Below are 72089 nucleotides of genomic sequence, written 5' to 3'. Positions count from 1 at the left end.
CTGCCTACTCTTTTATATACAACAGCTATTGCCACCAACTCCTCCTAGCTCGTTTGACTCGTTGATATGGAACTTTGCAGTTGAACCACCCGCTTCTCCAATTCTTTCTCTTATTTTTTGTTTTTGTCATATATCTTTTAAAAATCTCAACCACTTAAGCATAAATATTTCATCTTCAAACGAGGCTAGCCAAGGATAGGGTCATTTACTCACCGCAGGAGCAGGCCACATTGTGTGAATAGAAGAACAATCGGTACAGAATCACAAAAGGTTCAATGCCCTCATTATTGTACTACGGGCATGGCTCAAAGAAAGACGTCTTCATCTGTAACTTATGTCTTTTGGACAAGTTTCGCACTGGGACCGGAACGCCAACCTTCTATTTCAATATAAGCTCTTATGTCAATTTGAGAGTGACAGAGCCAAGTGGGTTTAGAGATTGAGAGTAATTAAATGAATTTAGGTTTTGAGGACCCTGACATTCTGAGTTCTGACTTACTCTTTTGTGGCACTCAATATCAGTATTAAGCCTCTAATCCTTTTATTAAGCCAACGCTTGTCTAGGTTGTCTTTGGGATATATAAGTGTGTATATATATATCTTCCTTGTATGATAATATATATTTTACAATGGTTATGATAATAAAAAAGTGATTATTAATTAATTATTTTTAAAGTTTATGATATCTTTTAAATTATGTTTTATAAAAATGGTTTATTATTTAATTATTTTAAAATTTTATGATATTTTCATGCATCTTGCATTTTTAAACATTCTCTCCCATTTATTACATCATATTATTATCAAAAAATTACTCAAATTAAGGATCCTAAATCTTAATTTGCTATATTATAAGGGACTAGCTCCTTCTAATAAACCTAATCCAATTGATACTCTCTCCCTATTGATACAAGCGACTGCTAGAAGCTCCATAACAAATATTCAATGCGTTTGGTTCAAGCCCATTGCACTTATGCAATGGTAATGTTTTTCCCATTACCATGCTAGGCCTGTTTGATTGGGCTTAAACATTGTAAAACACATTGCATATGTAATGACTTTTGCACCCTTTCATGGTACTAGTTATTCCTAAGGGAGGACTCATGAATGATGATTGCACACATGCAATGTTTTATAAAATTACAATTTTATCCTTAATAACCTATGCGAAAAGACAAGACTTGCCCCAAGAAATTTTACTATCTCTTCCTAAAGCCCTAACACGCCATATCTATACAATTGCCGCTCACGAATTCACATACGGAGAGCGACAGTATCATTGCCAGTGAGGTGAGTCTTGTTTTGGTTCCCTTCAACTGCTTCCCTTTATTCTCTTATGTGTTATCTTCAATTCTTTGAAAGGGCAAATTCCTCTTGAACTTGGCTATACTTCCTCCCTCTCTAAAATCGATTTGCGTGAAAATTTTCTAAGTGAAATTTTACCTCCATCTATCTGAAATACGTGTGATAGGCTTGTTTCTCTCAGACTCCATGGAAATTTGCTTTCTAATTCTATTCTAGAACTAGCATTGTCAAATTGTACTTCCGACAGTTTGTGATTTCTTGATTTGGGCGAGAACAACATTTATGGCAATTTTCCAAACTTCATCACTCATTTTGTTCCTATTGTTTTTAATTGTTTGCATGTTTTTTTTTATTTGATGCTTTAATATCTAATAACCTCCAGACTTGTATTTTTAATAAAGTGTGTGCTTGTATTTTTAATTAGATCTTGAATTGCTACTTTAACACATCTTTCTTAGTATCTTATTTCTCTATTTTCGAGTTAGTGAGAGTTATTTCTCAAAAAGTGACAATGCTTCACCTATATATTTAAATTCAAACAAATGATAGTAAATGAGAGCACCTTGTAATGGCATCTATCCGTTAGCAATTTTTCTTCAAGATTTAATCTTAAGTTGTCAAGAATCATTATCTATGATAATCCCATTAATTATTTAGCTTCTATTTTGTTCTCTTCAAGTTATAGGTCTATGAGAGTGTGTAATTTTGGTACCTTTATGTTATTTGTTTGATTTCAAAACCTATATGGGTGGTTAGTAGAATAAGACAATATGGAACAAGATAATGAGCAAGAAGATCTCCATGTACTGCTTGGGTGGTTACTAATTTTCCATACTTTGCATACATTATTTATGAACATGATAAGTGTTGTAACTATTATAAGTAATATGATTATATAAGATCGTTCATACTCTCTTGATTTTAATACAAAGTGAAGGCATCTTAGGGAGTTGGTACATGGTCGTGACATGACTTGTTGCAACCAAATTAGGATGTATAAATCTACATTTGATAAACTTTGTGGCATGCTAGATATAATAAGTGTCTGTAAACCAACTAGACATATGTTAGTGGATGAGCAAGTAGCTATGTTCTTGCATATACTTGCTCATCATATTAAAAATAGGGTCATCCAATTTGAGTTTAGGAGGTTTGAGGAAACCATTAGCCATTTTTTGACCATAGTGCTAAGAGGCATGATGCGCATCCAAGGAGAGCTTTTCAAAAAGCTGGAGCTAATTCCTGAAGATTCAAATGACAAGCAGTGGAAGTGGTTTGAGTTATGAATGTATTTTGTTTTTTCAAAATAACCAATAAGAATTTATATATGATAACTTATAATTGCTTTTGGATGCAGGGTTGTTTGGGTGCATTGGATGGCACGCACATAAGGGTTCAAGTGCCAATTTCCATAAAAGCTAGCTACCGAAATAGAAAAGGTAAAGTAACCACAAATGTACTTTGTGTGCTCTCAAAATGGTCAATTTATATTTGTATATCTGGGTTAGGAAGGCTCTACAGCTGATAGAAGAGTGTTACGAGATGCAATTAGTAGACCTAATGGGTTTAAGGTGCCTCAAGATATAGATACATCAATGCCTTCTTTACTATTTAGAGTATAATTATGTCTTACATATTGATTTTTGAACAGTTATTTCATTGTTGACAATCATTAATTGGTGCAAGCAATTTTTATTTGATTGATGCTGGCTACGCCAATTGTCAAGGGTTCCTAACCCTATATAGAGGTAAATGGTATCATCTTAGTGAGTGGCAAGGTAGTCGACATCCTCAAACTCCCTAAGAGTGTTTTAATATGAGACACTCATCAACACGAAATATAATTGAAAGGTGTTTTGGGATGCTGAAATTGAGACAGGCAATACTGAGGAGTCTATTATTTTACCCAATTTGAATTCAGAATTGATATATTATTGCTTGTTGCTTACTCCATAATCTTATCATGGGGGACAACTTGGATGACCCATCGGTAGCTCAATATGATGCATAAGATGAACTAGCCATCCTTATAGAGTTTAATCCCATTCTAACTATAGAGCCTATAAATGCTTAGAGTGTGTTTCGGGATAATTTAGCTAATGAAATGTTTAATGCCTTTAGAGCTCGTAGGGGAAATAGATAAGTTGTTTGTAATGGATCAATTTTATTAGTAGTTATGATTCAGATCATATACTATCATATGATGTGTAATTTAATGAGATTTTTGTAATTTAATGGTGGACCTAGTACTTTTATATTTGGACATGTTTCTGTGTTATATTCGAATGTGTAATTTAATAAGCATGTGTGGATTGCTTCAGAAGATGATGTCCTTATTAATTGTTTAGTTCAATTAAAGCTTGAAGGCAAGTTTGTTGCTGACACAAGATTTAGTAGGGGTTATGTAGGGAAGTTGCAACAAATGTAGGAAGAAAAGATTCCAGGCACCAAAATCAAAGCACATGCCAATATTTGGTTAAGATTAAGGACATTAAAGATGCAGTGGCAAGCTATCCACAACATGATTTACGGTGCTAATTCATCTGGATTTGGTTGGGACCTAGTAAATATGTGCATTGAGGCTGAGGATGCAGTGTGGGAATAATATGTAAAGGTACAACATGCATTATATAGTAAAAACAAGCTCCAATTGTTGTTATATGACAAATTTTGTTGCATTTTCAGGTGAACAACGAAGCTGGTAAATTCTGTAATAGGAAGCTGTGACACTAAAAGAAGTTGACATTTGTATAGGGTAAGGATTGTGCTATAGGAAACAGTACCTTATTCCTAAATTGAGCTGAAGAGGAGGATGAACAAAAGGTAAATGCAACTGAAGCAAAAAATGAGAACAACCATGATAATCCTAATGGTGAACAAGACATTAAGGTAGATCAAAATGTAAGCACACAGAATCATCCATCTATTTCTTCAACTGAAGTGCAGTCAACATCTCGGAAGAGGCACAGAATAAGTCATGATGCTATAGATGTATTGTCCAAAACAATGAAGGAATCTTCTAAAACCTTAGTCCAAGTCTTTGAGGCTATGTAGAAACCATTTGTCAACTCTCGTCAAGATTCATCTCATGTGAAACTTGCTCAAGAGCTGTGTAGGGAACTAATAAAAGTTGAAGAGCTAATATTTGATGAGATCAACAAAGCTCACGTTAGAATTACTGAATCTCAAAACTTGATGATTGGATTCCTACTTATTCTAGATGAACTCAAGGCTAGTTGGGTTCATAGTCTCATAAATTAGCTAGTATAACTAGTTCATTTAGGAGAGTTAAAGGAATTTTATTTAGGTAGTTTATTATGTTTTGGATATTAAACACATAGGATTTCATTTTTTGTAATCAAGCATTGGATTTATATATATATATATATATATTTTTGGATAGGATGACATTTATGGCCGGTTCACCACCAGTATTTTCTTATATATATGTACAAGTATATGCATATGTATGCGTGAGTGTAAAACAGAGTAACAAAGAAATGGTTTGAACCTAGAAACTCTTCATCTTAGGAGCTAAAGTTCTTCAAATTTGTTATATTTAAATGATCAATGGATTTTTCACCCTTCTGAAAGGATCATTGACAACTTCATAGGATTGCCTTTTTACAGTGGCTGCTCAAATTTTAGATTTGAAATTTAAGGCAGAAGGATCATTTTTAAGTGTTTTGCATGTTGGAAGGATGCTTAAGTGACTATTCCATCAAAATAAAGCTGTCATTTTAAATTCCTTTACATTGTGAAGCCATATAATTTTTTCATTTTTAATTATGGAGTGTACAGAATTTGGATGCATTTATCTTTATTGTACTTATCTGCTTATGTTGATATTTTTCTTGCTTAAAGATATTTGATTGTAAAACATCCATCTACTGATAGGGCTGCTTACAATCATTAAACTTGTTCACGAACAATATAAATGTGGGGACTACAGTAAAAATTAATTTTGGTGAACTCAATTTGCACTTGGCTGATGAATATAAAAAATGCATGAAAGGTGTCATTTTTTATGTGAAGTCCAACTTTGACTCCATTATGCACATAGCGAAGGTTAGTTTGGATTGAGGTAAAAATGACATAGAATCCTCTGAAGATGGTTCCAAGAACAAGATAGATTTATTTGTTTTAGTGACTCACATGGCAATCTACCTAACTCTCAAGCGTGCAGAATCGCTTGTATCAATAGCAATATCCTTTCAAGCTCTACTTAAAAACCTATCTAGTTCAAAGAAAAAAAATCAAGTAAGGATCATGGCCATACATCAAAATCTTCAAGAAAGGGAATTCAAGTGTTGAAAGTTAATTTTGAGTACTGTTCAATTTATGCTTGTGGTGAGACAGGCTTAGAAAATATAAGTGTTTCATATCCCAAGCGAGTTAATTATGGTTCACAGGGTGGTAGAGTCATAATCAGCATGTCAATAGATGGTACCCTACGCAATGCACACATAATGTTCATAGTTAAAGGTTGTAAGGTCTCCTTTACTTAACCACATTAAACTCCATAATTAGGGTAATCAAGAGATTAGCCTCCAAAGGATTACCAAAGTTATAAAATTCCATAAAAGAGAAGAATTTTCAAATCATATACGATGAGATTCCAAAACCCAATTATCAATCTCAATCACACATTTAAAATGTTCAAATCAGAGTTTCAAAATAATATGGAAGCTTGAAAATCAAATGGAACCCAAAACAATGTGTTTTAAAATTCAAAATTAGATTCTGTGCAGAAAACATGACGTGCATTGCAGCTCATGACATATGCGCTACAGCTCATCCTTCTCTGTGCCATGTGCCACGGCGTGAGGTGCCATGTGCCACGGTGCATTGCACAAATTTAACAGCATCAGTTGCTATCATTTGACAGCACAAGGTGTGAAGTCAGTTGTTGTCATTTGACAGCACAAGAAGTGAACTTCCGACGCACCCTAAATCTCCGTCCGATGTCCAATTGAGATGGTTTTAGTATTTACATAGAGCTTTCTCCTAGCTCTAGCCAATGACATCGGTTTCATACTCAAATTCTTTTTCTATAAAAAGTTGGATAGCAAGGCCCATTTTACCACTTTTTCACAAAAATCTTGCAACTTTGATGTCCCAACTTAACTACTACAAGTGCTAAAAGCCTACACTAACTATCCAATCATACTCAACAAACTCAAGCGAACCTGTGCAACACACCACACATAATTAAAAATACATACATCGTAAAATCACTACTTAACTCTAATTCTTACAAAACACAAGGGGGAGGAAATCATTGCCCAAAATCATCATTTTCATTCCAAATCTTTCAAAATATATATGTTTCTACTTATACAAGTATTTTAGCCCTATCCACAAGTTTACAACCAATATCACTAACCTGGAGCATAAAATATACAAGTTGCACACAACCTAATACAAGTAGTGCAAATAATAATAAGTGATCCCAATTGGCAATTGCATTAAGATATACACATAAAAACAATAAGAAAGGCATACATAAAGGATTACTCCACAATCCTAAGCCTCTGTGTGTTTTCCCCGATTTGGATCCGATAAGCTAGGCCCTGAAAATATTTAAGAATTGAAGGGTGAGTACAACCACTCAGTAACTAAGTTTCACAAAATCTATACAGCTGCATATCAATTGTAAATAGATGCAAATAGGCAAAAACACAACATTATCACAATATGATGGAATTGGCCACAGTTTACAAAACTAACAACCATATGACCGGGCCCACAACACACATAATCATGTTTCTTTTGCAAAGCATAATACGAGGTTGCATTAATAACAATCATGTGCCCCTAACTCATATCAGACTATAATACTAACAACCATGTAGTTGAATTTGTATGTATAATCAAATGCCAACCTTATATCCTCTTGTTACCTCCAATATGAAACCGGTGGTTATTACGTGGTTATATCCTTCACGGACTAACCCAACCTTTCACTTGTGAGGAGCTACCAGGCCAATGTTAACTCACTCACTTATGTAATCCAGTTTTTCCTAATACTAACAACCATAGGATGTCGTACTAAATCTAGCCTCCTCATGAATTGGTGGAGACTAGTTAGGTTTAAGTCCCTTATAGAACAAGTAAAATAGTCTCAAATCAACCATGGGACATAGCCTACCGCTCGATTCTAATGGTCAGTGCTAAGGCAAGTTTCCAATTCCAACGGTCACTACTAATACCACGTGGATTTAACCAACTACTCTTCTCCCTAGGCGAACTCTTACTAATGATCATGCTACGCACATTTCTAACATAATATGCATTTCAAACAACTCATTCATGGCAAATAATCCAACATGCTCACACTCACATACTCCACATTCTAAACATGATACACATCACATTTTTCCACCCACAATAACATGCCATAGATAAATTCATAAATCACAATAAGGTTTTCCTTTTCAAAATCATTTCACAAGTTAAACACTTTGCCAATATGCATTATTAATTTAAATCATCAACCATAATTCATAAACACAATTAACATTCAACTATAAAAATTAAGTTTTTCCCAGTTACCTCAAACCTTTGGGAGGTCAAAGGTTTACCCCTCACACAAAACACTTCCAAAGCTTTTCCCAAGCTTGAATGGTGCCAAAATGAACCTCACTACAATCACATCATAGAGATATCATCACAACCCTACTTTTAAGGAATTAATCAACATTAGTCCCATATTTTGTCCACTCTACCAAACCCATAAACCTCTACTCATTCGTACCCAACAAGTCCATTAGGCTCTATTAAAGCACATTATCATTAATAACTCCTCAAACCACCATTAATGGTCCACTAACACTTCTAACAATGATATTTATGTTAATTTTGGATATTTATTACTCCCATGTACCAACCACTTCAAAAATCATTAATGTTGTATTCCAGTACATTTAACAACTCCCATTATACTTATTTTAACCAATAGATTATGACCAATACTCTTATAGATCGAAAACAAACTTTTCAACTCAAACCCTATCATAAATCTTCCTAAATAGGGAGAGAAAGGAAGAAGGCATAATAAACTTACCTTGGATGTTTGGGAGCTTCAATCTATCCATAAAGGTCCCAATGCGTGTGCCCTAGTAGAGTTTTGGTCTAGCTCTTCATTCTCTTTTTCTCCTCTTCTCTATTTTTGCATGTAAAAAAGCATCTAATAAAGCAAATTTTAGCCATGTATCATGGTGTACGCTGCCTTTTGCCGTGGTATATAGCATAAAGAGGCCCATTGCATTCAAAATCTACCCCTATGCACCGTGACGGATTGACCACATGTCGTGGCATGTGGCACAAAGGGCTTCATCTTACTTTTTCTTCCTCTTTCCTTGCCCGAGTGGCTCGCCATCGATGTAACGCTCACACTCCACTAAACACACTTAATAAATAAAGCTCATGATAATCGAGGGATAAGCTCTGAAGAGTGATTACCAAGGTTTAATCCAAAAGGAAAAGGATCCCAAGTTTTCTAAATAGAAACAAGTTAAGATCAATCAAAATCTTTCATATCAGAGTAAAAATAAGTTTCGAAAGCATGGGATACCTCAAATGGTTGAAAACAAATTATGTACTAAAATACAGAGCAATGCACCGTAGCGGACGCACTCTGCACCACGGCATGTTGCTCTCTATGCCACACACCACGGCTCAGGCGCCATGCGTAGCAGTGTGTTGCACAAATTTTTCACTGGTTCTGCTGTCAAAATGATAGCATAATTGCGGAACTTCCGACTCTCCCCGATTCTCCAACCGACATCCGAATGACGTGATCTAGGTGTCTACGGAAAGGTTTTTTCTTGTACTAACTAATGGCATGAGTTTTACTTCCAAAACAAGTCACACTAGGAAGTTGGACACCCAAACACATTTTAACCATTTTTTAACACTTTTACACAAAATGGGTGTCCAAAACCCTCAACAAGTGTCAAAAGCTTTTTCTAACACCTGGACCATGTCCAATGGACCTAGGACTATCAGTACAATATGTCACAAGCATCAAAACATCAATATAACAAAAATTCACTCCTCAACCTCATTTTACCAAAAACATAGGGGGAGGTAATTTGCATTGCATTTAACTCAAATCATTCAAAACATGCACAAAACTTCATTTCTACACTTATACTAGTATTTTAGCCCTATAAACATATATATGACAACATACATAAAGGCTAAGGCCTAAAATACAATTCTAACATTTTCAACAACTAAAATAGTGCAAGTGAGGTAATATGCATCCTAGAATTGACAATTCAAATACTATTACACAATTTAAAGCTAAACTAGAGGCATACAGTAGGAATATACTAATTTCCTACTTCTTTAGTCTTCTCCCTCTCAACACCTGAGCTAAAGCTTGAAAAGTATTAAATGAAAGGGGTGAGTCTAGCCACTCAGTAACTAAGGTTAAACCTACCTTATGCAGTTAGATATCAATTATAAAATGAATACATGCATAAGGAGATCAAATTTATAAAACATATCCCCATATATCACATTTTATCATTTATCACTCTATAGCTTCTTTACTCACATAACTAAGTACATTGTCACCATATTCTCAAATATGTGACAAGACCCATACTCTTGTAACTTGCCACCACTTAGCATGTGTGACACGTCATATATTTACTTAGGCAATGATCAACCAACCTTATATCCTCCTTATTTTCTTAGACTGAAACCATGGGCTATAACACTGATTAGGGCTCCGTCCGTGTGACTGGATTACCCAAGCTCACCAATCGTGAGATGTGACTCGGTCAAAGATCACAGGACTTACTCTCAGACCACAGCTTCCCCCATTCTCAAATCCCTGAGGTGTCTTATACCCTAAGCTATTTTCCTCATTGAACCGGTAGAGATAACTAGGTTCTAGTCGCTCAACAAACTATGAGACAGTCCCTCAACAAATAGTGGGACAAGGCTATAGCCCCTGTACACTAGAGGACAGCCTAATTACCATATAGATTTTATCTACTCCCAAATCCCTAAGTAAACTCCTACCACTGATCATGTCATAATCATTATTCACTTGAGTTTACTTTTTCACTTTCATTTATTCACTAATATCACAACCATATTGGGCTCACGACCTTGCACTACCCAAGTGTGTATTCTCACCTTTTCTCAAAAATCCATTCTTCATTAACAAACAACTATCTCTACCTCATCACATACATCTTTCAACAACAATAATATTCATAGTTAAAACTCTCTTGACTTTGCATATTATATTTTCAAGTCAAAAATAGCATTTACATGCACCCAATGAAACATTATATAGTTTTTCATAAAAATCAATCTCATGCATTTAACATTCACCATTCACACTCAACAATTAATTAACAGTCAATTAATATACAACTACCTAAAGAAAAGTTTTTCCCCGGTTACCTCAAACCTTTGAGAGGTCAAAGGTTTACCCCTCAATCAATTAGCTTCCAAGTTTGAATTTCCACTCCAATAGGTGACTAAGAGCCAAAACTTCAATCAAGCAAGTTGAATTCCATCAACATAACAAACTCAAATATTTAAACCCTCAATCTCTATTTCTAAATTGCCCAACCTTCACTTTACAAAAGGTGGAGCCTAACCATTGAATTTAATAATTACCTTTAGCCCCCAATAGCATTAATAAGCCATTAAATCCTCATTAATGGCATCCCAAACTTCTAATCACCCATAATAAATGGGATTTTCAGGTATTTATGGTACCCAACAACCCAAAACACTAAAACTCATCATACCTAGGTTTAAATACTCTAATCTACCCCCATTAACTCCATTTGAGTCAACAAATTCAAATCCATAACCTATATGGACCGAAATCCCACTTCCACTATTAAACCCTAACTATAAACTCATAAATGTGGAAGAAAAGGAGAGATTAATAAGTATGATACTTACCTTGGGTGTTTGTAGCCTTTAAAATACTCTTAAAGTGGTCCCCAAGTAAACCCTAGCAGAGTTGTGACACGCCTCTTCTTTCGCTCTTTTCTCTTCTTTATTTTTCTGTCTCATTTCATGTCTGATAAAGTGTAGAAAATGGCCATGCGCCGTGGCAGACGCACAATGCGCCGCGGCGCATGGCACAGAGAGGTCCTTCATTGCTCAGAGATGGCTGTGCGCCATGGCGGACGATCTACGCGTTGTGGCGTGTGGCACAGCAACTTCAACTCTTCTTTTTCTTCCCGTTTTGATGCCTGGGTGGTCCACCTCGATACCGAACCCACAACTAAGGCTAAAATAGCATCAAACATGATTATTAGACCTCTCTGGCCACACACCACTTCAAATTATGTAATTAATCAGGGAATTAAAATTCAGGATGTTACAATCGATTTGGACCCACTTTTAGGGCTAAAATCATAATAAATTACACCCATTAGGCCCCTTTAGCCACACACCTCCTTAACTCATTAATCACACTTATTAGGTTAATAAATCAAGATTAAATTTTCTTGGATATTATATAGGTGAATATCAAAAACTAGGTGAATATCAAAAAAATGAAGTTCTCTGTTCCTTTAAGAATTGTAGAAAGATTTTCTCAACTCCACCAATTGAAAGAATTCTAGCTCTTCTCTGTTCCTTTCATAGTACTAATTGAAAGAATTTTCTACAGGTCCTTTCAACATTCCTTTAAGAAGTAGCCATAGGTAATAGAATTAAACAAACCACGAGTATTTAGTAGGGCTAAGCAAGCAACCCACAACCCATACTAAGTAGACTTTTTGAATCAATTCTTTGCTTTCCCATTAGCTCCTTGAATCTACACAACCCTGTTGGAGAAGATCTAACAAATTTTATCACATGCTAAATGAGTTCAATAGACTAATTCATCTCCTTTAATCCTTTAGAAATAATCAAATTCAAAATATGAGTAACAGACCGCATATGCATATACTCTTTATCACACACAAGGCCATTCTATTCCCTCAAGCATTTTTTTTAAATATGCAATTGTAGTATCATTGAAAGAAGCATTGTTAATTGTAATGGTAAATACTTTATCAATACCCCAACTAAATAAACATCCCACAATTTCCTTCCCGATGGTATCTCTTTTGTGGTTTTCAATTACATAAAAATTCAAAATCCACTTTTATAATGTCCAATTCTCATCAACCTAGTGAGCAGTCAAACACACGTAGTTGGCATTTTGGATTGAAGTTTAACAATTTATGGTAAGGGACATACGAACCTTAGATTTCTTAAAATATTTCTTCAGATGTCTTGCTTCTTCAAGATACAACTTGTAATAATCCCTAGCAATTATCCATCATGAAGGGATTTGAAATCTAGGCTCAAGTCCATGCTATAGATCTTTAAAACCCTCCCCTTCCACAACTCAAAAATGTATCTCATCTTTTATAATAAAATTTACAAGATCCTTCCTATACCTCTCTTGATTGAACAATTGTATTAACATTGTTTGGCTACAAGTAACAGAGAATAAAGATTGTGTTCTCATGTTAGCTTTGTTTGGATTCTTTGGGCACTTTTCAAAATACCGCTAAGTGCTTTAGTCCTATGGTTAGAAGGATGACTCACATAATCCGTGCCATAATAGTTGCATTTGGCATGGTGCTTCCCTTTAGTTTGCTCTAGTGGCATCCTTGTAAAATGCTTCCTGCAACTTCCTTGAGGTTAAACCACAATTAACTCCATATCATGGTAATCCAAGGTTTTCCCTCAAGGATTGGCAAACTGTAAGGTTTTAAAAAGAGAATTTCTTAAAAATCTACTAAGGGAATCCCAATCTTGACAGTTCAAATCTCAATTATGTTTTAATAAGTTCAAATCAGAGTTTTAAAAATAAAGCGGAAGCTTAAAAATCAATTAAGACCCAAATAATGAGTTTTAAAAGTCAAAAATAAATTCTGTGCAAAAAATGACATGTGCCCTGTGGCTTACAGCTCGTGCGCCGCGGCGTGTCTTCTCTGTGCCATGTGCCACGGCATAAGGCAGCATGTGCTGCGACGCATTGCATAAAATTGGATAGATTAGTGCTTTCATTTGATAGCACAGGTAGCGAACTTCCAACGAGTCCTAAATCTCCATTTAACATCCGATTAAGGTGGTTTCAGTGTCTAGACGGAGCTTTCTCTTGTACAAAATCAACCATGACATTCTAAATTTCTCAATTTACATATGTTTCTACTTGCACAAGTATTTTGGCCTTATCCACGGGTTCACAACCAAAACTCACTAACCTAGGGCACAAAATACACTAGTTATACACAAAATCATGCAAGTAGTGCACCAATCATGATAATTAATCCTAGTTGGCAAATACATTAACAAACACACATGTGAAGCAGCAAAGTGAGGCATATAAAGGATTACTCCACAAATCCTAAGCCTCTATATATTTTCCCCAACTCGAATCCGATGAGCTAGGTCTTAAAAATATTAAGAATTGAGAGGTGAGTACAACTACTCAGTAACCAAGTTTCACTTAACCCTTATAGTTACATATTAATTGTAAATATATGCAACTAGGCAAATAAACACATATTTCACATAGCACTAGGCCACGGTTCACAAAACTAACAACCATGTGATCGGGCTTGCCATAAAACACCATATCATGTTATTTCATAAAAAAATAACATAGGGTCGTAAAAATAACAACCATACGCCCTCAACACGTGCCAGACCACAAAACTAACAACCATATGGCCAGACTTATGTGCATAATCATATGCCCACTTTATATCCTCTTGTCATCTCCGACACAAAACCCGTGGCTATCACGTGGCTACATCCTTCACGAACTAACTTAGCCTTTCACTTGTGAGGAACTACCAAGGCAGGGTGAACTCACTTACTTATGTAATCCGGTTTCTCCCAATACTAACAACCATAGGGTGTCGTACCCCTAATCTAGCCTCCTCATGAACTAGTGGAGACTAGTTAGGTTCAAGTCCCTCATAGAATAAGTGGGATCGTCTCGAATCAATCATGGGACAAGGACTACCTCCTAATTTCAATGATTGGTGCTAAGGCTAGTTCTCGATTCCAACGGTCACTGGCAATACCATATGGATTTCAACTAATTCACTCTTCTCCCTAGATGAACTCCCGCTAATGATCATACTATGCACATTTCACATATAACATGCATTTTAAGAATCATTTCTCAACATATGAACTCACATAACACAAAAGCTCCACAATTTAACACATAATTCATCACAATTCTTCACCCATAGTAATAATTCACAATTAATTTCATAAAACACCAAGGGTGGCACAATCAAGGTTTTCTTTCCAAAAACTATGTCACAATTCAATACTTTGCAATATGCATCATCAATTTAATCCACAAATCACATTTCACAAACATAATTAATATACAACTATAAAAATTAAGTTTTTCCTGGTTTTCTCAAACCTTTGAGAGGTTAAAGGTTTACCCCTCACTATAACAACTTCCTAAAGCTTCCACAAGCTTGAATGGTGCCAAAACAAACCTCTCTACATCCATATCATAAGGATATCATCATTATCTAACTCTTGAAACTTTGTCAACATAAAACTCCACATACACTACTATATCATCTCATAATCACTACTCACTCACACCCAATGGGCTCATTAAATTTCATGAATGCACATTATCATTAATAATACTTCAAACCATCATTAATAAACCTTTAACCTCTCCCAACTATCTCATAAATATTAATTTTTAGATATTAAATGCTCCCATGGACCAACCACTTTCAAAATCATTAATGTGGTGTTCTAATACATTAAACAAGTCCCCTTATACTCATTTTAACCAATGGAATCGGACCCATACTCCTATGGACTAAAAATCCATCTCCCAACTCAAACCCTACTAATAATCATCATAAATGAAGGAGGGAAAGGAAGAAGAAGGCACTATAATCTTATCTTGGGTGTTTTGGAGCTTCAATCTATCAACAATAGGACCACAAGTTATGCCCTAGCAGAGCCAAAACCAAGCTCTTCATTCTCTTCCTCTTTTTCTCTTCTATTTTAACGCAACTCATGAGCTAATTTATTTAATTTTTGGCTATGCACCACGGTACATGATGCCCTTCACCGCAGCCCATGGCACAGAGGAGCTTGTTACATTTAAATTGCCTCTGTGCACCGCGGTGGACCAACCACACGTTGTGGTGTGTGGCACAAAAAATAATTCTTCTCTTTTTTATCCTCTTTCCTTGCTTGGGTGGCCCGCCTTTGATCCGAATCACTTCTAGGGCTAAAATCACAACAATTATACCAAGTTAAGCCCCTCTAGTCACACACCTCATTAACTCACTAATTACCCTTATCAGATTAATAAACTAGGGTTAAAAATTTCTAGATGTTACACTTCCAAGCTTCAGATCTTTGTTTTTTCCTTTTCCTAGCCGATTCTTGTTTTTATCCTTCATTATTTGTGGCATTGTCGAGCCCGATACGGAATTTTCCAAGAAGGAAATTGAATAAAAATATAAATATTTTAGGAGTCGCCACTAAAATTTTACAAGTAATTTTGGAAACCTTTTTAATGCGTGGTCTACGTATAGACAAAAGGGTAAGGGAGTCGATTGTGTGTAGGGAAGGTGTTAGGCACCCCACAATACCCATTCATGTGAATGGTTACTTTAAGTTAACTATATAAATTTAAATGGCCTTAAACATATTGATTATCCTTAAAAATAAGATAAAAAAGTAATAAAATTAAAAAAGAAAAAATTTATTTATTTATAAGTTGGACTTGACCTTGGATAAAACCCTAGGGCCTACATACCCTTTGAGGGATCAAAGCCTACATAGTTTGGGGTATAAATGCTTGCCTCTTGGTTGAGATTTTTTCTAAACAAATTGTTATTTATTGATAATTTATTCCTAAATTCAATTGGCCCAAAGTAACATATGATACCGAAAATTTTCAAGCGATTTAATTAATACACGCACCTATCACAGGGGCACAAGCAAAATGTCAGCTATGAAAGGAGATGATGAATAGTATATTACACATCAAAACTAAGGGCCAAATAAGTGATTTTCCCAAGAGTAAATTAATGATTTCCTCCAACATACATGGGACCACACATGAAGACAAAAGTATGAGATGAATATAGATTACCCAAAACGAGATGCAATCAGTGTTTATAAGATAATATTCCTATAAAGATAACTATTAAAGGATATAAAGACATCTAAGGCTTAAAAGAAAGTCAACTTACATTTATAAATCTCAATTAACTGGATATTTGTTGTCTCCTCTTTTCTTCTTTCCTTCAGTCTCTCTCACATAGTTTCTTTGAATCTTTCTCTAACTCTCTATGGTCTACCTTTTCTTTCCTTTATATAGACCCATTCATCTAAGGTTTTCCTAATATCTCAATCCTATCATGATCAATATTATTATTTTATATATTATTATATTATTATCATTATCATTATCATTATCATTATTATTATTATTATTATTATTATTATTTAGAGATTGGATATTAATTGTTATCTTTCCTATTATTATATCCTAATTATTATATTGTTTTGAAATTTTTAAATCTTAATATTAGATATTAGGTTATCTTGAAATCTTCAAATTATAATATCATATTATATTCTATTCTGATTATTTCAATTATTATATTGTGATCTAGCTTGAATATATTTTTATTATCTTTGTACCAACTTATATATATATATATATATATTCTTATTCTAAAATATTATATTTTTTTATTCTTATTATTTTCATTTTTTATTTATTTTACTATGGATATTATCTTATTTACTTATTAGGACTTAGACAAAATACAATGTTCACAAACATTCTCTGCTCGAGTAGTAAGACTGTGTGATGTCGCAGTAGCCTTAGTTTCAATATCACCTTCTTCCACATTTACTTTAGGGGTTTGAGTGTTGCTCATCCTTTTAAATCCTAAAAAATTAGGAAGGTACAATTATTCCAATCAAGCAGCCACATAATTTCATAATACAAACAAAATCACATAATTTCAGTCAAGCAATGTATTTATACATGTTCTCGCTAATGTGGAGATCTTTAGATTATGAAACAGTTCAATATAACCAAAGTAAGTTAATTAACTTATGCATTCATTCTTTTGTGGGATTCTCATGGAATCTGATGGTTCTCTACAAGCTGGTTATAAGCACATCGAGACTGCTTAGGAATAAAGTGTTCAAGAAATTAATTAACTATAGGTTGGACGTGCAAGTAGGACTGGAAACTAGAAAAGAAGGATCTATTTGTCACCTCTAAATTATGGTAATGACATCTATTGGTGGCATATCCAATTAGTTAAACTAATTCAAAGCTGAGAGTAGAGGCAGAGCCAAAGAATTATCACTACCTATTAATAACTTACCTGGTCTTAGCTTGGTAGGAAGACACACACAAGCATAATGAAGCAGAGATGAGATCGAGTTTGAATGAGCACCAAGTAACTGAGCTAAGCTAAGCTGAACTGAGCCCCAAACAGCCCTATGCTGTCAACTGTGAGCTGTGCAAACGAGTGTAATGTCTGCCTTAACATTACCAGGACAATACTCTTACATACCATTATGATAACCAGGATTAGATAAAATCCCATAAAGAAGTTATCACAACCCAAGGGTTTAAAAGATAATTAGTTAAAATAATGGGATCCCAAGAAGACCCTTTTTAAAATATTTTTTGAGCTCAAACCATAGTTCAAAATTAATTAGATATAGTAACGGAAGTATGAAAATCAAAATAGCAACTGAAACAAGCTAAAGTAAATATGGAAATGTTCTCTAGATTCTGGCCCATCTACCACGGCGGATAGCATAGAGGGACAAGTCCTTCAAAGACCACATGCATTATGGTGAAACTATCATACGCCGCGGTATGCACCTACTGTCATGATAGTAGATTGCTATCATAACAGCTATTTGGACTTTCAAAGCACGATGTTTTGCCATCTGACATTCGATTTAGGTGGTTCAAGAGTTCACACGAACCTCTTCGAGTCGTTTAGCTAATAGCACTAGTCTCACACTCAAACAATCATCCATTAAAATGATAGACACTTGAACCCAAAATGGTTTGTTTTTACCTCAGAACACATACAAAGGTGTCCAACTCACAATGCCAAATGCATTAACCCTAGAGACACTTTGACCACCTCAGATGGACCACATGCAACATGACATATCAATCATATCACACAAATAAACATTCACACTTAAAATGACCACCAAACTCCCACTTGACAATAACACAAAGGGATAGATAAAATTTAACACACATATCAACTTTTGTCATTTTGGCACATAAATCACTTCAATTATATCACTTGTAATTGTAACTTGGCCAAGCACACACAACATCAATCTTAAACTAAGATATGCACACTTATCACAAATTCATACAAGTGATATCCCAAAATAATGTCATGTCTCTAAGTTAGCATTATATATTGACAATATTCATTACAAACCCAAAAGAGAAAGGGGAAAAACTATACAACTATGCTCTTCACTCTTTAAATGCCCCTTCCTTCCCCTTAGCCCTAACAAAGCCCTCGCCTGTAAAATATAGTCATAGGGTGAGATAAACATCTCAGTAACAGAATAATTCACTACTATTAATTAACATGCACAACTATTAGGGAGTAAAGCTATTCAAACACCAAAATATACTTTTGTATATTATAACATACTCTTTTTCATAAATGCAAATCATTTGCCACTAGCATGATCATTCTACCATCTAAGCCTCCAATCACCCCAACTGAAATGATAGGCTCTTAAACCAAGTACACATCCAAAATGGTTTAAACTCACATTCGGTGGTAGGATCACCTAGCCAAAGGTGTCCTATCCCATTTCCAGACTATGGTCTCCCCCTATCGCACACGAATTGGGGTGTCATTACTCTAACATCATATCATTGATGCTAAGGAGCATCATTCTCCAATGCCGTATCCTATATGGATACTAAGGAGAAAATTTCCAACACCGTGCCTCACTAGACACTAAAGAGATACATGTCATTTAGACTTTTACTACTCATTTCTATGGGTGAACTCCCACCCTCAACATGATCATGCTCAAAATTACCACACATTTCACACCCTTATAAGAAATCATAAATTTTCACTTAAGACCTCACAATTCTTTATCATTTTGAAAGTAGTTTTTAATGCACAAGAAAATCATCTTTCACAATACGCCAAGCTTTCAAAACACATGTAAACATATATTTATCTACTCATAAATAGTTAAGCAATATAATCAATCAGTGTAAATTATTTTGTTACCTCAACCCTTTGTCACACAAAAAGGTTATCATGGTTCAACGTTAGCTCCATCCATTCTATATGCACAAGGTAGCTCGAGCAACACTCAATCTATACAATCAAGTGACAGCTGTCAATTATCACTCTAGATAAACCCTGAATTCTCTAGGTTCTAAGTGCCTATAACACCTAATTTTTTTATCTAACTACACCAACCATTTTCAAACACTCTAACCATCCTATTAAACATTCCAACACACCAAAATCACTAACCAATTCCCTACATTGTCTCAAAGTCTTCAAATTATATTTAGGGTTCATCCAAATCCTTAACAAAAATTCCCAATCATCATAAAACTCATAAATTAGGGTTAGAAGCTTGATTTAACTCCCCAAGTCCTTAAATAAACTAATAGGTTCAATGTAAACCCAAGAGAACTAAAATCAAAGCCCTCATTGCCCCACGAATCCAGATTTTCATAAAAAAGCAGAAGAATAGGGAATGTAGAACTTACCCAAAGATGATTTAAGCTCCCAATGCTCCTAATATGGCCTAGGGATCATGCCATAGCAGAACACAAGCTCTTCTCCGTCGCTCTCTCTTATCCCTCTTTCTTCCTTCTGTTTTCAATCTATTTTCATGTCTAATAAGTGCTAATCTTGCCCGTGCACCACAATGCATTGACACACCCGTCGTGGCGCATGATACAAAAAGCCACACCAAAATGTAAACTCTCTTTCGTGCCATGGTCCGCTCAAATATTACCCTAGCCCTCTCCTAAGGCCGTCCAAGAATTCAAAAATTATATTAGTCTCCCATAAACCTCGTTAATCAATAACTTATCTAAATTGACCAAATTACCCTTGAAAACACTGATAATTACTAATTAAAAAACTTAGAATGTTACAACGACACTGATAATTACTAATTGGAAAACTTAGGATGTTACAGCGAGCGCTAAGCTTACGTCATACTCCTAACTATGAAGACTGACAATGTATGACAGACAGGAGTACGACTGAGATGAGGGAGAGAGCAAGCCAGCAAGGTAGCGAGATTGTGATTACGACTGAGCGACTGAGCAAGATTGCGAAGACAAGGTCCTGAACTCTTGATGACTGAAGTGCAAGAGCGACTGAGAAAGATTTGCCTCTGTGGCTACAAGAATGTGAGATTGAAGTTGTAGAGGTATGCGACTATAACTCAACTCTCTGTGTCTGTGGCTACCTGGTGCATGCGACAATTTGTGAGGGACTAAGGGTTTTGATTTTGGCATTGGCAAATCGCAAAACACAACGTCCCAGCATCTTCTCCGACTGACTGACTCGGTGTTTTAATAAAAAATAGTATGCAAATTTTTTTATTGAAACCAGACGGGACGGGCAGCCCAGTGGCTAACCTATAGCCCGTCCTGCCCATATATCTTATAAACAGGCTGGCCCGTAATTTCAGCTTGCTCATTTTTTTACCCGTCCATTTTCAATGGGTCCAGGCGGGTCATGTAGGTTGCTGGTTGCTTGCTCAACCTTACAAAAAAACTACATCTATCTTTTGCTTTTTCTCTTTTTGATGTACTATCATTGACTCTTTCTATGTAACTTTTCTTTTTTATTTTTGTTAATATACTTTTAATCTTTTTTAAATAAAAAAAAGCTACATGATATATAGTCTCACGATGCATAAATTCTCTCTCTAACATCATCACTATAATGTCTTCGTCCAATAATAAAACCTAATTTCTTGGCTCGTGGGTGAAGATATAAGCAATATTTCCTTTAAAAAGTAACAAGAATCTAAAATTACATAGAGAAACATAAAACAGTACTTTGAATTCCAAAATTGGGTGGAAGATAGGTTTTCACTTTCTGCAAAAGGATTGTATTTATTACGGCGTCTATCTACAAACTTTGCTCTTTCATGTTATCTGAATCAGACTTTATTGCCTCTGGTGTTCTGCAAATGCATATCACATCAATTATATATGAGATATTTTTATGGACAATTATGAGATATTTAATTAACATATATAAATACAATTTTTATTTTCAATAAAAATACTCCATCCAGTTCAAAATATAAGTAACTTTTAACAATAATTCACATATCAATAAAATTCTCATTCTAAAAAAATAATATCTTGATATTTACAAGTTAGACATCACATTAATTAACAAGTAATATTCAAAATTTACAAGTAAAATTTCTTATATTTGCAGGTCAACATTTTGCAATATTAGAACCTTAATATTTATAAATTTAAGTTTGCAAATTTACAAGTGATACTTATGAATTAAGTTGTCGTAAACTTGCGAAATTTAATTTGTAAACTTGCGAAGTTAACTTAACAAAGATGTTAAGTTAATTACAACCAAATTTCATGGGACCTAAATGTATTTTTACAAATATGTGAAACTCATTTGTAAACAAGCTTCTAATATGAAATCTATTTGTAATTGTCCCAAAAAATTAAATAAATAGATCCTATGCCGAGATGCTCCTGACGTAGGGGATGTCTTCCATCAGAGTTGTAACGTGGATGTGGGCTTCAATCTGGGCCTGTCTATACAGCCAATACAGCTGGGTTTCCTTCATAAAAAAAAAAAAAAAGGCAAATGGAAGTCAGAAAACGCGAATGATACGTTAAAGAAGAAATTGATAAAGCTTTGGTTCAGGTAGGAGATATTGTTTGGGGAGGATGCACAAAAATCACATTGAATAATAAAGTTAAAAAAGATGGTAATAGTTCTTAGTCTATTATATATTACATCACTTTTTAATTAAAATGGATACACTGTTATATCTAATACAAAAAGTGATGTCTATATGATCTTTGACTTAAAAATATAATGCATTATTAATTTTTCAAGTCTATTAATGATTTTTTTAAAAAATACTTTTAATAAATAAATCAGTTAACCTTTCACCTTTATGTGAGGCACAAAAGAGCTTTTAACAATGATTTAAAAAACAATATTGTTACGGGCAATGTAGAAAGTTATTATTAGTTTTGCAACTGCTATAATAAATAGTTTTCTACCTCAGTTATAAAACCAATGTAGGAAGATGTTAAAAAATTTAAAAATAATACACACACTCCCCAGTATTTATCGCTGTTACATCGATGAACCACTACATAAAGTAACCCTATCTACAATGGTTGTGATCATAACCAAGGGGAAGAGCCGGGACAAAAGCCAGGGATGGACGCTTCATTTGCGGATGGTTGTGATCTCCGCAAGCTTTGTCTACACGTACATGTAAATAGATGCGGTGATTTCTTGCTTTCTAAATATGTTGCTTGCCTTTTGCTTCCTTTCTCTTCAATTTACATAAAATACTTAGTGAAGTACTAATATATTCCTATTTTTCCCATATTATAAGGCATGATTATGCAATTTGAGACTCAAAATCCTATTATAATCTATGTATACATTGGCCTTACGAACAATGAATAGCTAATTTAGAAAGGTACCTTGTCACAGTAAAGTAGATGATATTTTGTGTCAAGTTTTCTCTCTTCTTCTTATGTATCTTTATAACCTTTGAAACTTCCTTTTCAAATATCTCTAATTCATAACTTCTATTAATATCTAACAATTGAAGGTGTGTCCATTTTTTTCACATTTATCCATATTTAATGGAGTGTTTCCTTTAGAAAATATTATTAATTACACCTCTTAATTAAGGGCATTGTTAAAAAAAAACCTTATTAATTACCCCTTAAAAGATTTAAAATGCCTTACATGTATTTTTTTTAAATATGACATACTTCAGAAAAATGTTTTATACTGAACGAAGAGAGTAACAAATAATTAATACATAAAAATGCATATCCTTTTTTATTAGCTTATTTTTATAATAAATAAACAATGAATAGTTGATGTAGAAAGGTCCTTTAGCGCGGGAGAGTAAAGGCTATTTTGTTTCAAGTGTGTTGTCTTCCTTGAATACTTTTGATAAACTTAAGAGTCTTTTATTTCAAATATCTCTAATTCATAACATCTGGTAATATTTAACATTTGAAGGTGTGGCCATTCTAATGCGTGTCCCTTCGTATAGAAGTTCCTCAAATTTGGAAGTGTAGAAAGCTCGAGGGAAGTCAGCCAAGGAAATACAAATGTAAGAGTAATAGATTTTGAAACTTGATCCTTTGCAACAATTACTTCTATTTCAAGCTCTTTAAGATTACGCACACCCTTGGCTATAGATGTAGGAAACATATATACTTTCACATTCAAAGCTTAAACTTTATCAATGGAATAACCACTAGTGGCTGTATTTTTTTAAAATTACTCAAATCTTCAAAATCAAATGCCACCTCCAACTTCACATTTAATTTACTCACTCCCAACTTTTGTAAATTGTTTTAAAGATTTTTAACAAGTGAAAGGGCACAAATTTCACAAAGTCTCAGCTCTCCACCACAACCAATGACTTCAAGTTCCTAAATGATTGTGTGAAAGTTGGTCATCCCATAACAATGGAATCAAATGTTTAATTTGGGTAATTTTACTATAACAATCTTTGGAAGCAACAACAACAACAACAATAACAACAAGCCTTTATCCCACTAGGTGGGGTCGACTACATGGATTGCAAGACGCCATTGTGCTCTATCATTTATCAAACTTTTAGGAATATTATTAATTAAGAGATCGCGTTCAACAACTTCTAAGAGTGTTCTCTTAGGCATTCCTCTACGCCTCTTAATCGAACTCAAAGTTATATGTTCCACTCTTCTCACTGGTGCCTCCATTGGTCTTCTTTGTACATGCCCAAACCATCTCAACCGATTTTCTATCATTTTTTTTTTCAATAGGTGCTACCCTCACTTTTTCGCGTACGTGCTCATTTCGAATTTTATCTTTACGTGTATGTCCGCACATCCATCGTAACATTCTCATCTCTGCTACTCCAACTTTATGCTCTGCTATCCCGTTAGAGCCCAGCATTCACTACTATATAACATTACCGGTCTGATAGCAGTGTGATAAAACTTTCCTTTAAGTTTATTAGGCACCTTACAATCGCAAATAACTCCTTTAGCTTTTCTCTAATTAAACCACCCAACTCGAATCCTATGTGAAATATCTCCACTGATTTCGCCATCATTTTGAATAATAGCTCCCAAATATCTAAAATTTTTCACTTGAGGTATAATTTGATCTCCCAATTTCACTTCCAAATTATTTTCGAATAATCTCTTACCAAATTTACAATATAAATATTCCATCTTACTCCTACTCAGACGGAAACCTTTCGACTCCAATGTCCTCCTCCATAACTCAAGTTTGCAATTAACCTCTTCTCTTGTTTCTGCTATAAGAACTATATCATTTGCGAAGAGCATACATTTGAGAATTTTCCTTTGAATATGTTCCGTCAAAACATTTAAGATCAAGTTGAACAGATAAAGACTCAGAGATGATCCCTGATGTAGTCCAATCTTTATAGGAAAATCTTTTGTTTGACCACTAGGCGTTCTTATACTAGTTTTTACCCCCTCATACATATCTTGTATGGCTTTAATATAAGCAATCCGTACTCCCTTTTTTCCAACGCTTTCCAAAGCACTTCTCTTGGTATACGGTCATAAGCTTTTTTCAAATCAATAAAAACCATGTGTAAATCTTTATTTTTACAATGATACTTTTTTATTAATCCCCTTAGTAGATAAATCGCCTCTGTAGTTGATCTACCTGGCATAAAACCAAACTGATTCTCAGAAATACTTGTCTCCAATCTCAACCTGTGCTCAATTATTTTCTTCCACAATTTCATTGTGTGGCTCATGAGTTTAATTCCTCTATAGTTAGTACAATTCTGAATATCTCCTTTATTTTTATAAATAGAAATTAATGTACTTCTCCTCCACTCATCCGGCATTTGCTCATGAGTTTGGAAGCAACCTTTGTTGGTAAAAAAAGGATTAAAATAAGCAAACATCACTATTGATCTGCAGGCTGTTTTAAGTGTCTAAAAATATAGATCTCAATCTAATCCACATAATATTTTTCAAGATATTGATGAAAGTTTAATTTCAAATATGTAGCAGATAGAAAATATATTAAATATTCAGGAAAAATAAATGGCTGTTTGATTTTAACAAACATCAATTTCATAATTAACAAATACAAAAAAATAGTCATTTTGCTTGAGAGAAACAAATGTTGTAATTTAATGAACAAATCATTATTAATTATTGTTTTGTGCGTGTGTGTGTGAGAGAGAGAGAGAGAGAGAGAGAGAGAGAGAGAGAGAGAGAGAGAGAGAGAGAGAGAGAGAGAGAGAGTCACATATTCCTCATGCTACAACCGAAAAGAATATTCAAGCAACCTTCAAACTTACAAACATGGAAATCTATATACTCTCACGTCTTGAAATTGCATACAAGAAATTAGCAAAAAAAGGACAAATGCATCAACATTGTCCACAAAGCACACAAGTTGGTTAATTCCATGCCTGATGAAGACCTTTGGTATCGCATAGCTTATTGGAAGGTAAATATAAAATAAAAAAAGTTTAAGTTTGAACAATCTAAATTTCATTAGTAGTGATGAATACTATAATACTCATGCCCTGCTGAGCATGGAAGACAATCAACATTTGATATTAAAATTTTTATGTTTTTTATAAATTTTTATTTTATATCATAATATTACAAACATCTAAGAACTCTTTAAAAAAAAAAAACATCTAATAACTAATTTAAAATGAACATAGAAATCGATTGAAGATCAAATGAAGATGAGCTCAAAAAATTGATGAGTACCCATGCTCATCATTATGATAAGTACATGCAAACGACTTTTTGGACCATGAGTTGTTATTTGAACAAATCACAACTCACCCCCTACCATACAACGAACTCAAAGACGTACCCACTCTTTTTTAATACAAAAGCTATTGCCACACAAACACTTCCCAGCTCGTTGACATGGGACTTTGCAATTGAACCACTTACTTCTCCAGTTCTTTATCTTATTCTTTTTTGTTTTTGTCATATATTTTTTTAAAAACCTCAACCACTTAAGCATAAAAATATCATCTTCATACGAGGCTAGCTAAGGATAGGATCATTTAGGCTGATGAGTAGATTCCCTATTTGGCACTCACTAGAGGAGCAGGACAGATGGTGTGAACAGTCGGTGCAGAGTCACTGTACTGTGGGCATGGCTGAAGGAAGGACGTCTTCATTTGCAGCTTATGTCTTTTGGACAAGTTTCACAGTGTGGGGGACCTGAATGCCAGCCTTCTATTTCAATGTAAGCTCTTTTGTCAATTTAAGAGTGACAGAGCCAAGTGGGTTAGAGATTGAGAGTAGTTAAATGAATTGAGATTTTGAGGACTGTGACATTCTGCCTTCTCCATATCAGTATTACTATTAAGCCTCTAATCTCTTTATTAAGCCAACGCTTGTCTAGGTTTGTCCTTTGGGAAATGTGTGTGTGTGTGTGTGTATATATATATTCCTTCATATGCTGCATCATGGGAATCAGACGTGTCAACATTGACACGAGAAGTTAGAGTTTTTATTAAATAACTAACCTGAGTAGTGTGGAATATTAAAAAAAATTACCTTATAGAAATTCTATAAAAAAAAAGATATTATTTTATACTAACGATAATGAAAAAAGTGATTATTAGTTAGTTATTTTTATATTTTATAATATCTTTTTTTATTTATGCTGTATAAAAATGCTTTATTATTTAATTATTTTAAATTTTTATGATATCTTCGTACATCTTGTATTTTTAAAACATTTTTCTCATTTATATTACATTATTTTTATAAAAGTTATTCAAATTAGGGATCATCATGAACTTTAGTTTGCCACATTAGTAGGGATTAGCTCCTTTTACTAGATCCAATCATTTTCTTACTCTTTCCCTTTTGAGACAAGCAACGTGGGACTGCTAGAAACTTCCTAACAAATATTATGCATGCATGATAACACACTTCAACGCATTCTTCCTCATTTTTCTGATTTTGGTTGATTTTTCTTTTGCTAATATCAATTTTTTTTCCAGTCTAAACACATCCTTTTAATATTTAGATTTTCTGTTATATATATATATATATTGTTTAAACTTGATCCTTTTAATTTAACTTGAATATGCTTTCAAAAAAGGCCTATCACAACAAAGAAAAGTGTCTAACACTATTATTCTTTCACCATTTTTGAAATTTCTAAATGGAATGCTTCATTCATTGATTAATATGGTGTCTTCATGAACCAAAGATGATAAATCATATTACCAAGCATTTATAATATTTTCTTAAAAATATATGTATTAACATGTATTTTTTATTTGATTATGATATATAAATTAAAATATATTAATTTAATGTTAACTAATTCGACTAATAAATTGTAAATTAGTATCTATTCTGATTTAATAACCTGTCCAGTTTTTAAAATCTTAGACAGGAGCTAGTGAAGTAAATGCAGTTTGCTAGTTTCAAAAAAAAAAAAAGTAAATGCAGTTTGGCTTAGGTTGCATTCAACAAACCAAAATAGCAACACCTCCTTTATCTGATATGTTGTTGGAAGTGGGAGCAAAGATAAAAATGTTTGACCGCTTTTTCCTAACGAAATGACAAAGCAATTGGGGCCTTGATTAGCCATTCATCACCTTTGTCAGCTAAAGTTTAGGCAGATTCCTTCATTGATTTTATTCCTATTAAAGACCTTTATATATATATATATATGAAGATCAATTAAATAAAATAAAAACAGCTTATGAGTATATAATAATATAACATGAATATGATATAAATTTTATAAATATAGTTGTTCAAATTATTAAATAATTATTTTATATTATATATTAAGTAACAACATAAAATTAGATAATTTTATATTACAATCTATAATTTTTGGAAAAAAACTAGAATTTTTTAAACTGTAAATGACTATGAATTTATATTTATTATTTTTGTATTATTTATTTACGTGCTATTTTATTTTAAATATTATCAATACTTACATTAAGACATATAATTAATTTTTGATATTATTTAATTATATAAGTATTTTATAATTAGGGACGAGCGAAATATTACTTCTATACGTTAACAGTTGGCTTCTCTCTTCCTACCCACCTCCTATTTTTTCCACTTTTAAATATTAATTTCAATGCTTGAAATTTAACATAATATAAAATTATTGTGTTAAATAATAAATAAATATAAATATTTAAATTTTATAATATATTAATTAATATTATTATTATAAATAAATTTATTATTTAATATTATAATAATTTTTATAATATATTAAATATTAACAATTGAAGTATAGATTCAAGAGTGGGGAAAGCTAGGAGGAGGGAAGCCTACTTAAAAAAAATGATAGTTAATATAAATTATGTAGATTTTAAATTACAAATTTAAAAATTATCATAACATACATATGCATATAAATTATTGTCAAGTATGTTTTTTTAACAATTACATTTGGATTAGAAAAAATAAGTTTCGTTATTTATAAAATATATGTGTGTGTGAAAAAATTACAAATACCTTGAAGAAAGGCAGAGGCAAAACAATAGGATGATGCTGTAGTGTTATGGAGGTGATTGTACATACTACATTTTACTATCATTAACCCAAAAAATAATATTACTTTCCTCTCAAAACCTGATGAGGTGGTTTTTATCTTTATATTTACTCAAACCAATTATCAAGTGATTAATTGTGTTATTATTTTTTTAATAAAGGGGCAAGCATAAGCTTGGGAGGGGTTTATAAAGGTTACAACAAAAACTGGGCTATATTTAGCCTATCTTCTTGGATCAGCTCCATGGATTTCTTTGACTATAAAATTAGCAACAACATACATAGTTACTTTTCTATAAACATGGTGAATCCTAACTCCATGTTATTGTAGATGAAATTATGAGTTGCATTAATCTCATTATTTCATTGATGAGTTGCCACAATATTATATCTTTAAAAATCATGTTGATTAATGCTTTCAGGGAATTAAAATAAAATTTAACGTTAGCTAATAGCATTTAGATATGTGTATTGATTTTAATTTTAGATTTCAAACCTTGCATTTTAAATCTCACGTTTAAAATTCATGTATTTAAAATTCTTTATTTGAATAGTTTAAAAAATTTTAAATGAAGAAGAGGGTTGAGTTGAGATTAGAAACAAAAACAAAAAAATTAAAAAGGATGAATTTACCTTTATTTTTCAATTGATAAGAAACGATAATGAGGTATAAAAAAAAATACAAGAGTCCTATAGGCCATGATAGTGAAAATACAAAGAGAACAAGAAATTTAAATTAACTATAATTTTAAATGACTAGGATATAGAGAAAATTAATGTATTGTCATTAAGTCTCTCTATGTAACTTCTCTTTTCTATTTTTGTTAATATACTTTCAATCTTTTTTTAAAAAGGATACATCATATATAGTCTCACAGTGCACAAATTCTCTCTCTCTCTCTCTCTCTCTCTCTCTAAAATCATCACTATAATGTCTTCCTCCAATAATGAAACCTTAATTTCTTGGTTCGTGGGTGAAGACATAAGCAATATTTTCTTTAAAAAAGTAATAGGACTTTAACCTTACATAGAGAAACCAAAAAAAGTATTTTGAATTCCAAAATTGGGTGGGAAAGTAGGGTTTCACTTTCTGCAAAAGGATTATATTCATTACAAATTTTATCTATAAGCTTCGCTCGTGCATGTTATCTGAATTAGACTTTATTGCCTCTGGTGTTCTACAGATGCATATCACATCAATTATATATGAGATATTTATATAGACAATTATTAGATATTTAATTGGCGTATATAATTATAATTTTTATTTTTAATAAAAATACTCCATCCGATCCAAAATATAAACAACTTTTAACAATAATCCACATATCAATAAAATTTTTATTCTCAAAAAAATAATATTTTAATATTTACAAGTCAAACGTCACATATTAATACCTTAATATTTACAAATTAAAGTTTGCAAATTTACAAGTGATATTTGTGAATTAAGTTGCTGTAAAATTTTGAAATTTAGTTTGTAAATATGCAAAAGTTAACTATAAATATTAACTTATTAATATTGTAAAAGATTGAGTTGTAAATCAAAGAAGTTTGAGCTGTAAATGTACAAAATTTACTTATAAATCTATTATGTTTGATTTCTAAATTTTAAAACATAAATAATTCAACAAAAATATTTTTCACAAAAAAAATTCATTCTTTGACAGGTCAACACCAGTTAAAGGAAATTCATTTTATATGGTAAATTAATTACAACCAAATCTTATGAGACCTAAATGTATCTTTACAAATATGTGAAACTTATTGGTAAACAATATTCTTATATAGAATCTATTTGTAATTTTTTCAAAAAATTAAATAAACGGATCCTATATTCTGTTAGGATCTCGCAGCACACAATAACCGAGATGCTCTTCATGCAGGGAATCTCTTCCATAAGAGTTCTAAGTTCTGACGTGGATGTGGGCTTCAATTTGGGCTTGTTATACAACCCATGCAACTGTGTTTCCTTCATTACAAAAAAAAAAAAAAAGGAAAACGGAAGTTAGAAAACACGAATAACATGTTAAAGAAGAAATTGATAAAGCTTTGGTACGGAGAGGAGAAATTGTTTGGGGAGGACGCACCAAAATCACATGGAATAGTAAAGTTAAGAAAGATGATAATAGTTCTTGGTCTATTATATATTACATCTCACTTCTTAATTACAATGGATACACTATTATATCTAATATAAAAAGTGATGTCTACATGATTATTGACTTAAAAATTATAATGCATTTTTAATTTTCAAGTGTAATTTAAGGATTTTTTTAAAAAAAATTACTCTTATAAATAAATCAGTTAACCTTTCACCTTTATGTGAGGTACAAAAAAGCTTTTTTTTTTAATAAACAAAGGAAACAAAAGCAAGCTAATGCCTAGCATCAACTACAACCACATTACAATTGGCTTGTAGGAAAGGAATGAGCCCATAAGGAGCCTGATTGATGGTGTGAAACCCAGGATAAATGGAGAGGGCCCACTTTGCAAGGAAGTCCAGTTGATTAAATTCGCGAGACACATGCTGCGTCTTCACCTCCCAAGTCTGGTGCAAAAAATCTCATGTCAATTCAATGGTGACATGATCTTCATGCTCAATAATAGATCCCATTCTCGTTAGTTCCAGAGTCTCCATAGAATTTGTTTCAAGAATTGTTTTTCTGTAACCCAAGTCCCAAGCCATTTTTTAACCCATGCATCCATGTAGTAATTTCTGCTGAGAGGCTATCTCCCCTAACTAACTGTTAAATAAAACTAGAAATGAATTGACCCATAGAATTGTGAAGTAGACCTCCAAATGCAGCCACTCGTCCCTCCATTACAAATGCCCCATCCATATTGAATTTTATCCATTCGTCAAGTAGGCATTCCCTTCCAAGCACAATGTGTGTTATGATCTCTCTCCCAAATTTGACCTTCTTATGTGCATCTTTCAAGCTTCGGATATTTGCTTGAGACTGAGTTACGATAGCTTGAACAGGTGTGATCATATTCTCAAAAATAAAGAGGTTTCGTTGCTTCCATAACTCTCAACATACAAGAGTGAAGAGTGCACTCCAATCCTTGAACTTTTTCATTTCCTTGGTAGTATTGTTCCATCTTAGCCAATCATGAAGCTGTATTGTAAAGAAACAATTCCATAGTACGAGCCAAATCAGTTTCTACCATAAGCAACATGTTCACACACAGTCACGTAAAACATGAACAATATCTTCAGAGCTATTTGTACATATTGCATGTGTCCTCACCACAGAGTCCCTTTTTCTTTCGTGAGACATTTGTCAATAGAATATTTTGGGCAGCCATCTATAAAAAAGTTTTAAATTGTTACAAAGCCTCAATTTTCTAAAGCTTTTCACAAAATTTGTTTACTCAAGAGTCTGTACATGGAACCATGTCATAAGTAGATTTAATAGAGAACATGTCATTCTTGTTCGACCTCCAGTGAATATTTGATCCATAGTTCACCCATTCTACCCTATCTTGCTCTTTGTTCTGGGTAAGTTGAATCCCAGACCAGATATTAGACCTAGGTTGGTTGACATCAATTCAAGACAATACGTCTTCCCTATAATTATACTTATTTCAAATTATCTTTACCCATAAATCATCTCTTTGTTTTACTAAACCCTAGCTAGGCTTCATAAGTAAAGCTTGATCTAATATTTAGCATGCTGAAAACCTAAGCCACCATTCATCTTTTTCTTATAAAGTTCTTCCCATGCAACCAAATGTATCTTTTTTGTTCTATTGAGGTACCCGAGATAAAGTCTCTATTGCATTTATCAAGCTTTTCACAAGTATTCACTGGAAGTTGAGCAGTTTGCATAACATGATTTGGGATAACAGATATCACCAATGTAGCTAAAGTTAAGCGGCCAACAAAAGAGAACATACTAGATTTCCAAGTCATGAATCTAACTTTTACTTTATCCACTGTTTCCTGGAAGGCCTCCTTGTTGACATGCTTGTGGAGAAGAAGAGCTCTCATATATTTTCCCATGTTTGCTAATTGTGTGAAGTCCAAAAGCTGACTAATCTCACTGTGCTTAGTAATAATAGTATTAACTAAGAAAAACATACACATTTTGGAAGAGTTGACTTTCATGCTTGAAGCAACGCAAAATTTCTCAAGAGTTTCCTTGATTATCCGTGTTTGCTGCATAGTGGCTTTAGAGAACAAAATAATATCATCTATGAAAAAAAACAAATGTGAAAAAGGATGACTGGTCTTTGTGAGACGAATAGGCTACCAATCTCTTAAATTCACCTATCCTTGAATTAAGTGGGCAAGCTTTTCCATGAAAATTACAAACAAGTACGTGACATAAGATCTCCCAATCTTACTCCCCTTAAAGGGATACATTTATCTGCCTTTAATTCGATCGAAAGTAATTGCATGTGTACAGTTGAAAGAGCAGCATAAACCAAGTCCATAAAAGAGCTAGCCAATTCTAATTCATTTAGACAATTATGCATGAACTCCTAATTAACACAATCAGATGTCTTTTGTAAATCAATTTTGATGGCCAAAAACTTGTTTTCCTCCTCATATTAGGCATAGAATGCATGATCTCCTAAGCTACGATGATATTATCAAAGCTGTGATGTACAGGAATGAAACTACATTGGTTAGGGGAAATAATTTAAGAAATATACAAATTCTCTTTGCAACTACTTTCGTAATAATTTTATACATAACATTGCACAAGCTAATTGATCTTAAATCCCTCACACATTCATAGATTTTTCTTTGGACTAAGCACGATAAGAGTACCATTTACCTCCTTAATATTATGTGCATTAGAGAAGATGTGCTACACAAGATTGACAATCGAGTCACCCACAAGGTCCCATTGATTATGGTAAAACAAAGCATTAAATCTATTAGGTCTAAGACATTTCAAGGGCTCCATATCAAAAAGCACTTGTTTAGTTTCTTCCTTGGTAGCTATATAGGCACACATTGACTATCGGCTCTCTTCAAGAGTAGGGGACAAAATAGAGTAGGTAAAAGTTCATCTATCAACCCCATCCTCCAGGAATAAACTAGCAAAGAAACCAGTCATCATCTCCCAAAATTCTATGCTATCATAAGACCAACTCCCATCCTCCCTTTATAAAGATGTAATCTTATTAATCTTTTTACAATGATTAGTAAAGGAGCGAAATAGACTAGAATTTTTGTCTCCATATAGTTGCCATTGTAGTCAAGCTTTCTGAGCCTATAGCAATAAATCTTGAATGATCATTTCTTCAAGCTTTTTCCATAGCTAGAATTGAAGCTCTTCAAAATAATCAGCATCCCATCCCTTAACAATAACATTCAAGATGCCATCTAGTTGTCTCAATAAACATCTTTTACATGCTTCAATGTGTTCGAAAATAATTGTATTCCAATCCTTATAAGCCTGTGTAAATTGAGAGATGTTCACTGACCAATCAACATGTTTTGACCAGTTCTCTCTTACCATATCCTCAAACAGATTGTGAAGGACCCATGAGGTGATGAACTGAAATTGTCTCTCACTTCAAAAGTTATATGAGCTGTCATTCATGCTTAGAAGGATCGGCCAGTGATCAGACTTGAATCGAGGCAGGTCTGTCACTGTGGCATTGTTGTAAACATAAAGCCATTGGTTATTAGCAAGAAAATGATCAATACAAACTTTCAACCCTCCCCATCTCTAAGTGCAGGTCCCACATGGCCCAAGTCAGTGACATCAATATCATTTACTAACCTCTTGAACTCTTTGTCACTAGAAGTTTTCTTAATAGCTGTTGATCGTCGTTCTTCATCCAACAACGTCACATTAAAGTCATTTCTAATGACCTAGGCCCCTTAGATATTGATACTCAATCTTCATAACTCATTTCAACAGCATATTCAGACCACAGGGTTAGAACTAGCATAAGTGATAGTCGTGAACTAGCTTACATTTTGAAAAGTAGTAACCTCAAGATGAATAAACTGACATTGCTTTTCAACCACCGTCACCTTCTTGATAGTAGTATCCCACAGAATCTAAATTCCTCCACTATATCCTTTTGCATCAATCACGTTAAAGTACGAAAATCCCAACTTATTTATCAGCTTACTAGCATTTTGGACACTCACTCACGTTTCAAGAATAGCCAAGAAATTGAGTATATAATGTTTTTTAGATCTTGTACAAGGTGGGAAAAAAGACTTTGACCCCGTACCCCTAGAATTCCAAATCATATAATTCATTAGGAAACTTCCTAGAGAAGGAGTGCTTGCCCCTTTGAGAATGATTTACCTTGTGTTTCCATGCATGCATCCACGTGAACAGTAGCCAAAGTTTACATGATCCATTTGCTTAGTGTATAATTTTTCAGCCTACCTCAACCTCACCCTTTGTATGGATATTTGTATTCACGTTTGGAGGCCCGCTATTACAATATTCCATTTGAGCATCCACAAGTCCTGCTTCAGTAATAATCAAATGGCCCATATCCATTTTATCTAAATCTAATAATTTTAGAACCTCAAAAGAATTTGACCAATGTGTGTGCCTATCATTTTGAGCCACCACAATAGCCTTTTTTTCCCCAGCATCCACATATCTATTTTCCTTATCCCATAGCCTACTCCTCCCATCATTCTTTCTTTTATGTCATACTGGGACCCATGCATTTTTTGTTTGATTAATTTCCTTCCCAAATATCCTACCATTTGACCCCTTTAAATATCCTTCTTGCTTTTGATTTGACTTTGCCTCATAATTAACACATGTTTCCATTTGATTTTCTCGTCCGACATTCTCACTCAACTGATTCTTCAAATAAATACCCCTATCAAATCCCTTGGAATTTGTAGTTTTAACATTCCTACAGAAGTCCTATATTATCATAATATTTGGACTCAACTGCATCTCCTTCTCCGATTGACCCATCTCCATCATCGACAACGGCATTGCACTATCTTATCAATCATTTTCTTCCTATTTTGCCTCTTACTTTCATCTCCATTTTCCTCATTTACCTTCGAGGTTACCTCACCTTGTTCACTATCAGTGTTTATCAATGGGCAATCCTTATTGAGATGCCCATACTTTCCATAATGGAAGCACACTTGATGCAAGCCCTCGTATTCAAATTTCCATACTTTGCCAAACACAGCAAAACCCAGTAAAAGAGGTTTATGAAGATCAATCTCTGCACAAATCCTATCAAATACTCCTTTATCGTATATTGAAGTAGACAAGTCTACCTTCAAAGTTCTACCTACCATATTACCTATCCTTCTCAATGATTCCACATTATAAAGCTCAAACAGCAAATATAGTATATGCACCCACACAGCAATCTTCCATTGCGTATCAACCTTCCATAGATTGAAATTTGGCCTCTATCGTTGCACCAAAATATAATGATCATCAATCATCCATGATCAAAGGTGAAACAACAGAATACCCATTGCTTAAAGGTGAAACCCTCATTCCTAGTCATCCCTTTACCCTCTGTTTTCTCCCTGAGCCCACTCCTAAACACAAACTCCAGTTGAGGAGAAGAATCCTCTGACATAACTTATCTCTCTCTTTACCACCTCCACAGTCACCAACATGATTCTCTTTTCCTCCATTGCTCTTAGTTATCTCACTCATCTCACTCAGGTAGAACGTAACGATAACATAAAGTGATTAAAAAATACTAATAATAACTTTCTACAAAAAAGCTTTTAACAGTGATTAAAAAAACAATGTTGTTACAAGAAATGTAGAAAGTTATTATTAGTTTTACAATTGCTATAATAAATAGTTTTCTTATTGGTTATAAAAACGATGTGGGAAGATGTAAAAAATTTAAATAATACATACATACTCCCTCCCCACTTTTTGTCACAGTTACATTGATGAACTGCTATATAAAGTAGCTCTATTTACATTGGTTGTGACCATATATAACCTATGAAAGAGCCAGGACCAGAAGCCAAGGATGGATGCTTCATTCGTAGATGATCGTGATCTTTACAAGCTTTGTCTATGTATAGATGTAAATAGACAGGGTGATTCTTGCTTTCTAATATGTTCTGTGCCTCTTTTTGCTTTCTTCCTCTTCAATTTACATAAAATACTCTTTAGTGAAGTAATATATTCCTATTTTTCCCATATTATTAGCCACAATTATGCAATTTGAGAGCCAAAATCCTATTATAATCTATGTATAAATTGGCCTTGTGAACAATGAATAGATAATTTAGGAAGATACCTTGTCACGAGAGAGTAGATGATATTCTGTGTCAAGTTTTCTCTCTTCCTCTTATGTATTTTTGATAACCTTGGAACTTCCTTTTCAAATGTATCTAATTGATAACTTCTATTAATATCTGACAATTGAAGGTGTGTTCGTTTTTTCCACATTTATCTATTAATAGAGTGTCTCCTTTAGAAAACATTATCAATTACACCTCTTAATTAAGGGCACTATTAAAAAAACCTTATTAATTTCACCTTAAAAGATCTAAAATGTCTTGCATGTAGTTTTTTAATATGACATACTTTAGAAAAATGTTTCATACTAAACAAAGAGAGCAACAAATAATTAATGAATAAAAATGCATATCCTTTTTTATTAGCTTATTTTTAAAATAAATAAATAATAAATAGTTGATGTAAAAAGGTACTTTGTCGCAGAAAAGTAGAGGATATTTTGTTTCAAGAGTGTTGTCTTCCTTGTGTACTGTTGATAAACTTAATTGAGTCTTCCTTTTTAAATATCTCTAATTCATAATATTTGATAATATCTAACATTTGATGGTGTGACCATTTTACAATGCCAAAAAAAAAAAAAACTCGATTTAGAGACAAATTATAATGTGTCTCTAATGGAAACGGAATTAGAGACGTGTAACAAATATTTTAATTATTTATGTAACTTTTTTTGTAAAAATAATTTAAAAATGTTACACACAAATTTAGAGACAAATAAAAAGGTATCTAAAATCTTCATCTCTAAGTCATAGCTAAATTTTAATAGAGACAATTTTTTAGACAACTTGAGTTCATCTCTAATTATCTAAGTTATTTTTTTATACTTGTTTGTAAATTCTCTTCTAAAATAATCATCGAGACTTGTTTAGAGACAGCAAGAAAATCCATATCTAATTATTAACAAATCTGTCTCTAGAGTTGTCTCAAAAATTTTATAAAATATTTTTATAAAAATTAGAAAATTGTTAGTTTTTTATTACCTATATTGTTAACATGAATCTTTGATTTTCAATTAAAACTCCCTGTCTCCTTTAATTTTAGTCATTTCTCGAATCATTTTTTAGCCCAAGCTCCCTAATAAATTATATTTTTATCCTCTTCACTTGGTCATTTTATTAATGAATTGTGGCTAATTGAGATTAAATAGATTATATTTTATTTAATCAGTCACTGCTTATTTGTGAGAATTGATTGATTAAATCTTAAAAATTATGATAAAATTCTCCATTAAATATTTTTATACATACGCCTATTGAATATTATTTTATTTTGTGTAGATTTTTAAATCTAAATTGAACATAATTAATGGAGATCTGTTAGGCTTTAAGTTGAAATAACTCAATAAGTTAAGTCAAAATTTATGATAATTTAATTTATGAATATTTTTATTCGTTTCGGGATAAATTTAGCATGATGTGTTTGTGGCTTAGTGCAAAACTGAAAATTCATCTTGTTGTATAACCCTGGTTCGAATCTTGGTGGTGCGAGGCCAGGAATTTTTTGTTTGCCACAACTTCTGGAAATTACATTTCTACCCCATAAAAGAAGAAGAAGAAGAAGAAGAAGAAGGGGCAAAAAAAAAAACAAGAAGAGTGATCAGATAGAGTCGGATATTTCTTTCCCTTATCCTTTCAGCTTTAGCAGGGAGAGACTAAGAGGGAGTGAACTTCAAACCCCTTTTGTATCTTCTCCAATCTTTCTTCGCCGCATTCCTTTTCATCCATCGCCGGCGGCCACAAACAAGCTAGAGATTCCTCTTCCTCCTCGGTTCATGCAACAGGTATGAGTGTCGCTGTCAGTTCTTCTCCTTTCTCTCCCCTATTATGTCTTTGCTGAGGCGTACTTCATCCATCTCTCTCAGCGACTCCTTCCTTTTCTGTTCCAGTTGCGGTGAGGGTGTGTGACGGGACTTCTTTTTTCTTTTTGGCCCATGGTTGCACTGCTAGTTGGTGCTGCTTGCTCTTTCCGCCGCTGATTGAAGGTGAGGAGCTTCGAACTCCCTCCTCCTTGTTGGTTCTGTTCGTGTATGTGTGTTTAAATTGCAATAATTGTGAATTATTCCCTTTCTTTATTGCTCTGTGTGTCGTATATATGAGGAAGGAAGGGTTTAAATAAGCTGAAAATTTTCAGTTTAACGTGCAAGATGAGGATAGTGTTGATTTGAATTTTATTTGAGCTTAATCTGATTCTTGATGGGCTATGGTTTTGAAAAGTATGATAAATCTAAATGTTGATGCTGAATTTTTTTTTTTTTTGGCAGATGATTGATGGATAAGAAGCTCCATTGAGTAAATTAGGAATTGATGCATATTAAGTGTTTGTTGAAAGGTTTGAAGGAGGATTAGATCTCATTTAAATAACTAGTTATGGCTAGAGGAGTATATATGAAGGAAATTGATGATAAATAATGATGCTTGGGAAAACTTTTAGATAATGAATTTTCGTATTCTTTTTTAATTTTCCTGATTATGTGAAAATTGGGAAGTTTAATAAACTCATATATCGACATTAGAAAATGTTAGGATGAGATTGAGGAGGAAAGAACTTAGATGTACAGTGTTCACACTAATGTCTAGGAGGTGTTTGATAAAATGTTTGTAAGAAGAAATTTTGAATTATAGTGGTAAAAAAAATATTGTGATGATTGTATTGCTGTAAATTAGAACTATGGAAGGCAATTGTTTTCTACAATGAAAGTTAGAATGGAATTACGAGATCTTTTTTTCTTTTTTTGGGGGGGGGGGGTGGGGGAATCGTTTGGTTTCCAAATTCAAGCTCCAAATTGTTTACACACAGACACACATCTTGAAGATGTCTATGGAATATTTGATGCATGTCTGAAAATGGTTAGAGTTAAGATTTATCTATTCCACACCTCTGAATTTTTGCACTGTAGATTCTTGGATGTAAAGTGTGATGTGTGTGTGTGTGTACATCCATGATTTAAATTTAACTACATGTGCTTTAGAAGAGTTGGAAAGTAAAAAAAAATTATTATATAAACAAAGTGCTGGATAGAAAGTATATATACACAATACTTCAAGGATTGAAAGGTCAAAGTTATAAATTGGGCTGATTTGAGAATTTAGTTGATTACAGTATTGTTAATATTGGAAAAGAGTTTATTAAACTTGAATGTATGTCATTAAGTTTTCTTTTTATTTGTTAATGGTATTTAGAGGAAGGAAGATTTGATTGGAGCTCTAAAGAGTGAATTTTAGTGCTTGAGAACATTACAGGTAAGATGAGGATGAGAAGACTATGGGAAGGTGAAAATCGATGCTGACTGTGAAGATGAGGATGTTGCAGCTGCAGTGAAGTCAACCTTGTGCTTGTGTTTCTCCAATCATTTTTAATTTCACTTGTGCTTTCATATGCATAAGTTGAGTCAGATCATATTAATTATATTTAATGTCTCAAAATATGGTGGCCTAACCTTATGCTTAAATCTGTGCTTGTTGCTACAACCAATACCTGTCTTTCTAGATTATGCTTTAAAACAGTTCTTTCATAGTAATTCAAGTGAGCTTTTATTTTAGATTACAATCAATCATGTCCTTCGCAAGAGCTTGTGGCAACGGATCTGCATGGCTTGGAGTGGAGGTTCAGGCATATATATATGGTTATGCCACTTGCGCCTGTTATATTTTTTTAATTCTTAATATGTATTAGGATTTAATTTCTAGAGTTGATCGAAATACTATATCCTGTTTTTGTTTCTATTTTGGAATACAAATGTAACTGCATTGCAAATGTAGAGTTGTTCCTAAGATTAGGCCTTTTTTCGGGGGCTGAATTTTTTTGTGGAGTTTGCATATGTTAAGACAAAACAAGAGCTTGCAACTCGGGAAGCTGATCAAAAAAGGAGAGAGAGGCTAGTATCTCAGTTTTTTGAAGTTAGTAAATTTTATGTTAATTAGTTTGAGTCTAAATATAATTTATGTATTTTTAGTACTTACCAGAGGTATGGATATATCTACTTTTGGCGGAGGTTTTTTAGTTCTTCATTTACTTATATGCATTTAAAATCTTTTTTGTTGTGCACTTTATTTATGAAGAGTGCTATCATGCGCTTTTCTTTTTCTAGAGGCACTTCGGGATGGTCAGATAGATTTGTCTTAGCTTGGAATTGATCCAAGTACGTGTAAGTGACCAGCACGTTAAATTTTAAAAATATTATTTAGTCTTTGATGATTGTGGACAGTGTTAATACTTAACAGAGTGCCAAATAGAAATGAAATAATGAAATCACTGTTAGAAGTGAGTTATTTTATGAGTAGATCAGTAAACATTAGTGTTTGCTGAATTTTGTGTTTTCTTAACCACTTATGGCACATAGTAAGATTGACTCAGCAAATTAGTTTGTGTTTTTTGTGTTGGGGACTGAATTTTCAGAATGGAAGTGAGTTGTTCTTATTTGTAGAGTAATATTTACTTTTCTTTCTCTTTGCAGTGATTTCTGAAGTAATGGCAAGTTTACTTTGTAAAGGTGCTCTTTGGTTCACTATTTTGTATTTTGCACATGTGTGACACCAAGACAAACGGTGGATGGAAATTAACTTCACATCTTTTAGGTGCCATATTAGTCTTCTTTGTTTTTTTTTTTAAAAAAAAAACTTTAGATAAACTACTTAAATAAAAGGCATGAATGTTATGATTTACACGTGGCATGAATGCAGCTTTCTTCCAAAGAGTCTTCATATGTTTTTGTTGCTTGTCCCATCTTCCAAAAATTTATTGATACTTGGCCTACTGATCTCATTATAGATTTTCATCTTGAAAGATCTTTGAGGACAATCAAAATTGAACTTTTAGTGCAGATGCAAGTAATCTATCCTGTTTCTGTGTCAATTTTATCTTCACGATTAGAATAAGTTCCAAAATTGTTTTACCTAAGTGTAAAAATAGATTTCACCATGGCACATGTGCATTTAGTAATCATCTCTGTAATGTTTTTGTTCTGCCCCTTCGTTGGTTTTTATATTCTTAGTGTGACTGTAGAGTTGCAATGACAATATTCAAAGGTTTTGTACATGTGTTTCAAGGGAGTTGACTGCTTGAAGTATGATAATTGTGAGGATATACATGGTCTTAGTCCGAAGGAAAGGCATAAGAGGCTGTTTATGGAAGAGGAAATTGATAATTACGTTTTGTGAATACATGCACCCCATAATGAGTGAAGTTCTAATAAAATATGGAAGGTCCACTTTATTCTCTATTTATGAATGGTGAGTATTTCACATACTCCTTGCCTTAAGGTTTTATATTTAATATATATTGATGTAAAGTTGGTTTAATGTTTACTTTTCATGTTTATGTTACAGGGACTTTGCGTCAAGTATATGGTGATGATTGCATTTGTGAGTTTTGTACCTACCATTACAGTTTTGCTTTTTTTTATTATTTTAGGAATAAGTGTAAGCTTGAAGCTTTTCATGCAGATAGTTTTTTTCCCCCCTTGTTAGGTTTAGTTTGAAGAATTTGCAGAACAATGATATCTTTTATTTTGGCAGGAGAAGACCATGTAACATCTTTTATAAACTATTATATGTTGTTTATTGTATTTAAAGCAAATTATATGTTCTATGTTTAAGGCAATATCTTGTTATGAATTTTTCTTTCTCGCTATTAAATTAATGTCAAAAATTTGCAAAGGATTAACATAATGGAGGAATGAAGAGAAATATTTTGTTTAAAAAATATATATTTTTGAGACGGATTTAGAGGGAGAATAATCCACCTTTAACAAATATATGAATTATATATAATTATTTTAGTGATGAATTAAAATTCATCTCTAAATTTAGAAACGGATTTTGAGATGAATTATATCTCTCTCTGCAAGGTTCAAGGTGACAATTTTAAAAGAAAATTAGAGTCAGTAAATTTTAATTTAGAAACAAAAGCACATCCTCTCAAATTAGAGTCGGGCAACAAGCAATCTCTGTTAAAGAAAAAAAAGATTAAAATAAACAAGCATCACTGTTGATCAGTAGTCTTGTTTAAGTGTCTGAAAATGTAACTCTCAATCTAATCCACATATTATTTTTCAAAATATTGATAAAAGTTTAATTTCAATATATAGTAGATCAAATAGAAAATATATTAAATATTTGTGAAAAAAAATCACTGTTTTATTTTAACAAGCATTAATTTCATAATTAATAAATACAAAAAAAAGTCATTTTGCTTGAGAGAAACAAATGTTGTGATCTAGAGAACAAATCAACATTAGTTGTTGTGTTACATATTTAAACATATATATATATATATATGACAGAGACACACAATAACATATTCCTCATGCTACAACTGAAAAGAATATTCAAGCAACCTTCAAAATTAAAATTAAAATTTTCATGTTTTTTATAAATTTTTATTTTAACAACATAATATTAAAAACATCTAAAAACTAATTTAAAATGAACGTAGAAATTGATTGAAGAAGTAATCAACATGAGCCCAAAAAGTAGATGAGCACCTGTGCTCATCATTACGATAAACACGAAATGTGAACGACTCAATAAAGTCAAGCGAACACAATACTTGGGGTTTTGTTGTTAAGGGAATGTGGAGATCTATGAGCATGTGTTACTACTGTATAATTGGGCCAATCTTGCTTTGCTTCCTTGTAATTGTCAATTGTATACTACTATTTATATATTCTAGCTAACATTTAGTATTGCTGGATAAAGTGCAAGAGAAGAAGAAAGCAAAGATATTTGAATTTGACTTTGGGGAAGTATAGGGAACTACTTCTGGTTTTCCAAGGATCAAAATATACCTATTTCTAATGCCATTGGTGTATACGTGCAAAAAATTAAAGCTATTAAAGGACAACTAGGTCCTTGAAGTTTTGTTACTTCTAGAGAATTTTGAATAAAGATCATCTGAATCAAAAGACAAAAAGGTCATTAGCTCCATTGTTGTTATATCTTTCCATGCATTCATCAAAAACCAATCTTCTAGAATAATCTTAGCCACATGTCAATGATACCAATATGTCTTGACAAAGCAAACGACACAGTAGTTGAATGAAAACCTTCCAATCATAACACATTGGTCGTCTTATTTAATCAAGGGTCAACATCACCACAAACATAACCTGCATTTATCAAGCAAGGAAGAATAGATGAGTCTGTTACGTTGATATCCTGCCTATATCCATGTATAGTATATATTGTGGAAAAATTGGGTTTAAAAGTTGGGAGAATCATTATCAAAATCATTCTTTTTTATATTTTTAAAAGTGCCAACTTATTTTTCTAAACCATAGCTAGTCTGTATAAAATAAATAAAAAAATTGTTCACTGTTTTTCAATCAAACTCAACTACAATGGAGAAAATGTATTGAAGAAAAAAAAATTGACATGCATGTTTCATCTCTTAAAATATGAAGCTTTTGTCAATATTATAAAAACTACTACAAGAAAAGAAATGTTGAAATAAATTTTAACAAGAAACTATAATTTTAAGTGACAGAAAAGATCAGACAACGTAGGGAAAAAAAAAAAAGAAAAAGAAGACGAGATATAGATTAAGAAAAGAGAAAGCTCTTTAGCAAAAAAAAAAAAAAAAATCTAGCTTGAAACTACAAACCTGCACAAATAAATGATGGACTCCCCTTCTATATATTAACGCCATCCTGCAATACCAAACCATCATATTAGTTTACTTGAAAAAAATTGTAATTTTAAAACAAAGAAAACATTCCATATCTTGCTCTTCTATTTGAATTATGACTCAGCATCCTTGTGAGTGACAAATTAGACCATGAATCAACGGGTGGCCAAAAAAAACTATATAAATAAATTAATTCTTATTTTATTGAAGATAAAATCTTTTATAATCAATTAGTGATCTTTTTGACATTTTCTAATGATTATATCCCTTTTGAACCACAATATAAATCATTTTTTAAAAGTTTTGTATGGTCAAAAATTTAGGATGTTGGTTTAGGTGTTATATACTTTTTTTTCAATTACACTCTTATTTTAAAGAGTAATTAATGAAAGTGTTTTCAATAAGTTAAATGTTATATTTGCTACACTCAAGGGCACAATTGAAAAGATGTGAAAATTTTTAAAAAATAAAGACTTTAACCAACTTTATTTAAAAATATAAATTAGTTAAAAATGAATTATATTATAGTGTAGGAGGAGTAATTTTTATTATTAATTTCCAATCTAAAATAAATTTGATTCTTTAAAATAAAAATAAAATATTTTAAATAATTTTAGTGCCCCCTTACTTCTGTATAAAAGAATCCTAAGAAGAATGATCACAACTATAATAGGATTACTCACAGCCTACCACATTCATCAGCCATCATTGGTATACAATTAGAAAGGAGCCATATAATATGAAATGTTAATAATTTATAGGTGCCGATAGAATGTTGAAACTTGAATATTTGTATGAAATATTTGTGAAATGCTAAATTTTGGAGGTGAGGAATTTTAAAAAAGTGGAAAATAAAGAATGCAAGTAGATGTTGTGCATACCTGTTGACCAGTGAAATGATATTGGATGGTCTCGTTAAGATCGCTCTTCCAAATATGTTTTTGAAAATCCACTTTAATGCTTTGAAGGCGCGGGGTATGTATAGCTCCAAGACAGAATGTTGAGAGTTGACCACAATATGCTATATTGACATCATCCAATAATGGAAAATTGAAGGTATAATTATGGCCACAAAATCTCTTCAATTTTGGCAAGCCATAAAGTTGTAAACGCTCCAGTTTGCTGAAAATAATATCCTGGTCCTCGTCATCCTCTCCCTCTTGCTTTGCTATTATTTCTTCTATTTGATTGCTCTGTAAAACTATGAGGTGTGTGAGATGGACCAAGCTTCGAGCTGCTAGCGACGTTAGCAAAGTGGTCACCCTAGCGGACATTGTCACTTCGAGATGTGTGAGATTTGGTATTGTCAAAGAAACAAAGGATGGTCCCAAGCTTATCGTATTAGCAATATCGCAAAGAGTCAGTTTTTGAAAGGGAAAAAGAAGTGCAGCAACATCATGCCCTCCAAAAGGATCCTTAAACTCACCATCCAGCTCAAGATGCTCTAAATTTGGGAAGCAGTTCAACAATGATCTGTACGATATAGTTGTTGCTTTCTTGGTAATTAAAAAAAGATCTTTCACTTTGGGGAAGCTATACATTGGAAACTGCCCGCTTCCCATCATCTCCGCTTCTTTTCCACATAATTTCAACTCCTCCAGAGTGTCAATAACCTGCACAATACATAAAAAAGCATATGCTTTAATTTTTAAATTAACTTAAACTTGTAATTAAGATGAAATTAAAGTCAATATGAATTCCTAGAGTGCCAATCTTCTGTTGTGCCATTCCAATGTTTTTACTCCTTTATATTTCAAAACAAAATATAAAATTAAAGCTTACAACAATTAAAAAAAAAAAACACTCCCCTCCCCAACTTCATCGTGCACCTCTTTTGTGTGAAGACTCAAAAATTAGAATTCCTCTTATCGAAAGAAAGAAAAAAAAAAAGTCTATTGATTAATTAAAGTATTTATCATGCAGTTTACACTATTTCATTTTTAAGACCTGGTCATCAAATTCTAAACTACATTCTACTAAATATTCTAATCATAAGAATCATTCATATGTTTAAAAGCATCAATTTCAAGAGTTTTTTCTTTAGGTAGTAAATTCGGTGTTTCATTATTTTTTTTAATGCTTAAAGGTTTTCATTCTTCTATTACAACTCATTGGAAAGGTCCCTTGTTGCAGGAGAGCAGAGGATATTTTGAGTCTATTGTACCCTCTTTCCCATGTACTTCTGATGAACTTGAGACATCCTTTTCAAATAACTCTATTTCATCACAATCGTCAATAAATAACTTATGAAGGTGGGGCCATTCTAATTTGTGTCTCTGTGCATAGAAGTTCCTCAAATTTGGAAGGTGCTTAAACTCAAGGCAAGTCAGCCTAGGACACACAAATGCAGCATCAAGAGATTCTGAAACTTGATCTGTTGCAACAATTACTTCCATATCAGCACAATTTCGAACTACAAGTTGTTCAAGACAATGAAGCATGCCTCTGGCTATAGATGCAGGAAACACACTCGTCAGGCTGCCACAATTAACAACTTCTATCTGCCTTAGACTTTGGAAGGAGACATTTTCTCGGTGGTGATTGCTCCACACATTCTTCAGTTTCGGCAAATTCCATAGACTTAAATTCTTCAATGGCAAAACCACTGATGATGATTGTCCCTCTTTACAATCATTCAAGTCTTCTAAATTAAACACCACCTCCAACTCCTCACACCCATTCATTAGTAGTACTTCCAAACTGTGTAACGATCTTAAAACTTGGAAGGGCACTAATATCACAAAGCCACACCTCCCCACATCTAGTTCTTTCAAGTTACTAAACAAGTTGACTGAGAATCGATCATCCTATATAAATGAAATCAAATTGTTTAAATCTGACAGTGTCAATAACTCCAACATAAGAAATAACACCTATTTAAAGAAATATGTTTAAAAGAAATTTACTTTTGATCTCTTGGCTTACTTTTAATGAAAGATTGCTTCCATGTCTAACCAAAGATTTCACATCTACTATCATATTTTTCAAGAAATTGGTAAAAGTTTAAATTCAAACATAAAGCCTATAAAATAACGATAAAATTGCAGCATAAAAAATGTCTTTAAAAGGAAAATCAAATAAGTAACTAATACATACTTAATTAGGTTTTCTTTTTTTAATTCACCTATAGTAATCAATTGCTTTCAACACTATCTCTAAGATTACACAATCATTTTCTTTCCTTAGATCTACAAATTTACGTGTATTGAGTAGTTGAAAAGGCATAGTGACATCAATTTTAAAAAATTACAATCTATCAGTTTGCGGCGATGTGTAAAATTAAAATTTATAGAGCTTAGAGGGGAAGTAAAATATAAAGTTCATAATAAAAAAGTAATTAAAAATAAAAAAAACTGCAAAATTCCATCATAGCCTAATACCAAAGATAAGTCTCAAGTTTTAAAATTGCTGAAACAAGAAAATATAAGAACAAAATAATTAAAAAATATCTTTTTGATGAAAAGTGATCCAAAAGTTTTAAAAACAAAATATAAATATGAAAAGCGAATATAAAATTTCAAGTGAATGCTATGCCTACTTCATATTTAAAAAATAACCATTGTTTTTTTTTTTAAGTTTTAAGTCTAGGTTTTTTAACTTCTCAGACTTCTAATAGTTTTTCTTTTCTCCCATATTAGCTTCCATTATGCATTGCTTGTTTCATCCAGAAAAAAGAAAAGAAAACCAAAAAAAAAAATCTGAACGTTGAATACAAGCTTTTTTATTTTGAGTGCAAAACAAATAATTTGATGTTTAATTTTTTTTTTTTTTAATCTGATGCTTACAGTTATTTTCTATCTTTCATTAGCTTATTTTAAGTAATTTAGAAAATAAAAGAAAATACACAAAGTGCCACAAAAGCCTCATGGCAAAATAATTCTAGTGAAAAATGAATTTCACAAATTAGGAAGTTAAAACAAGAAAAGGTAAGAATAAAATAATCTCAACATACCGTTTGGTTGAAAAGTGATACCAAAGTTTTAATTAATGCAATCTGTATTTGATGCTCTATCACAAAGTCAGCAAGCAATACCCGTTTCATATAAAAAATAAATATAGAAGAAGAAAAACTTCATATAAAAATCATGGCTCATTCTTTTCAGAATGCAAAACAAATAATTTGTAGTTTTCATTTTTTATTTTAACGCTAACAGTTAATTTCTCTTTTACTATCTTATATTAAGTAGTTTGAAAAAAACAAAGAAAGCCTACAAAAACCTACACAACGCCACGATAGCCACATAGCAATGTCATTCTTGTGAAAACGAATTTTGCCAATAATTAATTTTGAACTTTTTAGGAAGTTAAGACAAGAAAAAGTAAAAGTAAAAAAATTTAAACATCATTTGTCATTCAAAAGTGATTTCAAAGTTTTTTTTTACGTAGTAAATTCGGTCTTTCATTATTTTTTTAATGCTTAAAGTTAGTTTTTTGTTCTTATATTAGAGCTCATTAGAAAGGTACCTTGTTGCGAGAGAGCAGAGGATTTTTTGAATCAATTTGCCTTGAAGTTTGGAAGGAGACATTTCCTCGGTGGTGATTGCTCCACACATTCTTCAGTTTTGGCAAATCCTCTAGTATTAACTTCTTCAATGGCACAACCACTGATGATGATTGTCCCTCTTCACAATCATTCAAGTCTTCTAAATCAAACACCACCTCCAACTTCTCACAATCTGTCACTTGTAGTTCTTCCAAACTGTTTAAGGATCTTATAACTTGGAAGGGCACTAATCTCATAGAACCACACCTCTCCACAACTAGTTCTTTCAAGTTACTAAACAGGTTGACTGAAAATCGATCATCCTATTTAAACGAAATCAAATTGTCTAAATCTGACAGTGCCAATAACTCCAACATAGAAAATAAAACCTATTAAAAGAAATATGTTTAAAAGAAATTTACTTTTGATCTGTTGGCTTACTTTTAATGAAAGATTGCTTCCATGTCCAACCAAAGATTTCAGATCTACTATCATATTTTTCAAGAAATTGGTAAAAGTTTAAATTCAAACATAAAGCCAATAAAATAATGATAAAATTGCAGCATCAAAAATGTCTTTAAAAGGAAAATCGAATAAGTAACCAATACATTCTAATTAATTAAGTTCTCTTTTTAATTCACGTATACTAATCAACTACTTTCAAGACTATCTCTAAGATATAACACAATCATTTTCTTCCCCTAGATCTGCAAATTTACCTATATTGAGTAGTTGAAAAGGCATAGTTACATTAATTTTAAAAAATTACAATCCATCAATTTGTAGCGATGTGTAAAATTGAAACTTATAGAGCTACAACATTGTAGAGGGGCAGTGAAATATAAAGTTCATAATAAAAAAGTAATTAAAAAATAAAAAAACTTCAAAATCCCATCATAGCCTAATAGTAAAGTAATGCTAGTGAAAATGATTTCCGAAGATAAGTCTCAAGTTTTTAAATTGCTGAAACAAGGAAACATAAGAATAAAATAATTTAAACAGATCTTTTTGATGAAAAGTGATTTAAAAATTTTAGAACAAAATATAAATGTGAAAAGTGAATATAAAATTTCAAGTGAATGCTATGCCTACTTCATATTCAAAGAATAACCTCTTTGTTTTCTTTTTCTTTTAAGTTGAGTCTAACCTTTTTAACTTCTCAAACTTCTAGAGAGTTTTTCTTTTCCCTTACATTAGCTTGCATTATACATTGCGTGTTGCATCCATTAAAAAGAAAATAAAAGAAAAAAAAATTCAAAACGTTGAATTCAAGCTTTCTTATTTTGAATGCAAAACAAATAATTTGATGTTTAATTTTTTTTAATTTGATGCTTACAGTTATTTTCCCTCTTTCATTAGCTTATTTTAAGTAATTTAGAAAATAAAAGAAAACACGCAAAGCGCCACAAAAGCCTCATAGCAACATAATTCTAGTGAAAAATGAATTCCAACAATTAGGAAGTTAAAACAAGAAAAGGTAAGAATGAAATAATCTCAACATACCGCTTGGTTGAAAAGTGATTCCAAAGTTTTAATTAATGCAATACCTATTTGTTGCTCTATCGCAAAGTTAGGGTGCAAAACAAGCAGTACCCGTTTCATATAAAAAAATAAGGAAAATTAATATTTTAGTCTCCTAATTTTTAATTCACTTGTAACTCAAACCCTCAACTATGACTCAGTCCCTCAACTGTGACTCGCCTATAACTCAGTCCCTCAACTTTTATTAATTTTTTTCTTCATGTTAGCTTAGATCTCACATTAATAAGCAAGAGGAAGGTATTTTAGAACAATATATGAATATTTTTTATCCCTTTTATTTGATAAGAAATTTTTGAAAAAAATTAAAAATAAGGACTGAATTATAGGTGAATCAAAAGTTGAGACACTGAGTCGTAAAGAGTCATAGTTGAGGGACTAAGTTAAAAGTGAGTTAAAAATTAAAGGATTAAAAAATTAATTTTTTCAAAAAAATATATAGAAGAAGAAAAACTTTATATAAAAATCATGGCTCGGTTTTTTCAGAATACAAAACAAATAATTTGTAGTTTCCATTTTCTATTTTAGCACTAATAGTTAATTTCTCTCTTTTATTAGCTTATATTAAGTAGTTTAAAAAGAAAACAAAAAAAAAAAACTTGCAAAATGCCACGATAGCCACATGTCAATGTCATTCTTGTGAAAACAAATTTTCCCAATAATTAATTTTGAATTTATTGTCCAAAAGTGATTTCAAAATTTTTTTTGGATAATAAATTCAGTGTTCCATTTTTTTTAATGCTTAAAATTAGTTTTTAAAACCTGATCATCAAATTCTAAACTACATTCTACAAAATATTCTAATCATAAGAATCATTCATATGTTTAAAAGCATCAATTTCCAAGAGTTTTTTTTTTAGGTAGTAAATTCGGTGTTTCATTATTTTTTTAATGCTTATAGTTTTTCGTTCTTTTACTACAGCTCATTGGAAAGGTACCTTGTTGCAGGAGAGCAAAGGATATATTGAGTCTATTGTACGCTCTTCCCTATGTATTTCTGATGAACTTGAGACCTTTTCAAATATCTGTATTTCACCACAAGCGTCAATTTCTAACTGTTGAACGTTGGGCCATTCTAATTTATGTCTTTGTGCATAGAAGTTCCTCAAATTTGGAAGGTCAAAAAGCTCAAGGGAAGTCAGCCTAGGACACACACAGGCAGCATCAAGAGATTCTGAAACTTGATCCTTTGCAACAATTACTTCCAAATCAGCACAATCTTGTACTTCAAGTTGTTCAAGACAATGAAGCATGCCTTTGGTTATAGATGCAGGAAACACACTCATCAGGCTGTCACAATTAACAACTTCTATCTGCCTTAGACTTTGGAAGGAGACATTTTCTTGGTGTTGATTGCCCCACACATTCTTCAGTTTTGGCAACCTAGATAGTCGTAACTTCTTCAATGGCACAACCACTGATGATGATTGTGGCTCTTTACAATTATTCAAATCTTCTAAATAAAACACCACCTCCAACTTCTCACACTCTTCCACTTCTAGTTCTTCCAAACTATGCAAGGATCTTAGAACTTGGAAGGGCACTAATATCACAAAGCCACACGACCACACAAATAGTCTTTTCAAGTTACTAACTGAGCTGTCAAAAAGCTGATCATTCCATCTAGATGAAGTCAAATTGTCTAAATCTGACAGTTCCAATCGCTCCAACATCGGAAATAACACCTGTTTAAAGAAAATATGATTAAAAGAAATTCACTTTTGATCTGTAGGCTTATTTTTCGAGCAAGATTGTTTACATGTCTAAACAAAGGTTTCATATCTACTATCATATTTTTCAAGAAATTGATAAAAGTTTAAATTCAAACATAAAAACAATAAAATAATGTTAAAATTGCCGCATAAAAAATGTCTTTAAATAGAAAATCGAACAAGTAACCAATACATTCTAATTAATTAAGTTTTCTGTTTAATTAACGTATACTAATCAACTACTTTCAACACTATCTCTAAGAGATAACACAATCATTTTCTTCCCTTAGATCTACAAATTTACGAGTATTGAGTAGTTGAAAAGGCATTGTCACATTAATTTTAAAAAATTATAATCCATCAGTTTGCTACAATGTGTTAAATTGAAATTTATAGAGGTACAACATCGTAGAGGGGAAGTTAAATATGAAGTTCATAATAAAAAAGTAATTAAAAAAACTGCAAAATTCCATCATAGCCCAATACTAAAGTAATGCTAGTGAAAATGATTTTCGAAGATAATTCTCAAGTTTTTAAATTGGTAGAACAAGGAAAAATAAGAACAAAATAATTTAAACAGATATTTTTGATGAAAAGAAATTCAAAAATTTAAGAACAAAATATAAACATGAAAATTGAATATAAAATTTCAAGTGAATGCTGTGCTTACTTCATATTCAAAAAATAACGTCTCTGTGTTTTTTTTAAGTTTTGAGTCTAGGCTTTTTAACTTCTCAAACTTCTAGAGAGTTTTTCTTTTCTCCTACATTAGCTTGCATTTTACATTGCTTGAATTCAAGCTTTTTTTATTTTGAATGCAAAAAAAATAATTTGATGTTTAATTTTTTTTTAATTTAATGCTTACAATCAGTTTCTCTCTTTCATTAGCTTATTTTAAGAAATTTTGGAAAGAAAAGAAAACACGCAAAGTGCAACAAAAGGTCCATAGCAAAATAATTCTAGTGAAAAACGAATTTCACAAATTAGGAAGTTAAAACAAAAAAAAGTAAGAATAAAATAATTTGTAGTTTTCATTTTTAATTTTAACGCTAACAGTTAATTTCTCTTTTACTAGCTTATATTAAGTAGTTTTAAAAAAACAAAGAAAACCTACAAAAACCTACACAATTTCACAATAGTTTAGGAAGTTAAAACGAGAAAAAGTAAAAAGATTAAACATAATTTGTTGTTCAAAAGTGATTTCAAAGTTTTTTTTAGGTAGTAAATTCAGTGTTTCATTATTATTTTTTAATGCTTAAAGTCAGTTTTTTGTTCTTTTATTAGAGCTCATTAAAAAGGTACCTTGTTGCAGGAGAGCAGAGAATATTTTGAATCAATTTGGCTTAGACTTTGGAAGGAGACATTTCCTTGGTGGTGATTGCTCCACACATTCTTCAATTTTGGCAAACTCCATAAGCTTAACTTCTTCAATGGTAGAACCACTGAAGATGACTGTCTCTCTTTACAGTCATTCAAATCATCTAAGTCAAACACCACCTCCAAGTTCTCACACTGTCCCACTGCTAGTTCTTCCAAACTATGTAAGGATCTTAGAACTTGGAAGGGCACTAATACCACAAAGCCACAGCTATCCACATCTAGTCTTTTCAAGTTACTAAACGAGCTGTCGGAAGGCTGATCATTCCATATAGATGAAATCAAATTGTCTAAATCTGACAGTTCCAATAGCTCCAACATCTGAAATAACACCTGTTTAAAGAAAATATGATTATTAAAAGAAATTCACTTTTGGTATGTAGGCTTATTTTTCGAGCAAGATTGTTTACATGTCTAAACAAAGATTTCATATCTACTATCATTTTTTTTCAAGAAATTGATAAAAGTTTAAATTCAAACACAAAACCAATACAATGGCAGCATTGAATTGTCTTCACAAGAAAAATTGAACAAGAAACTAATACATTCTAATTAATTTAAGTTTTCTTTTTAATTCACATATACAAATCAACTACTTTCAACACTCTCTCTACACAATAACACAGTCATTTTCTTCCCTTATCTAAAAATGTAGGTGTCTTGAGTGATTGAAAAGGCATGATTAACTTAATTTCAAAAATATTATAATCCATCAATTTGCGGCGATGTGTAAAATTAAAATTTATAGTGCTACAACAACATAGAAGGGGAAGTAAAATATGAAGTTCATAAGAAAAATAGTAATTAAAAAAATAAAAAAATTGCAAATTGCTATAACAACCTAATAGTAAAGTAATGCTAGTGAAAATTATTTTGATAAGTCTCAAGATTTTAAGTAGTTAAAAAAAGTAAAAATAAGATCAAAATAGTTTAAACATATCTTCTTGATGAAAAGTGATTTAAAATTAAACAATATATAAATCTAAAAATTGAATATAAAATTTCTTGCGAATGCTATGCCTACTTTATATTCAGAAAATAATCTCTCTTTGTTTTCTTAAAAGATTTGTGTTGGCTTTTTAAGTTCTCGGTCTTCTCGTTAGTTTCGCCATTTCTTCTTGTTAGCTAGCATTATACATTGCTCGTTTCATTAAAAAAAATCATAAAAACATAAACTCCCAAACATCGAAATTCAAGCCTTTTTTTTGGGGATTCAAAACAAATTAATACTTACAGTTAGTTTCTTGCTTTTATTGGCTTATTTTAAGTAATTTAAAAAGTAAATGAAAACCTACAAAGTGCCACAAAAGCCATATAGCAAAGTAATTCTAGTGAAAAAGTAAGAATAAAATAATCTAAACATACCTTATTGTTGAAGAGTGATTTCGAAGCTGTATTATAATGGTTATTTGCTGCTCTATCCTGCATGTAGAAATCTATAAGAACTGGCAATCTTTCCATCTTCAAAGTGCGTAACTTCTTGAAAACAATGACGTCATTAGCAAATTTTGGCTGATCAGATGAGTCTTCAATAGCAGATGTCACTACCTCTTTCAAAGAGTCACAATCTCTAATTTCAATCTCAACAAGCTGCGAAAATGATCCAATCATTGAAGCTGAGAAAATCCACTTCAACTGTTGACAACCACTCACTTTGATTACTTTTAGGTTTTGGAAGAAGGTGGGCGCAATTGGTCCTTGACATAACTTCTTTAGCACATTCAACTTTTCAAGGTTCAAAGTTTCAAGCATTGGGAGGGCAACTTCTTGATGGGTTGAGCTCAAAACAATATATTCAACATCGTCATTACTTTTAATCTGAAGATGCCTTAAATATGGAAATCTATTGTGAAGAACATGTTCAAGACCATTGGATCCACACAAATACAAATCTTCAACTCCTTCCAATAACTTCTGAACCCCATGCTTCGAATGGACATTTTCATTTAGCTCAAGTTTCAATGTCTTTGAAGTTTCGTGATTGCAATCCCATCTCCAATTCTCTCCAATAATTATTCTGTATCTCTTCAATTTCTTATCTGAGAACAAATTCTCTGGCAAAATAGAGGGATCAGGAATACAAATATCTAGAGAAGAGATTGGCAAGTCCTTTAACTCAACAAGACTTGCATTTACATTACATTCACTCGATCCTTTGGCTTCCCACTGGTTAAAGCTGTTTTCCATGCTCAGAACCTCCAATTTTTCCCAGCTAGATAGGAGTTTTGGTGGAATCACTTTAAGTTTAGTGCAATGGGCTAGATTTAGCATTTGTAATGAAGTCAACATCGCCAATTCAAATGGCAAATGTTCAATTTCAGAATAAGCAAGACTCAAGGTTGTTAATTGCTTCAAGCTTCCAACCTGAGTCATGTCTTTCAACAAACAAGAATGGAGGCATAAAGTTTTGAGCTTTTTTAGAGAATTAAGAAATGGCAATGATGAAAAGCACACATTGATAAAACTCAACAATTTAAGATCTTTTGTAGATTTGAAAAAGGTATCCGGTATGGCCAAATCACGATTTTCACTATTTAATAGGAAGAATTCTAACCTTGGAGCAAGTAACTCTTCTGGAAGATCCCTAATGTCACTTTTTTCTAAGCAAATTCCCTTGTAGCCTTCTAGCAAATTCTGCTCTGGCCATGCATTCAACCTTTTATGTCTCCAAATGAAGGCACATAATTCATTGGATGCAATAGATAGTGCAACATCCCGAATGACATCATGGATGGTAAAATGTTGACTAGAAAAGCTATCAAGAAATAAATTCAATGATTTTAGCTTACTTACAACAGCAGATATTCCGACTCGAGCATCTTCCATGTTTTCAATGTGTTTAAGAAAACCTAACCCCACAGAGTACATGAGCAAGTCTTGAATTAAGGGATCATGAGACAACATGGATGAGAACAAGAAAATATGTTGGTTCTCTTTGGTTAGCTGATCGTAGCTCAACCTTAAAATCTGATCCACCTCTTTAATTCCTGTGATGTTTCTCCGTAAAGGATTTCTCAATCGTGTAAGGGCATCTTCCCATATATTTTGATCTTTATTCCTCAATGCTTTTGCAGCTGTAACAATTGCTAGCGGCAACCCTCCACACTTTTGAACAATCTCACCGGCTATAGACATCAAACCAGGATTGCTTGATTCAATAGAAAGTTCAGCAATCCTCTTGAACAACTCCTGTGCTTCTTCTTCTTGCAAAACACCCACTCCGATGATCTTTTCACATTTCATTACGTCTGAAAGTAGTGTTTTATTTCTTGAAGTCAGTAAGATTTTGCAACCTTCATTCTTTTTGTTATTATTTTTGTCCCCAATAAAGGGAATTCCAACTTTTCCAAAATCAAGTTCTCCCCAAAGATCATCCAATATTGGGAGCATATTCTCCTCTTGCTTCAACCTATCAAAAAGACGAGAAGATCTTACTTCTTCATTTACTTCCTCGAGTCGCATACCCAACATCTCAACAATCTGCCTTTGAATTTCTACAATATTCATGTCCTTAGAAATAGTTACCATGATCACCTTCCTAAACATTTTTTTATTCTCCAACTTCTTTGCTACCTCTTTAGCTATTGTGGTCTTGCCAATGCCACCAAGCCCACACAACCCGACCATATTAATGCTCGAATTTCGCAATGCCTCCATAACTTGATCTATAATTTGCAACCTTGAATCAAGCCCTTCATTCATTTTGTCATCTATTAAGTGCCTGCATTTGGGAGAAGGAAGATGTGAAACTTTGTTTAAGTCTTTCTTTTTCTTTGCAAGGTCTTTGACTTTCAGTGCCATCTTCTTTGCTCTTCTACTCAGTTGATAACATGAACATAAATTTGGGCATGAAGTTCTGCTACATCTAGTTTGTGATTGGCCTTCTTCATTAAAGAATTGTTCTGCTTGCATTTTTATATCATCCACTCCACTCATCCAACTTTCAACTTGCAGTTCAATTCTTTCACAATTTCTTATAGCCTCGTCGATTAAATGTTGCATAGCTTCTTGCTTTTGATTGAGATCTTGTATTTGACTCCTTAGCTCATCAATGTTGTTGCGATAGAAAATCATGTAGCCAACTTGCCGTCCCAAGGCATTTATTGTATAATCTAGAAGCTTTTCTAGAAGCTTTTCAATAAAACAAGTAGCGGGATCCATGTGAATGCTGTTGAACAAGAAAATCCCACTAAAGATTAAAAATTAACAAAAAGTGTAGCAAACATAGTTATTAAACTATTGAGTTGACTCTACGTGTTTAACATTTTTATGTTTCTAACTTATAAAATCGTGTTAACTCATTCATAAACTCAAATTAAATATAAACTTTCAAAAGTTTACCTTTGAGTTTATCATTTTCATTTGTTTAGCTTACAAAATCATATCAACTAATTTATAAACTCAAACTAGATGAGTTTATCATTTTTATGTGTTTAGCTACTTAGCTTTTAATCTCCAATAATGAAATCAGGATCATTGAAGCTTGGATGTTTCATCAACATTACCTCTCTTCAATATCCTAACTAGGTATGTATCAATGCTTCCTAAGTTCATTAATGTTACTATCAGTAATTAGTAATTTATAATATAAGGATCAATCTATTCGTTTGTGTGATGAATGCTTCTAGTAAAACATATTTATTGAATTTTTTTCTATAACAATGGCCATTTATATAAAAATGAGATTTGATTAAAAAAAGAATATTAAAGCTCTCTCTCGTTAACAAAGACAAGGCACACACATTAATGAACTCACACTTAAGAAAAAGAAACTAAGGACTATTTGAAACTATTTTTATCTTTTTATTTTAAGAACTGATGTTTTATAGAACATGTTTTGAGAACAAAAAAATAATGAAAATATCTGTTTTTTTAATTCTCCCTTATTTTCTAGAACAATAATCACAGACCATCTAAAAGTTGTTTCTATTTTTCTATTCTCCAGGACAATATTTTATTTTTTTATTTTTCAAAACACTTTTTAAAAACACGTTACCAAATAGAATTTTTTGTTCTCATGTTCTGGATAACAGAAAATTATTCTTAGAATAGGTTTTCAAGCAAGCCCTAAAAATCCAAGGGTTAGGTACTAAAAATAAAAAAAAAGTGAGAATTGAAAACTAATGAGATATAATAGATAAAAGATCCCTCTCATTGTCTCTTTTCCCAACATCTCTCAACATTCGTAAATCATATCCATTCAAATAATCCATAAAGTCATATTGTGCCACATCACAAGGCTCATAATCCATTTAAATAATCACATTACTTTTGATCCCCACATTTTGCTCTAATTTTGGTACAAGTCCTTGTATTTTTTTTTTTTTAGTATAGGGACATTGTGTGGCACATTACTTTTGGTAATGCTGACATGTCAATTAATCAAGTTAATTTTGTAATTATATGTCAAACTGATGTTAACTTGAAATTTCTGATAAGCAAAAATTAAATTAAAAAAAAAGTCTACATCAGATGAAGTAAAAAGGATGACCAAAGGGTTATGAAATTGTGGTGTTGATCATTTAAAAAGTCTAAGTTGGCCTTTTTATTTCATCTTCTGTAGACATTTTTTTTCCCTGATTTTTGCTTATTAAAACCATGAATGCATCAGTTTGACAAGTAAGCATAAAATTTACAATATAAATAGACATGTCAACATTATTAACACCATCTATGCACAAAAATAACAACATTGCTACTGGAGAAGAGTAGAGACCTATAACACCTAAAAAAAGTACAAGGACCTACAAGAAAATCCAAGAAAAGTGCACAATCCAAAAGAGTGTTTTCCCAAAAGGGAATAATATTAAAGTTCCAAAAGAAGAAACTAATTATAATTAGATCTCTGACAAAAATTTTAGTAAATTAATGAGTTATAAAAATTGACTCGGACAATTGCAAACCAGAATTTTAATTGTAGGCTGAGAGTTACATTTAGAATTCAAATATCTTATTTGCTATTCTTTAAATTCTGCAGACATTTTTTTCCCTGATTTTTGCTTATTAAAAAATCCATGTCAGCATCAGTTTGACAAGTAAGCATAAAATTTACAATATAAATAGACATGTCAACATTATTAACACCATCTATGCACAAAAATAACAACATTGCTAATGGAGAAGAGTGTAGAGACCTATAACACCTAAAAAAATTACAAGGACCTACAAGAAAATCCAAGAAAAGTGCACAAGCCAAAAGAGTGTTTTCCCAAAAGAGAATAATATTAAAGTTCCAAAAGAAGAAACTAATTATAATTAGATCTCTAAAAAAATTTTTATTTAATTAATGAGTTATAAAAATTGACTCGGACAATTGCAAACCGGAATTTTAATTGTGGGCTGAGAGTTACATTTAGAATTTAAATATATTATTTGAAATTCTTTAAATAAATCTCCAACTTCTTTCTCGAAAAAAAAAAAAAACTTAACTGTCACTCTCACAATGAAAAATATATTTGAATAAACAGTCTATTTTTAAATTTTTAGCACTGTCATTCTTCTTTTTTAAAAAACTTGTAAGATATTTAAATACTCCCTCTGTTAGGACTTAACTGTCACTCTCACAATTAAAAATATATTTGAATAAACAGTCTATTTTTAAATTTTTAACACTGTCATTCTCCTTTTTTTAAAAAACTTGTAAGATATTTAAATTCTAATTAAAACTATATGCAATTAAAATTCCTGGTTGCAAATTATCTGAATCGATTTCTACAAGTCATTTTTAAAAAAATTTGTTAGAGATCTTATTGTCATTAATTTTCTCCTTAGAGATTTTACTGTTGTTTAAAAAAAAATCTCGTGATATGATGCATTAAAGGTGTAGAATTTATGGATGCTAAGGGACGAGATCCGGACCCGTGAAAGACCGTGCAACTTGAGCAAAATTAACTAATAGTGTCAACACAACTGAAATAACAAAAGCAGAGACGGTGACACTATCTTAGCACATCAATGTTGCTGCACTAGAAAATCATATAACCAAGTCGCCGTCCCAAAGCATTTATTGTATAATCTAGAAGCTTTTCAATCAAACTAGTAGCAAGATCCATGTGAATACTATTGAACGAGAAAATCCCAGATGGATGCTATAGATCTATAAATTAAAAATAAGGAAACAGTTAGATGGATGCTATAGATCTATAACAAATTAAAAAAAAGAGTCACAGATGGCCAACAATATACAGTACCATCCGTAACAGTAACAAATAAAAGAAAAACGAAAAAGCAACAACAAATAAAAAAAAAGAAAAAGTTGGATGGGCACTCATCCGACAGTATTTACATAACATTATAAATATAGATATATTAAGTAATAAATAAAAAATTATATTTTATGATTAAATTTTATGATTAATTTTTTATAACCTTTCACATGTCTAAATTTTTTTAAATAAAGAATTAAAAATTAAAAAAAAAATAAAATCAATGTAAGGCACTCAAAACTACAGTTTCAAAGGGATAAAGTCGCACAGTCGCCGTCACCTCGTCGACCCCATTTAATCTGACAAACTAAAGTAAATGTTTTAATTTTAATTTTATATTTATTAAGAAATTTATTTTCAAGCTGATCAACATGTTAGATAGTCTATATTTAATACGAATTGTTTAAATTTAATTAAATTTTTTTATAAGTTAACCATCCAAATATATCATAAATCAATTTAAAAATTTTAACTCAGAATTTATTTAAAAAAATATTTATAGATTATCTTTATTTTTAATACTTTGTTATCAAAATAAAATTTATAAAAATCATTAAAAAATTAATATTAAATGTCTATCAAAAGAATCTACATGTGCAGGAGAGTGAAAGAAGGAACGGAGGAAGGCTAACCTCAAAAGTGGGACAAGACAACGGCTAGTCCTTCAGTTTAGAAGAGAGCTGGGTTCGAATCCACTGAAAACAAGTTAGTAAGCGTGGATAACAAGTTAGTAAGCGTGGATGTATGTCGCCCTTTTAAATTATAGGCTAGGTTTGCGAAAAATTTTAAAATGAAAGCTTAGCAACCATCAAAAATCAGACAGCAAAACAAAGGCCAAGCATAAATGTTTGAGCTACTGTACCAAAACTCCAGATGGCTCGGCGGCCTGATCGATGGCGACAGCTTCCTAGTGGTGAGTCAGTGACGACCGACGACTGCTAGAGCCCCACCTGATTCATAGTCCAATTAGACTGATAGGGCTAGTGAGTGGTAAAAAGCAAAGCGCAAGAACAGGAAAACAAAAAAAGTCAGAAAAACAGACTAAAACTAAGAAGACCAAGCACACCTTTAGCAATTTTGCGTTCAATAAGGTTGGCAAATGTTTCTTTGTTTTTTTTTCGTTCTCTGGTTGCTCTTTATATTTTGAGAGGTGACAACAATACACTGCAAAAAAGGAACCACAAATTGAGCCTTGTAAGTACACATCAATTTCTGACTTCGGCATGACTCTATAGTTTCAAACTTACAGAAACTGACGTGGAACTTTGCGATTTTAAGGTACTAACCTCAGACCCCCGAGTAATAATCAGCTTTCCTTGGTGCTCCAACAGACCAACACAGATCAAGCATGAAACTATCTTTTAAAGGTGTTTGGAACAACTTTAGGAAACAGATTTTGCTTCCCACAAATGCAGAAGCAGCAGACTCAGAATACGAAGGCAAAAGGAACACAGAAGAAGCGAGAGTCGAAGAGCTATGAACTGAAATTATGAAAGACAAAGCGAATCAGAAGCTTTGGTCGGGATGTGCGGCAAAGTGACCACCAGCTCAGTTAAGAAGGGAGGGGAGTCAAGTCTATGTCAGCAACGAGCATTGTACTGTTTTTGAAATGAGTAAGTAACTGCGTCATGTCATGTCAAGCATTTGACGAACACGAAGAAAAAGCGTTCTCAGCTGCTTACATTTGGTTGGTGAAAATACTAAAGAAAGAGTTAAATGACAAAGACATCCATCATTTTTAGTTCAATAAACGGACCTTTATACTCAACAATTTTTATTACGGACGCAGCAAGGAAACTAGATGATGCAAAATAATTTAATAAAAAATTAATATTTTTAAAAAATAATAATTAAATTAAGATTAAAATTACAATTATATAAATAAATTGATTATCATTTTCCATCTTTAAAAAAGAAATATCTTAATTTTATTTACATATTAAAAGTTATATTTAAAATTTAAATATCCTATTTTTAATTGAAATTTTTGAATTTACAATTATTTAAATAAATATTTATAATTTATTTTTAAAAAATAAATTATAGATTTCACTTTGATTCTTCCTGTTAAAAATATGATGGAATAATGAGCAGTCTATTTTTTAAATTTCAATATTATCATTCTCCTTTTTGAAAAACCTTGCAATATTTTAAAATAACCAAACATTAATAAATCATTTTTAGGAATCTGCATGTGTATATATATATAATGAAAAAAACATAATTATTAATCCTCATAATTTTATCCCCTCTTTTTATTTGATTCGTACACTTTCTTATGTTTCAGGTCCTTCTATGTTTTTCCTATCTACAATATTAATCCCTTTATTTTTAAATATGTCAAAAGAATGATGATGTGACACTAATAACTTTTATATTATCTAATGTTTCACCAACAACAATAATGAAAATGTTAACATATTTAAAACTCAATGAATTGGCAATCTGAATTAGAGGTTAAAAAAAAAACAAATTCTTTTTGATGAAAACTGTTCTAATGATAGCACTTGCTAAATGAATTCCTGTCATTGTGGGTCAAGATTTTTATCTTATGCAAAAAATGTCCTGATTAATTCAATACAGTGCCATCTCATCATATAACATAATGCTATAAATTTATACAAGAATCAAAAGTTATGTTTTTCTTATAAAATATAAAATTTAAAACTTCAAATATATTAAATAATAAAGTATTTTTTATGATTGGCAGTTGGAATCAAACAGGGACGGAACCACGCACACCCTGAGGGGGCCACATGGCCTTTTCATGTAGTTGTGGGGTGATGGGGTTAACGTGTATGACTGTATATGGAGTTGAGGGGTTCAACCCTGTCCCTCTCACATACATTTGTGCACAAAGTTTAAAACTGTCCCTCTCATTCCTATATTTGTATAATTCTAATTTTTTATTTGTTTATCAAATAAATAAATATAAAATGCATACTATATTTTATTATCGACACATGATTAATATATATTATTTTTTATTAACAAAAAAGAGTGAACTTTAATATTCATAAGGAATATGTTAGTTTTTTACAAGATTGTTCAAAAAATTTCTTGAATAAATTATTATTATTATTATTATTATTATTATTATTATAAAAATTAAGTAATTACTTTAATAAGTTCGTTTTTCTTATTTAGTTTGCAAATATTATTGATTTCAGTACATAAGCATATCGTTTTTTTTTTTGTGTTTCTATCATATGCATAAATTATACATATGACTTAATTTTAATTTTTTTTAAAGAATAGGATATAATTTTAAATGATTCTTCTGTTATGATTTTTCCATATTGTAAAAAAAATTTAATTAAATTTTTATTTTAAACATTAAAAAAATTAAAAAATAAATCATCAATATATAAAATAAATTTTATTTGAGCTTGGTCCCCTACCCTGCTTCAACCTAGTTCCGCCCCTGGAACCAAATATCATATAATATTTGTTTTTTATTAAATCTTTGATAACTTTTCACCTTGTGACTTATAAATGTAGCTAACCGGTCCTTCCCGGCTCAAGGTCTTGACATCGCAGACTTGCAGCTGTAGCTAACAGGTCCTTCCTGATTCCAGGTCTGCCTTGCAGACTTGTAGAAATTTTTTTTATTATTAAAAGACCTGTAGAAATTTCAATCCAACATCATGACCAAAAATTCCAAATTTATTTTAATAAAAATTTCAAAAAATAAAAAATAATAATCTAATCAAATCAAATCAAAATAAGATAACAGAACCACTCCCTCCTCCTCCCAACCCCTCAGATTTAATATAGATAAACCAGATTAAATATTTTAAATTCTATTTTATTTTTATTAAAATGAAAAATTATAAAAAAATTTATTAAATATGTTCAAGTTGAATAATTTATATTTAACATGACTAGTTCAAATTTAATATTAATTTTTTAACTTATATAAATTAATTATTTAAATATTCTTTAAATAGTTCAGAGTTCATAATTTTTAAAAAAAAATTACATGTCAAAAGATTATCTTTATTTTTAATATTTTATTATCAAAACAAAATTCATAAAAATTATTAAAAAATTAAATATTAAATAAATACAATTAATTTGCATAGTTATTTTATAAAAATTATACAAAAATTTCATATGGTCCTTAACCCATATAAACCAGATTACTCTAAAAACAATTATTTTTTAGAATCCAACCTTTATTTATTTAAAAGGTTAAGAGAGCAAGCATATAAGCGCGTTTTTATTTTTTTTTTTTAAATTTAAATAAAAAATAAAATTTTAAATTATAATATTTTATATTTTAAAAACAAAAATTATAATCATAATGTTCAAAATTAAAAATAAATAATAAAAGTTTTACTTTTAAGATAAATAGAAAAGGCTAGGCTAGGTTTGAGTGTGGGTTCTCTACTGCTTCCATCTTACCCTCACATCCACAGGTGGGAAATAAAAAAATTAAAAAACTTCTACACTTGCGCGGAGAGAATCGGAAATAGAATGGAGGAGCCGGAGAGAATCCTGCTCCCGTTTGTTTGCTTAAAATTTTAAAAAGAAAGCTCAATAACTGTAAAAATCGCACATAGAAAAAGAAAGACCAAGCATAAATGTTTGAGCTACTGTACCAACACTTCAGATGACTCGGTGGCCTGATCAAGAACGACAGCTTCCTGGCAGTGGGACAGCGGCGCCCGGCGACAGCTACAGCCCGCCCTGATCCATAGTCCGACCAGACTGATGGGGTTAATGAACAGTAAAAAAGCAAAGCACCAGATGAGGAGCACAAAAGTTGTCAGAATAACACACTAAAACTAAGGAGATCGAACACACCTTCAGTAATTTTGCACTCAACAAGTTCGGAAAATGTTTCTTTTTTTCTTTTCCCCTGGTTGCTCTTTATACTCTGAATACACTGTAGAAAGTAAAACACAAATTGAACCTTGTAAATACACATCAATTTCTGACTTCGGCATCAATCTATGTTTTCAAACTTACAGTAGTTGATGTGGAACTTTGTGGTTTCAAGGTAGTAGCCTTAGATCTCCCAGCAACAACTAGCTTGCCTTAGTACTTCAACACAGATCAAGCAGGAGACTATCTTTTTATGGTGTTTGGAACAACTTTAGGGAACAGATTTTGCTTCCCGCAAATGCAGAAGCAGCAGGTTCAGGAACTTCTTTAATTTTTTTTTTTTAATATTGGAGAGACTAGAAAAAACAGAAATCAAAAGATACAAGAAATCCAAACGAAGTTGCAGAAAAGACGTTTAAGAAAAAGTTGAGAAATAAAGAATTACAAAAAGAAAACGGAGGCAAGGAGTGTTGTAACACTGAAAAGATAATGAGAACAACGGATGAAAATATATCAGAAACCAAATTGAAGAAGTGCCAAGCAAAGCAGTAACTTCAGGTTTTTTTTTTTTTTGGGTGTTGAAGAATACGAAGGCAAAAGGAAAAACAGAGAAAGCAAGAGAATACAGAAGAAGCGCGAGTCGGAAAGCTATGGACTGAAATTATGAAAGACGAAGCACAACCGAAGCTTTGGTAGGGATGGACGGCAAAGTGACTGGCTCAATTAAGTGGGGAGGGAGTCAAGCTTATGTTGCAGCCAACATTGTACAGCTATCATATTATATTTATTATACTATTTTTTAAAAGATTATTAATTATTATTGCTTTTCAAAGCACGCGTTGTACGGTTTGGAAATTAGTAGCAGCGTCATGTTTGAAGAAGTGTCGAATTTTAATGGGATATAATAAAATATAAAAATAATTAATTAAATAATAAATTTTAATCATAATTAAATATACTACCACCTCATATGCTTGAATACCATTTTTTTAAAATTAATTTAATAATATTAAAAATATTTAAATAATTTAATAAAAATTAATTTTAACTATTTAAATTATTATAAAGGATATTAATTTTTAAAATTAAATTATTAATATATTTATATTTAATATTATTAAATTTTTTAAATTTTATTTAAGAAGTAAAATATATTATTTAAATTACATACCTAATTAATTATAAAAATTTAAATTATATTAATGTTAACAATTTAATTTATGTAAATAAATAACTTAATATATTTTAGTTCAAATAAATTTAATAAAAGAGAAAATTTAATTTTTAAAATATCAAACATCAATTTTACAATAATTAATGAAGATGATAATATATAAATTAATCTCTAATGAAATTATAAATATGAGTCATATCTGACGAAGATGTTTTAAAATTTTGGCAACGTAAAAAATGTAGCAATGTCACAAATGATGCAAAATCTCTCTCTAGATCTTTGCAACAATTAGAGCCGGGCAAATGGGTTGAACCCGCGGGCTAGCCCGTTTAACTCACACAATTTAACAGGTTGGATTGAAAAAATTGACCTATTTTTAAAACATATTGGGTTAGCCCAACCCGCAAAATTAGCAGACTAAAACGAGCTAACCAAGGGCTAAACGGGTTGGCCCGCAGGCTAGCATATTTTAAAAAAAAAATTTTATTTTTTAATTATATTATATCTTTTTATAAATATACATTAATAATAATAATAATAATATTTCTTAAATATATAATTTATAACTTTCAAATATGTTCTTTACATTTAAAATATAGTGTAAATCCTTTTTACAATTTGCAAATAAAATTTTTGTTATAGTTTGTGAAGATGATTTATTAGTTTTTATAGAAATATTTTAAATATATATTATTTATTAATCTCATAAAATCTATTGATTGAAATTATAAATATGAATTCACTGAGAAAAATAATATGGGTTTATGTTCAAATTTTCTTTTTCAATGACAAAGATAGCACACCTAAGCGAGAAGATGATTGATAGTAAAAATCTAGTAAAATGAATTTGCTTGGATAAATTCTATGTTTATTTTATTTATTTACAAGTTTTTTAATTGCTAATTTTCTTTAAAATATGAAATAAATAAATATATTTATATTATATAAATTTTAAATTATTAAAAAAATTTGATAATTATTTGCGGGCCAGCCCGCGAGTTGGCTAGCCCACTAAAAAATGCATTGGGTTGAATTTTTCAGCCCATTTTATCTAGTGGGCTAGCCCAACCCAACTCATAAAAATGCTAGTCCATGCGGGCTAGCCCGCGAGCTGACCCGTAACTCGTTTGCCCAGTGCTAGCAACAATATTTGTCATGACTCTAAAGTATTATGCAAAAAGTGCTCTAGACTCTAAACTCTTAAAATGTGCAAAATAAACCATAAAATTTTAAATTTATAGCAAATTAAACCTTGACCATTAATTTTTCTAATGTCATTAATGTTTATTTTGTTAATTAGCACCATAGACCCTAAACTATTATACAAGTAGCGTCCTTGACCCTAAACTTTAAAATTTCAAGCAGATTACCCCCAACGTTTATATATAGAATGTTGACTACTATATAGATCAAATTAACTTCAGCATGGGCCGCCGCAGTGAATGCATCGTTAGCTATGACGAATGACTCATAATTTTATAAAATGACATTTTTGCAATGTTTTTGCAAACGATTGAGATCTCATACTTTCATAAACTCTATAACTCTAATTTATTCTTATTTTAAATAATATTTATTTATTTAATGGTGAAAACTTGGGATCTTATTTGAAAAGAAGTTTAAGTATTAAAGAATTTTACAAATGATGAATGTGAAGTCCAACGTTTTCATCAACAAATTTAAAATCCAAATTAATTGGTTAATTAAAATCTTTTAATATTTAAACTTCTTTTTTAATAGGATCCCAAGTTTTAACCAAATAAATAAACATTATATAAAATAAGAATAAATTCGAGTTATAGAGTATGCAGAAGCATGAGATACCAACCGATTGTAAAACATTGCAAAAAAAGGGGCAAAAAATGTCACTTCACAAAATTATAGGTCATTTATCACGGCCAATGATGAGTTCATCATAATGGACTATGTTGAAGCTAGTTTGATCTACATAATAGTCAAACATTTTATATATAAATGTTGGGAGTAATTTGCTCGAAATTTTAAAGTTTAAGGTCCAGAACGTTGCTTGTGTAATAGTTTAGGGTCTGTGGTGTTAATTAATAAATGAACAGCAACATCGTTAGAAAAATTAACAATGAGGGTTTATTTTACTATGAATTTAAAAGTTTAGGATAATTTTGCTTATTAACCCAATTTTCATTACTTAAACACTTTTAATTTAATTTTTATTACTTTTACACAAACCTACTTTTAATTTTGCTCAACCGAACTCAAAACCTAATAGTGAATTTTAACCTTCATTTGCCTAAATCCTCATGGGAATGATATCTTTGAAATATTTTACACTTGTGACAGCCCGCATAGTTACGATAACACTTGACGGCGAATAGCAACAGAGGTCTAGTGGTTGCTGTTACCCGTAAGGCTTCTATCACCAACGGTGGTGGTTTGTGGTTTTCCTCTTTTTTCTTTTTAAATAAATGAATGATATTTTGGTCATTTTCTTTTAAAAATAATTTTAATTTAATCTTTGAGTCCTGCAGTGAAGTTTCAGATTTTAATAGGTGTGATTTGAAGATAATCACATCCCCAATCTTTTTTAAAATTCTCCCAGATAAAAACTATGGAGGAAGAAAATAAATAAGATAAAGGACAGCGGAGTCAATGCAGTACGGTTCACGTTACAATGTTACATAGTACAGATAATAATACTCAATGAGTTGCGTGGGGATTTTTTTTGGTTTTAATTGTAAGTATCAAAGATTTATTGTTTTTTTCTCAACCTACTTTAATTTTACCTTTCATTTGAATGCGAAGATAAATAAAGAAGAGAGAAAAATAGGATAAAAAATTTCTAAAAATAGTAAAAAAATTGTTAATTTTGAAAATTTTCTCTCTTAGTTTTCCTTCTCTCTATTTTCTTTATACTTTTTTCTCCATCCATATCAATAATAGTTAGTCAGATTTTGCATGATATATAGATTATGTTAACAATACTTCAAAGTAAATGATTGAAAGAAAGAGCATTTTGAAAAAAAAAAACCAGCACATATTTTCCTTATAAAAAAATAATTTTTTTATTTTATATAAATTAGTTAATAATTAATGTTAACTCTTAAATTCAAGGAGGGAGCAATATGAGAGTGTGAAAGGCAGCATATGAAAGGGAAAAAGAAAATGAGATGATAATGGTAGAGGATGGGGTGGGTTTTTTCCTCTGCTTTTTCAATTTTCCACTACCTTTCCACTGTAAATCTAAACTATTTAAATTAAATTTATATTTTTAAAAATTATCAAATTTAAATTTTTGAATTTCATTTAACAGTCTATATTTGTATTAATTTTTCCTTTTCTCTCCTTTACAGAGAGGAGTAGAAAATCTAACTTCGTGGTAGAGCTGGGAATACAGGCGGGCCCGGCCCTTAAGGGCCTGGCCCTTATGGGCTCGGCCCTTTAGGGCCTGAGCCCTAAAGCTCAGTTTCCCATTTTGACCCCCATTTCTCAAGCCCGGCCCTTATACTCAGGGCTCAGGGCCAGGCCCGTAAGCCCTTTCTTAAAAAAATAAAAAAATTAAAATAAAATTAAACATTATAAATAAATTAAAATATTTTAAAATTAAAAAAATTAAAATCATCATAATTTTTTAAAAATTGAATAACATATATTAGAAGTCTAGTAATAAAATTTAAATCTTCATTTAAAAAATAGTTTATTTTTTTATAAATATACAAACATAATAATTATAAAAAAAATAAAAAATATCATAAATTTTATACTATACACTGATATTTATTAAATTAGATTAAATTAATTTTAGAATAAATTAAAATTAATAATAATATAATGTGTGTAGGATCAGGTGAGCAGGTCATTGATTTCAAACACGTGTTTTACTAAAAAAAATAATAAAAAAAATAATATAACAGGGCTTGAAGGGCAGCCCGGGCCCGAGCCCTATTTTACAGGGCTTATCAGGGCCAAGCCCTCAAGCCCGATTACTTTAAAAAAAATTATTTTCAAAGCCCGAACCCTTATTTAAACAGGGCTTTCAAGCCCGGCCCTTCAGGCCCGATCCTTATTTTCGGCTCTACTTCGTGAAGGATGGGGCCTGTTTTCTTTTGACACCTAAAGGACAATTTTTTTTAGGAGGGTGGGCTCAATTTCAGGGTAAAGGAAGACCTTGGTCTTTAGGATAGAGAGAAGGATAAATTTGAAAACAGAAAGAGCAGCAAGCCAGCGAGTCATTACTTTTGTGATATTAATCAATTTGGCTTCCCTTGATAGATAGAGAAGACACGATAAATTTAAACTGTTAAATTAGATTTAATAATTTTTTAAAATATAAATTAATTTATATTATTAAATTTTAATCTAAATAATTAAGATTTGCAATGATAATGCAATGGAAAGAAAATACAAGGAAAAGAAACCAAGACCAATCAATATCATGTTTGATTGCAAATATACTACATATAATTAAGGAGGTTATGATTGTAGTGTGACAAAAACAACAAGGAAGGACATAGGATTCCTTAGAGCGGTGAGAATAAGGACATATATTGCAATTATAACTGTGAATAATAAGAGTTGACTAGCACTAATAAGTTGGTCTTTAAAAGTTTAAATTTATAAAATCTCTTATTCTAAAATGGGTAAAGGTGTATTTTTGTTGTTAAAGTATTTTTTAAGAAGCACCCAATACTATAAACTATTGATTGAAATAATTTTTCCTATAAAGTAATTAAAATGAAGTATTGTTATCATTTTTATTAAATTTT

General features: G+C 31.6%; 2 protein-coding genes and 1 long non-coding RNA gene across 24 annotated transcripts; 1 reads left to right on the top strand and 2 right to left on the bottom strand.

Annotated features, from left to right (window-relative positions):
- Window positions 1–34844: 34844 nt before the first annotated feature.
- On the bottom strand, window positions 34845–36721 carry LOC129286505 (uncharacterized). The gene is made up of 3 exons (XM_054922461.1): window positions 36611–36721; window positions 36155–36545; window positions 34845–34966 (listed from the first exon to the last, which is right to left on the bottom strand). The coding sequence occupies exons 1-3, from the start codon at window positions 36719–36721 to the stop codon at window positions 34845–34847; spliced, it is 624 nt and encodes a 207-aa protein (XP_054778436.1).
- A 2274-nt stretch (window positions 36722–38995) lies between these two features.
- LOC129285856 (uncharacterized) lies at window positions 38996–43000 on the top strand. Of its 15 annotated transcripts, XR_008587376.1 has the most exons (6): window positions 38996–39187; window positions 39293–39388; window positions 39668–41551; window positions 41861–41981; window positions 42453–42635; window positions 42732–43000. It is a non-coding gene; the product is annotated as an uncharacterized LOC129285856 (long non-coding RNA). The 15 variants fall into 15 exon arrangements; XR_008587366.1 differs by having other exon boundaries at window positions 39668–40789; window positions 40947–42635; XR_008587369.1 differs by having other exon boundaries at window positions 41861–42635.
- A 1114-nt stretch (window positions 43001–44114) lies between these two features.
- Window positions 44115–66915, bottom strand: LOC129285257 (disease resistance protein At4g27190-like). Of its 8 annotated transcripts, none has more exons than XM_054920848.1 (15): window positions 66321–66915; window positions 66156–66237; window positions 65951–66059; window positions 64828–64926; window positions 62633–62827; window positions 62413–62510; window positions 62209–62296; window positions 61979–62041; window positions 55507–58309; window positions 54067–54474; window positions 51991–52737; window positions 49495–49836; window positions 45912–46643; window positions 45007–45052; window positions 44115–44512 (listed from the first exon to the last, which is right to left on the bottom strand). In XM_054920848.1, the coding sequence occupies exons 9-14, from the start codon at window positions 58300–58302 to the stop codon at window positions 45035–45037; spliced, it is 5043 nt and encodes a 1680-aa protein (XP_054776823.1). In that variant the 5' UTR covers window positions 58303–58309; window positions 61979–62041; window positions 62209–62296; window positions 62413–62510; window positions 62633–62827; window positions 64828–64926; window positions 65951–66059; window positions 66156–66237; window positions 66321–66915; the 3' UTR covers window positions 44115–44512; window positions 45007–45034. The 8 variants fall into 8 exon arrangements, with proteins under 8 accessions (XP_054776823.1, XP_054776821.1, XP_054776819.1 ...); XM_054920846.1 differs by having other exon boundaries at window positions 64828–64969; window positions 65951–66038; XM_054920844.1 differs by having other exon boundaries at window positions 65951–66038.
- Between the last annotated feature and the right edge of the window lie 5174 nt (window positions 66916–72089).

Source organism: Prosopis cineraria, unplaced genomic scaffold, assembly GCF_029017545.1.
Source record: "Prosopis cineraria cultivar Desert tree isolate PC_DT_omini unplaced genomic scaffold, ASM2901754v1 PC11, whole genome shotgun sequence".
Lineage (NCBI taxonomy): Eukaryota > Viridiplantae > Streptophyta > Magnoliopsida > Fabales > Fabaceae > Prosopis > Prosopis cineraria.
This window is presented reverse-complemented; position numbering and strand designations above follow the sequence as displayed.

Bases quoted from the DNA above. Each gene is read 5' to 3' on its own strand.
- LOC129286505 (XM_054922461.1), bottom strand. From the start codon at position 36,721: ATGTCAGAGGATTCTTCTCCTCAACTGGAGTTTGTGTTTAGGAGTGGG. The intron at 36,546-36,610 runs GTATTCTGTTGT...GTGCAACGATAG, and splicing joins GTTTCACCTTTAAGCAATGG to AGGCCAAATTTCAATCTATG. The intron at 34,967-36,154 runs GTAAGAGGCAAA...TGTTGGATGAAG, and splicing joins TGAGGAAAATGGAGATGAAA to AACGACGATCAACAGCTATT.
- LOC129285257 (XM_054920848.1), bottom strand. From the start codon at position 58,302: ATGGATCCCGCTACTTGTTTTATTGAAAAGCTTCTAGAAAAGCTTCTA. The intron at 54,475-55,506 runs GTATGTTTAGAT...TTCTTTAAACAG, and splicing joins AATCACTCTTCAACAATAAG to GTGTTATTTCAGATGTTGGA. The intron at 49,837-51,990 runs GTACCTTTCCAA...TCGTTTAAATAG, and splicing joins CTTTGCTCTCCTGCAACAAG to GATGATCGATTTTCAGTCAA.